The following is a 72,089-nucleotide window of genomic DNA, read 5'->3' on the forward strand; positions in this document are numbered from 1 at the left end:
ACTTCAGCGATGATAAAGACCCGTTCATTTCCACACCGTATGGAGCATCTAAATCCCCTCCCTGTCTAATTCAAGCGTCAGCTCACAAAATGTGTCCGACAAGTAAGATAATATACTCCTAATATATGTTTGTTTCCTCTTTTTATGATCTATTTAACCCTCATCCAGTCATAATTGCAACGTGTTCGTTAGTTGGACTGTCATGCTCGTGTTCTATCGAGTTGTTCATGAAAACGGTTTGTGTTTTGAGATTGCTATAACTAATCTGCTCATAATTGTGATATGTTAATTAGTGGTGCTTGTTCTAACGAGTTGTCCATGAGAACGGTTAATGTTTTTGTGAAGGATATTCACTTTTTCATTGAATATTTGACCTGGATAATGCTGGATTAGTTACAGATTCCACCTGAGTCGTTGCCTGGGTTACGTATGTGTGGGGCGGAGCTATCAAAATAGGGCCGAGACCCTTTTGGGGGTAGGGGCGGGTTTGTTTTGGTGATTTGAAATAACAACAACGGTTACCAGGAAACACTTACCCCGCCATTAATGTTGTGTTTTCATTGTTCCTATGTTTAAATATTCTGAGAGTGCACAGTTTAGTTCTAATGTTTAATGTTTTAACTACAATAAATGTATTAAAATGTTGGCAGCCATTTAGTTTTTTTTTTTTGTTTATACCAAAACAATGATGTTTACAACTTGTTATACAGCAGAAATTGATTCAGCGCCTAAAATTGTATAGAAACAACACTTGAAGTACTTTTCCTGAAAAATGCTTACTGCATCTTATCCAGGGCTATTTATCTATTTTGGGACTCGACTACAAGTCCTCATACCGCTTTTTCCAGCCTTCTTTTAAATTAACAACACAGCTGCACCGTGCTGTACTGCATGAACAAGCCACGCCAGTTACATCATCATAACTACAATAACCCTCATTTATTTATTTATTTAAAAAAAAAAATTAATTGTTTTATATTCATTGTAAAACTATGGTTATTTTTTGGATATATTCACTGTGTGTGTGTGTTCATAGCACTTAGCTGACATCTTTGAAGGACGCATTGGACAGGATGTGGAATAGTGTGTTTTATTTATAAAATAAAATAAAAATGGGATTTTGAGATTGGGATTGATAATCAAAATAATAGTTAGTTGCAGCTCTAGACGTGATGTTATACCATTAGCTTAAACAATTATGCAAAGCTGCAATAGGTAATTTACAGCATTTTCTTTTGTCCGTGTGTTTATTTTGTTAGATATTTCAGATAAACACATTTTTAACAAACTAAATTTCTCAGGTATAGTCCTTTTGTCTGTATAGTTGATTACAATACTTGTACAGTAAATAAGACAAGGGCTGCTGCTAGCTATTATTTCTTAAAGTATGAATGGGGCCAGACCTTTGAAAACTGACTAACTGGTTTCATACCATAGCCGAGATATGCAGCTGTACCAGTTTTCATCCTATTTGCCTACCGTCCGTTTATTAAGCCACTCCTTACCTCCACGTCAACATTGTTCATTTCCTACATAAAGAATTGCTGTGGCTTCAGTGTATCCTGTCATAGTTTAAAGCTGGTAAGTGTCTGTTGCTTCGGGTCCAGAAAAAAAATGGTCGAGGAGTCTTGGGTAGGACTGCTTTAACACTTTTTGGCCTTTTTGTTATTGATGTAATAATCTGTTTCAGGGTTTTAACAACATTTATGTTTGGAAAAATGATTTGAGTAAATATTCGCTCTTTAGAAACTTAAGAGGAGTCGTGCAGGAGAGATTGAAGTCGCCATCTGTAAATTTCTAACCTTCGCTCCTGTTTGTGTCAAAGAATAAAGTGGGTGATATGACCAAATTATTATTTCATATGAGAAATTATTTCATCTCATTTCTGTTATTAAAAATAAGAAGAAGCAAATTACAAACAATAGGAGAAATGCAATATAACAAGATTATGAATTAGACAAATTAAGTTTTTCAGGTACAATATTTTTATGTAATGTAGTAGAAATGGTACACATTTAAAAATCAATTGTAAAAATAAAATATTCCATGGTCTTTACTGTATTAATTAATTATAAATGTGTTCTTAAAGCTAAAAAAAGTGATTCAGTCAAGAGCAGTATAATATTCTCTGTAACACTTTACAATAAGGTTTATTAGTTAACATGAACTAATAATGAACTCCACTTATAAAGCATTTATTAATCTTTGTTAATGTTAATTTCAACATTTACTAAAACATTATTAAAATCGTATTAACATCACTATCATGAAGAGCTCCATTTTTATTAACTAACATTAACAAAGATTAACTAATGCTGAACAGAGGTGCTGTTCATAGTTAGTTCGTGTTAACTAATGCATTAACTAATGTTAACTAATACAACCTTATTGTAAAGTGTTACCGTATTTCCTCGTAGGTCTGATTCACATAAACGACACAGAGAGCAGCAGGTTTATTAGGCTGCTGTCACTTTAAGACCAAACACACGGATCCATTACACTGATACACATCTGGTTTACACACAACGGTTTACATTTACTTGAAACAACCAGCTCTGAACACTCCACATAATGGGTGTTTTGACATAATTGCATATTGAACGTTCAAGAGGTCACAGAAGACGCCCGATAAGTAAGGTTGTTACTTATCGCAGATTAAAGATTTTTATCGCAGAATAAACCTCAACCCGATCAGGATCCTGACACGAAGCATCCCACTGAAGGGGTTTATTCTGCAATAACAACAGGCGAAACTGACCGATCAGAATCAAGTATTCCACCGCGCTGTGTAATAATCTGCAATAACATCTGGCTCGATGTACGTAATCCCATTTATTACTTGGCAACTCACCACAGGAGTAAATAATTAGTTGGGTTTATACTAGGACCGGGCACTGGGGGGCGATTGACGCTTCAGTTTCTGAGAGGAGTGCTGCAGACTTGAATGGTACATGTATCTTGCCTAGGGCTGTAACGATACACCAAACCCACGATTCGGTTCGTATCACGATTTTTGACCCACGGGACGATACAAACCTCGATATGGGGGGGGACAAAACAGTTTTATTCTGTACAGTATTCTGTAGCCTATTTTTCCGTCAATACCATATATCTGTATGGTCAATAGGCTACTGCCGACGTTTTCTTTGCGGTACCAATAGGCAATATATATTTAACATGAAGTATAGGGCCTCATGTACATCAATACCAACAGAAGCGTCGCGTCAGACACGCTTCTGGTGTGCAAAGAAAGAGAAAACGCCACGCAGCCGCCCCGCGGATGACACGCAACAGAAATTCCACGCTCACACCACGTTGCCAGCCGGTTGGGGAAGCTTCTTGAAACACTAACGGCAAATTGTGTGGGTCTTGTCAACTACACGATTGCCATCCTTGTTCTCCACCGGGTAGCTGAAATGTTGCCATACTGCTGACTTAAAAGTTGGACCTGGACAGGAAGGATAATTCTGGGAGTTGGAAGGGGTGTGTCGTGATTCTGCCTTCTCACATCGCGATACAGGTTCGTGGACCTGCGTATTGCGATTTCGATTTCATATCGCATATCGTTACAGCCCTAATCTTGCCTGACCACTTGTAATCTGTTAACACAGAACGCAGCTAATGCCGAGTTCACACTGCCCAATTTTATCCCCGAATTGGACTCGCCGACAGGTTTTGCGAAATCGCAGACAATTGCCCAAAATCATAGGCAAATCGGGGCTCGTTCATGCGAGTAACAATCACGTGGTGTGAATGAACAAAGACACGATCAGTAGAATCGCCGACGCGTCGCCGACGCCTGTGAGATATTTGACATGCTAAATATCTGGACCTGTCGGAGATTCAAACTCCTGCTGTGTGAAATGTGCAAAACACCTGCCGTAAAAGCCAAATACGTTTTTAAAAACGCTGTTTTTTTTTGTTTTTTGGTTTGTTTTGTTTTTTGATTTGAAGCACCGCGTTAACTGGCTGACCAATGAGATCGGTGCTTTTGTTTATGTGCCTGGAGCTGCTGAAGTTACAGTAAAACACGACTTGGTGGCACTCGAGCACAAAAGAGTCTTGCTCCGGGTCTCTTTGTTGTCTGAACACAAAGAGCTTCATGATATGGAGAGGAACTGCAGATCAAATAGGATTCAATGGTGAGATTCCATTAAATCACATTTGATCTGCAATCAAATCAAAAGCGCCATCTACTGTCAGGAAGTGAATTTTTCATCTCCAGCGATAATCGCTTGGGTATGAACACAAAGAAGCAACTGAATGTCTCTAAAAATGCTGGTGATAAGCGCTCGATAATTGTCCCGATGTGCCCAAGGCTTATTACCCCCTTGGCCACCAATAATAAAAAACCTGCATATCCCAGTCTGAACTGTAGTACTGTAAGGCTTGAAGTGCAAATTAACACCTGAGCACTCTTGTGGGATTGCTACTGTTACAATTAAAAACCATAGGGAAGAAACATGACAATAGAAAATGTGAATAGATAGATGTGTGAATTATCAAGAAGACTCATGGTTGAGGTGGAATTTCAATAAAAGTATCATGTTGACCTAATCATCCTCTGTTCCCTGTGTAGGTGTGGCTGTCCCTCCCTAATGCCTGTTTCTCCAGGCTATGCACGTCTTCATAATGAGCCTATGAACTCTCTGCGCATCTCTGTTGGAGGGCTCCCGATGCTGACTTCCATGACCAACCCCACAGACCCCCGTTTCCGCATCAAATGGAAGGCCATTGTGGTGGTAGCGTCAGCGCTATTCCTCGTCCTCCTCATCTTCATGCAGCTTTTGCCCTTTCACCCCCAACCTAGTGCCAGATATGGCTTAAAGTTAAACCGCCATGAGGTGAGAGCGGAGGACCGCTACAATGACACGTATCCCCTCAGCCCACCAGAGCGCACGGCCCAGGGCACGCGCTACCGTATAGGGGTCATTGCTGACCTGGACACAAACTCTCTCAGTGATAAGAAGCTGACCTGGTTCAGCTACATGCTGAAGGGTCACCTCCTGGTGTCGGAGAGTGGAGATACAGTGACTGTCGAATGGGATCAGGAAAGGGTGGTCTTGGAAAGCCACCTGGCAGAGAAGGGTCGGGGCATGGAGCTCTCCGAATTAGTGGTGTTTAATGGCAAACTGTACAGCGTGGATGACCGTACAGGCGTAGTATATAACATAGAAGGACTTAAGGCAGTGCCCTGGGTTATACTACCAGACGGGGATGGATCGGTTTCAAAAGGTTAGTGTTTCTATAGTACTTACTTTCCAACAAAATGGTGCTGTTATTTTGTCTGGCTATCACCAGACCAAGTTCAGTTTAGGATTGAACATTGGTCTGGGGAGTCTGCTCTGTATTTTCTACTGCACAAGAGGTGTTATCAACTGGCATTATTCAAATGACTTTATACGCAATTGGATAGTCGTTCAACCAATCAGACCACAAGAGGCGTGATCAACGAGTAACAACCCATCGCTTCTCTGTCTGTAATCATGTTAAACCTGGCAAAAGCGCAAGGTGGATAAGCCAGTTTGTGATTGGTTCCGGCAAATGTGTAACAGAAGCAGTAGAAATGGTTTCCAGACTGAGTTGCAGGGCGAAATCAAATCGTTGGCAGATCAGGCTGGGTTTACCCAGTGTAGATGTTCTGGGAGCTCTTTCAGATCCGTCCATGAACCTTAGAGCCTATGTTTAGTTTGCCCCCAAACAAATATAGTGCATTGCTGTGGTCTAAAATAGGTTCACACACACACATTCAAGATAAAAAAACACATTTCTTATAATATGCATTGCAGCATCTCAGTGTCTAAACTGTCTGCCAAGGCTTTGATTGGTCAGACGGCCTAGTCTGTTGTGATTGGTCTACTCTGCTCTGATTTCTGCCAGCCATATCACCCTGTAGCCCAAGAGCTGTCTGGTCAGTACCTGGATAGGAGACAGACTTGGAAAACTAGGAGCTGCTGGTAGAGGTGTTAGTAAAGGCCAGCAGGAGGCGCTCACCCTGTGGTCTGTGTGTGTCCTAACACCCCAGTATAGTGATGGGGACACTATACTGTAACAAGCACATTCCTTCGGATAAGGCATAAAACCGAGGTTGTGACTCTCTGTGGTCATTAAAAATCACAGGATGTTCTTCGTAAAAAAAAAAGAAAAAAAAAAGAAATAGGCATGTAACCACAGCATCCTGGCCAAATTTGCCCATTGGCCCCTGTCCATCATGGCCTCCTAATCTTCCCCCTCTCCAGATTGGCTTCATCACTCTGTCTCCTCTCCACCAATCAGCTGGTGTATGTGGTGGCCATTCTGGCGCAATATGGCTGCCGTCGCATCATCCAGGTTATGCTGCACATTGGTGGTGGTTGAGAAAATTCACCCCTTCCATGTAAAGCGCTTTGAGTACTCAGAAAAGTGGTATCTAAATGTAACATTATTCATCTTATTATAATTGGTTAGATGACTCAGTCTGTTGTGATTGGTCTACCGCTTACAGCACATGTCAGCAACCAAATAGCTATTACCTACCCTGACATGGTCATACTCAATTCTAGCCAGAATATGAGTCTGAGACTTCTCAATTGGGCAGTGATTATGGGGCGTGTTTCAACCAAACCAGGAAAGACCTCAATTGGATAGACCTATAACCAATCAGAGCAACGGAGCGACGCATTGCGTTAGTTGTCAAATGTCAACAGAACTCAACTGCACTTTTGCCAAACGTATAAAGCCCGCCCTGACAATTTGATTGGTCCGAACAGTTTCTGTTCTGGCTTAATTACTCCTCTATGGATCAAGTCCAGAATGAACTGGTCAAACTCGAATGTTGTGGGCGGGGCTGAGTTCGGCTGGCATCCAGGCTAGCCATTACCATATCTGAATTGCAGCTCTTCCTCAGCAGTTGTACACACAGTGATATGATACAATGGTGTTGGTTTTACTATATCACTTCAAGCCTGAGTCCTTGAACTGATATAAAAGTGCACCAAAGTGAATTTCCTTTCGCAGTGCAGAAAAAAGCACCATGTCGACAACACAAATCAAATTTCTAGGGCCTCAGCTGCAACTACAGGGTCAAAAGAAGACGTTGTTTTGCGGCGGCATCCAGTGAAGAATATACTTACTGATGACTAATTTCAGGTTCTTTCTTTTGGGAGACAATAACTTCATTTATTGGGCACTTATATCTTTTAAGCTTTTTAGACCTTTGACATTCACAAACAGCTATATTACACACTGCATGAAAGGTAATATCCAAAACACAGCATAATAGAGGCATTTTAATTATCTGTCTTTAAGCCGTCATGAGCTGACGTTAATGCAATGGTCAGAAACTATTGAAATGTATGTAAAATAATTAATCAAATTCAAAACAATCCATTTGTATGATATCTGATTTCAGTTTGACCTTCTTTGGCTTTCTCTTGCATAGGGTTTAAGGCCGAATGGCTTGCAGTGAAGGACGAGCATCTATATGTGGGGGGTTTGGGGAAGGAGTGGACCACCACCAATGGGGAAGTGCTGAATGACAATCCTGAGTGGGTGAAAGTGGTGGGAATCCACGGAGATGTACAGCACCACAACTGGGTTCCCAAGTACAACCATCTCCGCAGCGCTGCAGGCATCAGTCCGCCAGGTACGTGGCAGCCATTCAATCACTTGTACTGAGAGTAAGCAGTGAATACTTACTGGCATTGTACCCAAAATGACAAAAATTGCAAAGATAATTCCTATTTTTAAATTGGGCGATAGAAATTATAGGCCCATATCAATTCTACCCACTTTTTCTAAAGTAATGGAGAAGAAAGTAGTATACAATAGACAATAGTGGCATCTTGATAAACTAGGTATTCTTGTTCCATCCCAATACGGTTTTCGAAAAAAGAGCACAACCCGTATAGCAATACTCAACCTCATAGAACAAAGTAATGACTGCATTGAAGAGGGAAAATGTGGTGTCAGTATTTTCTTGGACTTATCAAAAGCCTTTGATACCACTGACTTTGATACCTTATTGCACAAATTGCTTTACTATGGTATTAGAGGTTCAGAACTTGAATGGTTCAGAAGTTACTTATACCAGAGGGAACAGTATGTTTATGTCAATTATCATAATTCTACTAGTAAGCCTATAATCTTTGGGGTCCCCCAGGGTTCTATTTTAGGCCCAATGATTTTATAAATTCTTCTAAAATATTTTACAAAATAATTTTTGCTGATGAGACAAATTTGTTTGCATCACACCGGAATCCACTTATTCTACAAGATGTAGTAAATTCAGAGTTAATCAAAGTGGATTCCAGGTTTAAATGTAGCAAAATGTCATTAAATGTCAGCAAAACTCATTTTATTGTATTTAAATCGAGCAAAAAATGTAAAAACATTGATCAATGCCTGATTACAATTCAAATTAATGGGCAGAAGATAAAAAGAGTTTCAATTCCTGGGGATCCTCATTGACGACGCTGAACTTTAAATGTCATATTGACCATCTTGTAAACAAACTGAAACTGTAAACCTTTTCTTCCTCTATCTGCCCTTCTCCCATTGTATAAAACTCTTTTTGAACCACACCTTAATTTCTGTAATGTGATACGGTGCAACACCTTTAAAAGTCATCTTATATTATAAAACTTGAATCATTGCAAAAGAAAGTCATACAGGCTTTGTCTTGGTCAGAGATAAATTCACCCACTCGCCCTTTATTCCACCGTTTTGAGTTATTAAGACTAACTGAGTTAAATGAATATTATAATGTCTCCCTTATGTTTAAAGTTCTTAATAGGCTAAACGTTAGATTGTGTAGTCTTGAACAGTTCCCATCTCCGGCCCCCAGCATAACAAGATATAAGCCTCTAGTATCAGGAAAATGTCCCCAACATGTGCGCTCTACTATGAGTGTTGCCTGTTGGGAGCCGTAGATTTGAAACGGGATTGATGATGGCCTTAAGGTGTTGCCCTCTTTCTCCAACTTTAAAGACAACTAAAAAAAACAGTTCATATTTACCTATATTTAATATAAAATTGCTTTTCATGAGCTACTGGGATGAATGTGTACCATTGTATGTAATGTATGTTTTGGTGCGCTTTTTGTGTACCTTTACTCCATCTGGTTAAAAGTGTGTATATCTTAGTCTGCATCGCTACTTTTTATAAACTATAGGCCCCCTCCTATAAGCTTTTTTTCCTATAAGCTTTTTTATAAGCTTCTTTGGGGGACCCATTTACTCTACCCAATTGATTTTGTACCCCCAACTTGTTATTGTAATGCCTGAAGTGGTATGGAAAATGAACGCAGGAATGAATGAATGAATGAATGAATGAAGGAATGAATGAAAAATATTGTTATGCTTGGCATTTTAAAAGTGACATTGATCTCACAATAATTTTTGTTTTAAGAGCTCTCAGGGCCGGGAATACTTCATTTTCCACATTCCAGTTGAGCACGCAAGTCATATTTTTTCAACCAAGTACCCTAACTGCTTTCACTGCTCTATTGAAGTGATAATGAGCAACAGGCAGTCGCTTTATCCATTTTAATTTGATACAAGCGCAACACCATGTGTACATTAAAGGCTCCTAAGTGAAACTAGCCGAACCAGACCTCCATCTCCGACCATGTTAAAGGAAGTGTTGAGGTAATCTATAGGCTGCCTACATGACTGTTATCATGACCGTAGCAAGCTTTGATGTCACCATGGTCCAGACCTCTGTATTTTTCAAAGGTATATAAATGTTGTAAAATAATTTCATCAGACACGGCATAAGTTAATGAATGTGTTTTGTTGTACGATATAGCAAAACATTTGATTCTGCATTTTGACATTGTGCATGCAATATCTGAAAAGGGTGGCTCTCACATCACTGTGTATCAGACATCGCCACCTTGAGGAGTAAAGGGGAATTGCACTTATTCAGTCGTCCGAGATTTTAAAAAAATTCTTATACTTTTACACACCTTGGGTCGTTAGCTTAGTTAAAAATTACCAGGAAAACAGGCATTCTTTTATGTTTTTTTCTCTCGTCATATTGTTAATAATGAATTGACTGAGGAATACTAAGAAAGCTAATGTCTAACCGTAAAAAATAAAGGTGGAGGGTAGTGAATGGCGTCCCGGGTCACTAAAGACACAAGGTATGCATTAAAGGGTTAAATTTACTTTGAGTAAATGCTTAATTTCCAGTCTTGGCTCATTTCCTCTCTGTGGTCATCTCAGGGTACCTCATACACGAGTCTGCAGCTTGGAGCGACACATTGCAACGCTGGTTCTTCCTGCCACGACGTGCTAGCAGCGAGCGCTACGATGAGACGGCGGATGAGCGGCGGGGCACCAATCTAATGCTCAGCTGCTCCCCGGACTTCCAGGACATTAAAGTGAGAAATGTTGGGCCCCTGAACCCCACACATGGCTTTTCATCCTTCAAGTTTGTCCCCAACACGGATGACCAGATTATTGTTGCCCTGAAGTCTGAGGAGGATGCTGGGAAAATTGCCACTTACATTGTGGCATTCACACTAGACGGCCGAATCTTGCTTCCTGAAACTAAGATTGGGGATGTGAAGTATGAGGGGCTTGAATTCATTTAGTGTCAAATAGATTGTCTGGAGGTAAATACATGCCAAGGACTAGTAAATGCATTTGTCTAGATGATGTACATCTAGATTTGAAATAGTTGAATGACATTCAAATAATGCCAACTAGCCATTGGCAGACATTGCCTAAAATGTGGCTGTGGTTATAAAGACTGAATGAATTAGGACATGTTGACTCTTTAATTGTTTTTGAGAGACTTATCAGAGCCTTCATCGAGAGTGTTTTCTTTCTTTCTCTGTTTTTTCACTTACGACCTTTAGTGGTTTCACTCCAGTACTGTACTTACCGTGTCATGAATGTAACAGAATGAAGTGAAGTGATAGACTATAGTACATGCATAAAATAGTTTACTCCACGCACATTATTGCAGTTGCCATGTGGTCTTGTGAATGTCTTTTTTTAAAAATCATACTTTTTTTTTTTAAACTTTGTTGATTAGTATCTTAAGAAGATTTGCTACCTTTAAAAATAAATCTAAAAAACTGAATCATCATAAAAAAATGAACACTATTTTTTTTCGTTGATCCACCAGAGCTATTTATTTGTATCCCTGAAAAGAACAGGCTGAAGGTTTTTAAGAAATGTATTAGTGCACCTGCGTTTCTTTGATCTAATTGTATGAATCAGTCTCCTTATATGGTTTAACTGTAGGGATTTTGTAAATAAAAAAAGGAAAATAATCACATTCGATTTGATTGCACAAACACTGTGGTTGTAGACATGCAATCAATATTATTAGTCATTCATAATTGTTTTTAACAAAATTACATATTTGTGCTTTTTAAAGAGTCTTGGACTCCTGACTTTGAGCCATTAATCAAGCACCCAGAACTTTTTTTCCCATGTCATTCCCTGACTGAGGTACCCCTGTGGTTAGCTGATGTGATTCAGATACACACAACCTTGAATGATCTGCCTGGGAGACCAGAGAACAGTAGGACCAGAAGTTTCTGAGAGAGCATTGTTTGGTTTTCAAGATAGCAATGCGCTAGCTAGAATACTGTACAAACGAATATTAAACAACGCTAGCATTCCTCATGCGATACCAGGGCCCTGTACCATGAGGGTAGCTGAACAAACTCTGGGTTACAGGATTAGTTTTGGGTTGACAAACCAATCCAATCCGACTTTGTTGATACCATGATAGTGATCATCAGCTTTATCTGAAGAGTTTTTTCTCTAAATAATCATCATTAAAGATAATAATCAAACATTTTCTTATCATATAGTGACCTTTAATTTAGAGCAAGAGAGACTGGGGGAGTGACTTTATTGGATCAGGCATGTCACTTTGCTCACAGCTAATTTGTCCAATTTCAGTTTCAGATCTCTTATCCTGAACATAATCTCTCTCAATCTCCATCAGGTGGGGATGGGAGCGTCGGTTCTAGGCCACAGCCATTTTCAGATCTTTCCAGAGATGTTCAATCGGTTCAAGTCTGGGCTCTGGCTGGGCCACTCAAGGACATTCACAGAGATGTCCCGTCGCCACTCCTTTATTATTTTGGCTGTGTGCTTAGGGTCATAGTCCTGTTGGAAGATGAACCTTCGTCCCAGTCTGAGGTCCATGGTGTTCTAAAGCAAGTTTTCAACAAGGGTGTCTCTTTACATTGCTGCATTCATCTTTTCCTCGATCCTGAGTAGTCTAAAGGTCTGCTGCTGAAAAACATCCCCACAACATGATGCTGCCACCACCATGCTTCACAGTAGGGATGGTATTGGCCAGGTGATGAGAGGTGCCTGGCTTTCTCCAGACATCACTCTTCAATCAATCAATCAATCAATCAATCAATCAACTTTATTTATATAGCGCTTTTACAATCACGATTGTGTCAAAGCAGCTTCACAGTGTCAAACAGGACAATATTGCGACAAAATTAGATTTGGCTGTACAGTCGTACTGGAGAAAACAGTGATGTTATCAGCTTATTTTAATTTATCATATAGCGACAATGTTGGCAGATCAGTGTTATAGTTTATAGAATTAAATAAAACCTAATTAATACATTTTGTTTGTATAATTAGTTGAATAACTTTAATCATAATTTTAGTGTCCCCAACTGAGCAAGCCAAGCCAAAGGCGACAGTGGCAAGGAACCAAAACTCCATCAGGGCATGATGGAGAAAAATAAACCTTGGGAGAAACCAGACTCAGTCGGGGTGCCAGTTCTCCTCTGGCCTATTAACACACCGTGTAAGATTATTATTCTGGCAACCTTACAGGTCAGAAATCATATTAGATCGGAATATTCGAAATTTCAGGGTATCCCGGAAGAAACAGATTTATTTAGGATGGTGCGTCGATTACACAAGAGTATGAATACATGAAAGATCGTAATTATTGCGCCGAAGACGGGTTTTGAGCATGACGTGCCGGTGAGGCAAATTCAGAGGAGACACCATTTGACTCGGCTCAGCAGACACTCCAGGATGAGCTGGTCATGTCCAGGCAGGTCCACCATCCGATCCGGACAGGGCCCAGATCCGGGATAAACCTCGGGATAAACAGAGAGACTAACATTAGCGTAGATGCCACTCTTTTTATGATGTAACGAGTACATCAGGTGTTATGGGAAGTGTTCCCGGTTCCGGCTGACCTAGTTAATGCAGCCTTACAATCAGTCAATTGATTTGAATAATGAAAGTTAAAAATGTTCTATGTGTATACCATAGTAAAGAGATGTGTTTTTAGTCTAGATTTAAACTGACAGAGTGTGGCTGCTTCCCGAACAATGCTAGGAAGACTATTCCACAGTTTAGGAGCTAAATAGGAAAAGGATCGACCGCCTGCAGTTGATTTAGATATTCTAGGTATTATCAACTGGCCAGAGTTTTGAGACCGCAATAGACGTGATGGAGTATAATGTGTTAAAAGCTCGCTTAAGTACTGGGGAGCTAAACCATTTAGTGCTTTGTAAGTAATAAGCAAGATTTTAAAATGTATGCAATGTTTAATAGGGAGCCAGTGCAGTGTTGACAGAACTGGACTAATATGATCATACTTCATGGTTCTAGTAAGAACTCGAGCTGCTGCATTTTGGATAGGGCTGGGCGATATGGCCCAAAAAAAAATCCCCGATTTTTTCACCAAAAATTCTATTTACGATTTAAAACGAATTTTTTTCCCTCTCCTACTTAAAATCAATCTGCAGATGACAAAGAAATTGTTCAAAACAAGTTTTAACTTTATTTTGTTTAGGTAAAATTAAATATTTGCGGCTTGGTAGAGTGAATAACCCCCGACTATTCCACAGTATAACGGTAGATTCGAGATTGACCTGTAATTGACTAATTCTTTAGGATCAAGTTGCATTTTTTTAATAAGTGGTTTAATTATAGCCAACTTAAAAATTGTCGGTACATATCCTAATGTCAAGGATGAATTAATAATAATAAGCAGAGGATCTATGACCTCTGGAAGCATCTCTTTTAATAGCCTAGTTGGTATAGGGTCAAGCATACATGTTGTTGTTTTTGATGATTTAACAAGTTTAGCCAATTCTTCTCCTCCTATAGTAGTGAATGAGTGTAGTTTTTCCTCAGTGACACTACAGCACTCTGTCTGAAGTGATACTGTAGTAGACGGCTGCATGGTTATAATTTTATTCCTAATATTATCAATCTTACTAGTAAAGAAGTTCATAAAGTCATTACAGCTGTGTTGTTTACAAACATCAGAAGTTGAAGCTTTATTTTTTGATAATTTAGCCACTGTATCGAATAAATACTTTGGATTGTGTTTGTTTTCTTCTAAAAGAGTTGAGAAATAAGCAGATCTAGCAGTTTTTATGGCCTTTCTATATGCCATCATGCTCTCTTTCCACAAATTGCGAAAAACCTTTTTTGTTTTCTTCCAGCTGTGCTCCATTTTTCTGGCTGCTGTTTTAAGGGCCCGGGTGTGCTCGTTGTACCACGGCATTCGATTATTTGCTTTAATCTTCTTTAACTCTTGCCATTCATGCCAAATAATTTAATCTTTGTTTCATCAGACCAGAGTATTTTGTTTCTCATCTTTTGAAAAGTCCTTCAGGTGCCTTTTGGAAAACACTATGTGGTCTCTCATGTGTTTTACTGCAGAGTGGCTTCCATTTGGCCACTCTACCATACAGGCCTGATTGCTGGAGGGCTGCAGAGATGGTTGTTCTTCTGGAAGGTTCTCCTCTCTCCACAGAGAAACGCTGGAGCTCTGTCAGAGTGACCACTGGGTTTTTGGTCACCTCCCTGATTAAGGCTCTTCTCTCCCAATAGCTCAGTTTGGCCATGTGGCCAGGTCTAGAAAGAGTCCTTGTGTTTCAATGCTGCAGAAATGTTTCTGTACCCTTCCCCAGATCTGTGCCTCGATTGAGTCCTGTCTCAGAGGTCTACAGACAATTCCTTGGACTTCATGGCATAGTTTGTGCTCTGACAAGGTGTGTGCCTTTCCAAATCATGTCCAATCATCTAAATTTACCACAGGTGGACTCATCTTAAGGATCTTAAGGATGATCAATGGAAACAGGTGCACCTGAGCTCAATTTTGAGTGTCATTGCAAATGCTGTGAATACTTATGTATATGTAATTTTTTCCCCCGGTATATGTGGAAATATATTGAATATAGTATAGTTTCGTATATAGTTTTTTATTTTTCATAATTTTGCAAAGACTTCAAGCAAACTTCTTTTGTGTTGTCATTATGGGGTATTGTTTGTAGGATTTTGAGGAAAATATAGAATTCGATATACATTGTGAATAAGGCTTTAACATAAAATGTGAAAATTTTAGGCATTTTTGATATGTCCTATTCAAAACAACTAGTCAAGACAAGGGTTCCCAGTCCTGGTCCTGGAGGACCCCAACACTGCTCATTATCTGACGTACTCATTTGAGGTTTTGGGCTGTCCAAAATATATCCTTAAATATCCCCAATATTCTTAAAAACACTATTTGAAGGGACAGCCATTTTTAATGGTGTCCGAAAACCTAGTGGATATTAAGTGCACTTTTTCAATCCCATAACACACCATAATAAGAAATGGCTAGATAAGACCCATAATGCACTGAGAATCAAGGGCTAAATGAATTCCCATGTCTGCCCAGAAGATGGCGCCCACAGCTCAATCATCCATCCATCCATTTTGCAAACCGCTGGTCCAATGGGGGCTATACATCGTAATATCATACAGGTATAAAATCATTTTTAATTGATTATTAAATAGTGTAATTAAGGTTTATGCTAGTTTCCAGAGTAATCTTTTCATTGCTATTGGAGCTGCCGGTTTGCTAAGTTTTAAATGATTATTAAACAGCAAGCAGAAAAAGCAGCAGCCCGAATTCACTCACTCGTTTTTATTCACTCCTTCAAGTGAACTATGTTAGTGGACTAATCATAAATTCCTTGGCCTGAATTTGACATCTAATCTGAGCTGGACCACAAACCCACAGTGAAGAAAGCTCAAAAACACCTGTGTTTATCTAAAGAAGGCTGGGCTTGGGAACCGCCCTCTCACTCATGCCTACAAAGGACTCATAGAGAGTGTCTTGACATATGGCATCACTGTATGGCATCACTGTGTGGAACACAGGCAGAGAAGAAGTCTCTCCAAAAAGTTTTTAAAGACTGCAGAGAATCATTGGGACTAACCTTCCACCCATGATCACATTGTACACAGGGTGCAGTAAGAAGAAAGCTCAGTCCATACACTCAAAAAATTACTCTGAATGAACATAAAAAAAACATGGAAAGTATTTCCACATGATTAACTTGCTTTATTTCAGCATTATACAATTCTGTTATTCCAATTTAATGTACTTATGTTGGGTCAACTTAATTTATTAAGGTTGATTCAACTTATTTTCTATTGTTGGGCACAGCTTAATTTAATAGTGTCAGCTCAACTGCACAAATTTGTTGTAATCTTGTTGAATTAGCTTAAAATCATTTAGTCAAAACTACTAAAAAAAATCATGTCACTCCAACTAGATAAAGTAGATTAGAGAGGGATAGAACTGATGGCCATATTTATTCTATGGGAACTGAGCCACATTAATTAGTTTTCTTTATTTCTATAAAAACTTTTAATCAACAACACGTGATAACTTGCTAATTGAAACATGCAAGCAAAGATGAAGTAAAGCATTTCTCGTCACTGGCATTAGTACAGTGACAGGTCATTCAGAACAGCACAGCTTAACCACAAGCTCTACACTTCACTATAATGGTAACCTCAAAAAAATCAACACAACATAACACAACTTTTAAATTTCCAATATAACTGTCAAATATAACATCAAACATTAACAGGTCTTTCCCTACACTAAAAACACATTAAACAGCACTATTTCAACATTTACTCTCCTGAGGCATCCCAATGCAAAGCATGCTGGGAAATATAAACACACTGCCCAGTTCAGTCAGCGCAACATAAATGATTCATGTAGTCTCAACACAAATGGTTTAGGTTAACTTAACATTTAACAAATTTTATTTCATTTACCCTAATGAAATCAAGTAAAATGACCAAGAAGTCCTCGCTGCAGCCTGTAGCACGATGACGTTGCTGGATCAGATCCAACGCGTACTGGACGCGCATGCGCGGTGGTTTCATTCACAATTCGATGACGTCATATACGCATGCGCAGAAGAGTTTTGAGGACATTGAATGCACAGGAGAGTTTTGCTGGATAGATAAATACTCAAACCGCTCGCGCAAAAATAATGATTAATAACATGCTCACGCCATCAGGACACGCGTTTTGCATTTTTCCTTGAATGTGTAGGCTACTGGTATTTTAAAGTTCTTTACAGATCGTGTTGCATTGAGGATTAAAATTACAGAGACAATTACTTGACTAATTTTTCCTTCCACTCAACAGCAAGTATGATCAGAATATATAAAAAATTAACTGTTTTGCATGCATGCACAGCGAAACTAGGATAATTTAAGCATCACATTTATGAAAAGATGATTTATTAATCAATAATTACTTAATACTATTTATCAGTTCTACAACTACACAGTTTAGAACATCATCTATATACAATAATGATCATACATTATGACTAGTGCATACGCATTATAAATTAACTCAGAGATCTGTATGAATGACATTGTCATAACGATCCACCATCCAGTACGTATTGGATCTGATCCAGCAACGTCATCGTGCTACAGGCTGCAGCGAGGGGTGTCTCAAAATGACACTTAGGTAAAAAACTATAGATGTGTGTTGTTTCAGCTTATTTTATTTAAATAAACTGAGCAAACAGCTAGAATAATTTTTGAGTGTACAGGATTGTATTGGCTTGATGGTTTTTTTATATGCATGACACGCCCAAAGTAGCTGTTTTTTATTATTAAAACAACTTTAATTGTTATTAGCAGATCCTTACCCCAAGCACACGCTCTACACTTCACCACAATGGTAACGTCTAAAAACACTAACATAACACACACTTTTTAAATAACAACAAAACATTAAACATTAAAAAGTCTCTCCATTTTCTCATCTCATTAGAAATGCATACAATAGCACTTTATTTAAACATTTACTCTCCAAATTCAGCCCATTTGCCAAGCATGATGCGAAGTGAAAGTCCTGTTTGTTCGGCTTGATTAATTCATGTTCTAAAAATAAACCCATCAAGTCATGTCAAAGAGTGACGGTTTTAAGTCAGTTTAACATGAATCAATTACATTTGAACCAGAAACCTGATATAATAGTGTTAAATCAAAATGAATTGCTTAAATAAAGTGAACAGCATCATAAGTTCATTTTTTTGAGTGTACTTAGTGACACTCATCACCCAGCTCACCTACTACTGAGGCCCAAACACAAACCCTACATTGTAACACATAAAACACGCTTTTACAGTCTCTATCCAGCAACAGTGAAACTAATGGCTAACTTATAGAAATAGTGATTCACGGTATAAATGGACTCTAAGGGAAATGCAGTACAATTCCAATGTAGGTGTACAAATGGCAAATAAAACTTAGAAAAACTAATGTAGGGAATAGTGGATGAGGGTATAGGGGGTGATTTCGAACATAGCTTTGCAGGGCTGGGCAACACCAGGATTGGGAACCACTGACTTAAAGGGTTAGTTCGCCCAAAAATGAAATTGATGTCACTAATGACTCTCCCTAATGTCGTTCCACACCCGTAAGACCTCCGTTCATCTTCAGAACACAGTTTAAGATATTTTATATTTAGTCCGAGAGCATATGTAAGTGTATGCACACTCTACTGTCCATGTCCAGAAAGGGAATACAAACATTATCAAAGTAGTCCATATGAGACATCAGTTAGTTAGTTAGAATCTCTTGAAGCATCGGAAATACATTTTGGTCCAAAAATAAGAAAAAATACGACTTTATTCAGCATTGTCTTCTCTTTTGTGTTCCTCACATAAAGATTTGAACAATTATGAATCAGCGAATCGGTTCATGATTTGGATCGCCAATGTCACGCGATTTTCATAGACAGTAAAAGAAATGGACACAGTGACCTCATAGACTTCAGCGGCGAGAAATGAAGTCAATTAGAAGCACTCACTTCCTGATGGCTGAGCGAACTGCACAGGCTCAGACTAAGCTTGACGACGTAGATGTGACGTGAGCAATCTGTCGAACAGTTCTAAGTCTTCTAGTAGTTGTGGAAAGTGAAATCTGAATCACGTTGTTTAAATATTTTCTCCCGTTGCTTTTGGCTCACTATCGGCTTCTCCCCATTCTTCTCCCTTGACTTCATCAGACTTTATGTCTCCACGTCCCCCCAACTGTCTGATAGACTTTAAAAGATTGTCTGGGAGCGTCTCCTCCTGTCTATACGGCAATTTCTCAACTGTGCAACTGTGAGTCACGTTGGTAATGACGCAATCGTTAGCCTATTTTTACAAAAACAGCTTCTACGGGGCGAAAGTGTAAGATAAAAGGTAATGGAGCCTTTTATGCATTGTCGTGTTTGTTTAGAAATAAATAATGGACAAATGGAGTTATTCACTCTCAAAGTGACGCAAAAATGAATGGGAGTCAATGGGATGCTAACAGCAGGTGATGGCTTGGTTAGCAATGGCCGCCCCTATGGGTGGAACGCTTTCCGTGTGTTAGATTACCCCCTTGGTGATTTCAGCAGTTTGGCAGTTTGACACGCGATCCGAATCATGAATCAATCCGCTGATTCATGACCGTTTGAATCTTTATTTGAGGTTTGAAAACAAACGCGGAAGAGAAGACAATGCTGAAAAAAGTCGTAGTTTTTGTGATTTTTGGACCAAAATGTATTTTCGATGCTTCAAGAGATCCTACCGAAAACCAGGACACTTGGCCCGGAAATGAGATACACTAATGATACTCAGAGGTTACTCAAAGATTCCTTGTTAATGTCAATAAATTTATTATTAAAGGACAACTCCGAAGAGAAATCAACCTGGGAGTAATTAACAGATGGTTAGCGAGTAGATCGTTCTCTGGGATGCGTTTTCATGAAAATCGAATGTAAAGAGTTTTATCTCTTAAAACAGATTAGCTTATAGCGCTAGTCTATGGGGCACAGGGTAAGTGAAATTAAATCGCTAGTTAATCCCACTAACAAGGCTCAAAATAGCCTCACACTAACACAGTAGCATAATGAGGGTTCCTACATGCAAACCGAAGCATTGAGAACTTTGTAAGTGTACAAACAGTTTAATAAGAAGATACTTAATAAAGACAGTCCATTACGCATTCATGGACAGCAGCCATCTTGGAAAACAGTCTCGACTCATCGAGCGACGAGAGCTCTGCTAAGTGATGAACTGTGACTTGGAATCTCATATGGTCCGTTGTTTCCGGAAGAAAGCACTGAACGCAACAGAGAAAATAAATGTATAAAAAATAAAAAATGTCAATGTAATTCGATTTCACAAACTTAATTCCTATTGACCAGCTCACTTAGAACAGAGTGTCGAGACTGTTTTCCAAGATGGCACCTGTCCATGAACACGTAAGGCACTTTGTTTATAAAGTATCTTCTTATTAAACTGTTTGTCCACTTACAAAGTTCTCAATGCTGCGGTTTGCATGTAGGGACCCTCATTATGCTATAGTGTGAGGCTATTTTGAGCCTTGTTAGTGGTATTAACTAGCGATTTAATTTCACTTACGATGTGCCCCATAGACAAGCATTATAAGCTAATCTGTTTTTAGAGATAAAACTCTTTACATTCGATTTCCATGAAAACGCATCCCAGAGAATGATCTACTCGGTAACCATCTGTTAATTACACCTAGGTTCATTTCTCACCGGAGTTGTCCTTTAAGTATGTATAGAAAATTTTTATATTAGGGACTTGAAAACAGGACATGTCCTGGGAAAACAGGATGTTTGGTCAAGCTTAATATCATGTAGGCCCCACTTGTGTCACCAAAACATGTCTTATACAGAGGCTCTGACGGTTGGCAAACTGCCTTCTTAGCTGTGAAAGGGAGAACGGACGGCTAACAGGTGAACAAATTAATTAACTTAAGTCTCACTTTCTGTATTTTTGGTTGAATTTAGTTTGACTGGTCTCACTCACACTGCATGCCCAGAACATGCTGACAGGCAGTTTTCATGTTGCAGTAATGAAACTTGAAACTCGAATCTAGACTTTTCATGAAATGAAACTTATGGACCCCTTCACATATGATTACACAGCGTTTGATCCAGGTTTCACAATACTTGACCTCATTTGGTCCTTATATAAAGGAAAGGCAAGATGTTTTGTATCTCATTCAGTTGTGATTGTGTTCCTGTCTCTGCTGTTTGTAATATTTCCAGCGAGAGAACAATCATGTATCTGCTATGGCCTCTCCTGTTTCTTCATGTTTCAGCACAACGTCATACTCTGTTTGGTTAGTAAACAAACCTTTACTCTTTACATTTAAAATACATTGTTTGCAGTATTTGTATTTAGCAGATTTTCATGAGTTTTATGAAACTGTTACAAACTTTTTTTTTGGTGTAAAATCTCTTAACCTTTTGCTACTGGATGAAGGCTACAGACCAAAGCAGACAGCAAGGGAGGGCAGAGTGAGATTGGTCGGAGATCGTCCTTCATCCGGTCGTGTGGAGATCTATCATGATGGACAGTGGGGTACAATTTGTGATGACGGATGGGACCTGGCTGAAGCGCAAGTGGTGTGCCGTCAGTTGGGTTTTCCTGGAGCTATATCAGTTACGCCTGGAGGACAATATGGCGAAGGTATAAGATCCTCAGCACAATTCAATGGTCTCAGACTCTTTTACAAAAATTTTTAACCTATATTCAATTGATTGTTCAAGGCTCACATTGTGATAACAACAATAGTCTTATAATTGTTCTATTATACTTTTTAGGTTCTGGTCCAATCTGGCTGGATGACATGAACTGTAAAGGGTCTGAGAGCTCGTTGTCTGAATGCAGCTTCAAAGGCTGGGGTGTTACTGACTGCTCACATAAAGAAGATGCAGGAGTGATCTGCCAGACTGGTAAGAAGTTCAGCTACCTGATATATTTGTTCTTCAATTGATATATTTTTTTATATATTTATAAAAATTTCTTTGCAGGTACAAACATAACCAACAATCGTCAGTTCTCCGTGGACAACAGTCTGGGTTTGTCTGCTGATCTTGGTCTTCTGTTTGACAGTGGAGATGGTTGTGATTTCAGGATTAATGTGCAAGACCTCAGTGAAGAGGCAGAGTTGGGGTTTTGTGTGCACAGTATGATCCTGATGATTTATCCAGGATTACAAATAACAAATAAGTCCAGAAACCTCACTGTGGATGTCAGCCAGACTTGCCATCCTCATGTCCCTACTTTTCTCAGGTAATTTTCTGAAAAGCATTTAACTTCCTAGCTCAATCCAATTGTCTCAATTCATCAAGAATGTTGCTTTGAATAGTGCATATGATAAATAGACGCTTACTGTATCTTAACTGTTTTTTTAGGTATTTGTACACACGTCAGATTGATGTTTCCATCACATCGGCTCAATGTCTCCATCAGCTGGCGTTTATCTTTGGAGTGAAGAATCTTATGGAGGATGTTGGCAGGGTCTTCACTTCACTCATTCCTGAAGACAACACCTTCCGGACACAGGTATCAATGTACGAGTATGGCGTCCGCACAGGTGACCTTGTTCTGCAGGAGAATGTCCTTCAGTATCTTTCCTGGAACTGTGAGTTCCTCATAAGCTCTCCGCTGTGGAGCACCATCTCCTTTCACATGATGGACGCTCTGCTGCCGCGCTCAGACCTGATTGTGAAGGACGAAGCTTTACTTCTTGAAGCTCTGGAGAGATGGATCCAAGAGAAAGGTGATGACATTAGTTCAGAACAACAGGCCAGCCTCCTGAATCACATCCGCTTCCTCTTGATCCCGGTGGATAAACTGTACGAAATGCAGTTTTCCTCAAGTGTTCTCTATAAGAGTCATGAGAAACTGTACCTAACTGGTCTCCTCAGAGGTTTTCAGTTCAATGCTCTGCCTTTCTCTAAGATCAGGAGTAAAATGGACAACACGAGTTATGATTATCTACCCAGAATCTACACTGCTGATGAGTGGACTCTCAATGACATAGCTCGCGCTAAAACTAACTATATTCAGCAACATAACCGGTATGGCCAATATGTCGGAATCCAAGTTCCTACCTTCTCCACTCCTGCACACCCTAGTGCTCTTTACAAAACGCAGACGGTCCAGTGGCAAGCCCAGGTTTTTCGTAATGCTCAGGAATGCTCTAATAATGGTATTTCATGTAATTCTTTCCCTGTTGCAAGGTTACTCGCAAGTGGCAACCAGAACAGTTACGCTAGAACCATTCGCTACAGCAACAGGTTGATTCTCACCTGTAAGAACCAAAACAATGTCTTTCATGTCCAAGACTTCAAAAACAACATGGCAGAGATTCCAAAAAACAGCAGTATGGGCCTGCCTAACCCCTGTCCTGATGCCTACAGCTTTAGATTTGTAGTGCGTCCAGAGTATATCTGACTGCACAGAGATGCATGGTTTCTACAGGCATTTCAGTTCAATCAAATCTATTAAATCAAATCTAGTTTAACTGAATCTAATAAATTTGATCATCTCTTTTTAAAATGCGTTATTCATGTGTGATTTTTTTGTCGATTTTGTTGGTTTGTTGATTTTAAACGTTTAATTTTTTTTCAGCAATAAAGATTCTTGATTTTGAAAGTGCACTACAAAAATAAAAATATATAACTTACATTATCTTTGTCAGTTTGATTCCTCTTTAACTGAGCAGTCTCAGCAGGCACTGCATGTCAATGTAACGTCAAGACGTTGGACCTCAACGAAAATCAGGTTTCGAAAATCAGAGCATTTTATACTGAGTACCCTAAAATTCATAAAAGTCTTAAATTATTTCTATAAAATGTTTACCTATCTATCACTGGTTAATTAGTGAATGAGTATTTTTGTACAAGGGAGAAGAAGAAAAAAAAGCTTAAATTAAGCATCTCTGTTAATCACATTGACGGTGAGGCAATTCAATGGTCACCAGGGCTATGCTCTGGGGTGTAAAGTTTATTAGTCAATTAATAAAATAAATGGGGCACAATTTTCACCTATGGTCTAATTAAAAACCATAATGGAGCCATTTGTGGGTCCAGTGTGATCACCCTTTTGGGCCCCATAAGGTTTTTGTGTGTAGCCCACCTCGGCCCCATTATTGGCACCCATATGTGACCCAAAAGAGCCCATATAATGAACATCTAAATCTAAATGGGCCCCACTATGTGCCTACCTGTGGGCTAACATACACGGGGCTCATCTGGTGCCAATGGACACATTTCTATGGTTTTTTGGGTTGCCCATGCAGGGCCCAACTGACAGACCTGTCAAAAACCCACAAAGCCCAACTGATAAACAATACCCAACGTCTACTCAGCGTGATTACATGTTAACATCCATACATCATAAACATTTTACATCATTAAATCATTAAAAAAAGCAAGATCTGACAACTGAGTGAACTTGCTGATCAAGTTTTAAATCACAGTCAAGCAGTGCGCTACCACTTTTGTTAGAGCTATAGTGAACAGGCTTTCTAAAAGATTTAGCTTGGCAGCAAAAAGCTGGGGGTGTCCTTGTGCATGTTCAAAGGGGCTGATGGTTGAGGGATCTGCCTCCTTGGCTGTGACAGGCGGCTAACAGGTGAACAAATTACATAATTCAATTGCCATAACATTACAGAAGATTGGACCAATAAGAGTGAAAAATTGGAATTAAAAGCACTGGGCTCTTCCTACAAAGGCCTTTAATTGAGTATTTGTGGTGGGTTCTCCGGCAAGGCGACTCCCAACACACAGTTTACTGGCTCCTGGAGACAGAGCCAGCTACCATGTCAGTCCCAGAGTATAAGCATGCGGTTCAGTCCATCCCAGAGCCAGGAGCGGACAACTGCCGGATAGACCTGTGGGTTATGGATCCAGTTCCCTTCCGAGTCTCCACCTTCGAACCGACCCGCCGGTTCTATCTGACTGTCTGAATGCTCTGGTCCACTAACTCCATCGGCTCTTCGGCTCCTCCTCGGGCTTCCCCTCCACCAGCCCGGCCGGTCCCTGGCTCCAGGCCCCTGTCTCCACCTCAGCCTATCAGCCCGTCGGCTCCGCACCGGCTTTGCGTTCCCACGTCTCCACCGTGGCCTGTCTGCCCTGGGACTCCTCCTCCTTCACACACACGACACGCTCCTCCCAACTGGACTTTTCTGGTTAAGTTCCCACGGGACTTCAGCGCCAGACTACAGCTAGCTGTCTAAAACACTATTTAGGTGAATTTAAGCGTTCGATAAGTGGCTAAACGCATCTCGTTGTCATGTAAGGGCCCTTTTCATGTTGGACAGACATTTTAATTGCATTTTGTGTCTGTTAAGAGACACAAAGACACCCTTTACGTTTATGCCTCCATTACTTCAGTTTTAGCTGAGTGGGGGCTCTGGGCATTAACTGTAACAGCTCCGTGATGCAAGCACCAATCCGGTTCGTTTTTTGTTTTTTTTCTATAGTATGTACTCACAAAGTTATAACGATCAAGTTCTCTTTTATACAACAAGCCTAATATGATAGTTATAATAAGTGCACATGGCAACACTGCATGTGAAGCAGCCTTTCCTCGCATAAGCAAACCACGACTCCTCTGACGACTGTGCTTTATTTAAAATTGCTGAGCATAAGTCTTTTGTTGCTGTAATAGTTCTTTGGTCAGAATAGCTGAGACCAAACACTCGAGACATCAGAATGTTTCAATCATCGCAGTTCCGCATTTAAATCCTGTTTTGACTCCTGAAACTTTAGAGTGTGTACATGGCACTGAAACTCACTCCCCCGGTCACTGGATTAATAACATTTATTAAATGAATTTAAGTCACAACTCGAAACATTCGTTTTCCAAACATTGTTCTGTGTTTTGTTTTTGTACTATATTGTTGCTGCACGCTACCTTGTTTGTGTAATGTGCCTTGTTCTGTCTTTGTATTGTCTTTGCTTTAGTCTAGGGGTCCCCAGACTCGGTCCTGGAGGGCCACTGTCCTGCAGAATTTAGCTTCAACCGCAATCAAACACACCTGAAACTGCTAATCAATGTCTTACTAGGTCCTATAAAGGCATTGATTCGCTGTTTCAGGTGTGTTTGTTAGGGGTTGGAGCTAAACTCTGCAGGACAGCGGCCCTCCAGGACCGAGTTTGGGGACCCCTGCTCTAGTCTACTGTTTGAAATCTACTCCATTATCTGAACTATTGACTGTTATTATTGTCTATCCTATTGATTTTACATTTTCTTTATTGTATTTACATTGTGAAGCATCCTTGAGCTATGGAAAGGCACTATATAAATACAATATTATTGTTATATTATTAACAAGAAGAGTATATAAACTGTGTACTGGCCAATAAATTCTGAAGAAGAAGATGTGAGAGTATTCCACTTAACACCCTGCATGAAAAGGATCTGAAGCAGCACAAAAGGTTTGTGGGTAAAGAAATCATTTTTCGGTTACACTTTATTTTGATGGTCCCCTTTAAACATTCTGCTGTTCCAAGTCAACTAACTCTGAATAGATTGTTAGTAGCGTATAAGTAGAATGGTAGGGTTACAGCTAAGTTCACATGTACTTGCCAAGTTACTTATAAACGTACTTATAGTCATTATGATATCAGTTGTGGGAGCAACAAAATAAAGAGTTAGCAGATATTAAGCAGTCATTCTGTGCTCACTTCTTGTTTGAGTGCATATTTTGCAGTTATGAAACTTATCAAATTTAGCATTTTCATGAAATGAAACTGGAATCCCTCAAATGCGATTACACAGCGTTTTTTTCTTCTTCTTTAAGTTTCACAGTAGTTAACCTGATCTGGTTGTATTTTAAAGGACAGCGAATATGTTTCGTAACTCATTCAGTTATGAACTGTGTTCCTGTCTCTGCAATATTTCCAGCAATTGAAGATGTACAGCCGTGGTCAGAATATAGCTGTGAAAATAAATCTGCATTGTTTATCTTTATTTTTTTATTTTTTTAAATCACAAAATTGTAAGTAAACCCATTAAAAGTGGGTGAAAATCACATTATAAAATAAACGATTATCTTCAAAACATGTGGGTGATAATTATTGGCACTCTATTATAAGTAAAACATTTCTGAAGTATATTTCCCTTCATATTTTTTTCAGCACACCAGGGTGACTGGAAGCAAGAAATTAGGAAAATAGCTAAAGCACTGAAAATCCCCATTTCCACCATCCAATTAACTAAAGATGTTACGAATCTGCCTGAAGAGGATGTGTGTCTATATCGTCCGAATGCATGGTGAGGTTGAGTGGAAAAAGACTCTCCATGGATCCCAGATGAAGAATTGCAGAGATTAGTTGAGTCTTGGGGTCAGAAGCCGTAAAAAAATAATTTAAAACGTTCCTGGGACAAATTGTTCCAGGTAATTTTGGAGGAAACAGGGCTTAAGATTATTATAGATGCATTGAACAAGTTATTGGTGACAGGCTTCACTCTGAAGGGTTCAGCTTCTGAGCTGTCCACAAGCAAACCTTGCTGAGGTTTGAACATTTCAAGAGTTCACACTTACAAATAATCAGATAGCAAATAGTATGTTTAGTAGTATGCATATTTGGCATTCTGTCCAAGGAGAGGGCTCCAAGCTTGGTATTTGGCCCGAACCCAGAGTACTCCCCCCGTATCTATGGTTAGGAACGTAACCAGGTGAGTGTGAGGAAGATGGGGTGGTGGAGGGATGCTGAAAAACTGGCAGTGAACATTGGGGAGTTGACTGGGTGTTTACAGTATAGTCCTTCACTTGTGCTGATTGGGTGGACATGTTGATTTCTGACTGCTGACAGCTGGTTAGAATGACATAATGATGGGATAGATCAATTCCTGATTGCTGACAGCTGGTTTAGAAGGACATGATGATTTGGATAGATCATTTGAACACATTTCTCTCAAACTTTGTTAATAAAACACCATTGAGTGATAATTGTCAAGTGTCCTCCAGCATATTCAATCCGTGCAACGTTCTCGACATCTTCCGAAGGGACCACAACATTTCAGGTCTTCTTGGAACGTATGTCTGCAGGTCCTTGGTCTTCCCAGTCTCCTTTGAGCTATGGTGATGCCCACTTCATCGCTGTCTTTGGGGGAGAACCTCGGTCACAGTTTCTGATAGTCAGTTTGTGTAGGACACTCTGAGTTTCCTCCAGAGACATCATTGTTGGAGCATGTTGATTCACTAGGTCGCTGGCATTCGCAATTTAAATCGCGATTGGGGTGACGTGGTGTTGAACAGCCTTACCTTAGTTGCTGCATCGATGGCTGTAGTCCAAATGGGAACTGGAAAGCTATCTAACAATGTCTGACCTGATTTGGTAGATATTTAGATGACAGACAAGCGGATTTGCAAGCGTTTCTTTAAGAATTGTGTTGAGTTTCCAACAAGACAATCGTCATGCATATTGTATAGACTGTTTTTTCATGTGCAGCATTATCGACTTGACTGCACAGCAGTTCAGCTGTTTTGTTTGAAGCAGCTCGTGAGTCCTGACAGAACACCGACTGAATGACACTTTAAGCAAAACATCTCAAATGGAGATTGCTAAAATGCAGCCTACTTGTTTATGGATGTGTTCAGATCATCCGTGCATGAGAAAGAGCTTGCGTATCTACGTTTGTATTTTGACACATTATTTAGTTGTGTATGGTACTTGGTGTTTACTATTGTTACTGTACTAGCATCTTGCGTTATCTAGACAATGCAGTCTCTTTAAGAAACTTTCAATTTAATCAGAAATTGTTTAAACAGCCAGTCAATAAGTGGAAAAATCCCTAATGACTATAATAAATCTGACAGTGTGCACGGTGCACCTGGGTTTAGTTTTGTTGCGGCCACGACATGGTAACTTTTGGGAACGCGAGTGTGTTGTGGCCATGAGATATTTTGAGGGGAACGACATCTTTTTGTTCGCGTCTTTGAGCTTAAAGCGATGGTTAACCCAAAAATTAATATTCTGTTATTTACTCGCCCTCATGTTGTTCCTAAGGATTTATTGAATGTGTGTATATTTGATGGATGGATGGATGGATGGATGGATGGATGGATGGATGGATGGATGGATGGATGGATGGATGGATGGATGGATAGATAGATAGATAGATAGATAGATAGATAGATAGATAGATAGATAGATAGATAGATAGATAGATAGATAGATAGATAGATAGATAGATAGTTTTATTATTTGGTGCAAAAAAATCAATTAATAAATCAATTAATTCAAATCTTAACCTGGCTAATAATAAATTATATTGATTAAAAAAAGTGACAATAAATGATGACCGAATTATATTTTTGGTTGTAAGGTTATAGATATCTTTAGTTTAAGATTTATTTTAATCATAATTATGCAGACCTAGCTTCCAGGTTGTATTGCTGTTAACATTATTTAAATTTAATTTTTATTGCAGGTGCAGTGGGTTGAAACAATGCCAGTTCCAGCAACACACTTCCAACACTGATTAGTGTCACAATTCACCAGTGTGAGTGCCCGTGCTCACCACCAGAGGACACTCCAGTCCGGAATGTCATTCTATCATAAACTACATTTGCCTGCTTTTGACTATGATTGTGGATTATGCTCTCAATAAATACTGCATTTGGATCTCCTGCCTTCTGTCTCAGAGTGGTTCTTTACAATTAGAGACTTTATTTATCTTGAGAAGTTGTTGTTTGTCTTGTTTACTTGCAGTCCCGATGATTCGGCTCCGTCAGTTCCACCTGACAATGAACATGTTTGGACAGATGCAAATGTTCGGGGCGTGCATATAAATGATCCCCAACACTTGCGTCACGGTTGGCCTTGTGTTGTGAATCACTTATTTCACTATGGCAAGGTTAATTCAATTGTTAAATAATGTTTTAATTTTTTTATATCATAAAGATATCGGTATAATTGCCGTTTTACCATTTTATAGATTAATGTACGATCCCTTAAAACTACCCCTAAACCTAAACAGAAATGAGTTGGAAAATGACCAGTTTAGCAATCCAAGATATTTTAAATAGCTACTTCTAAACCTACCCATAACCATTTATTAAAACTACATAGTGTTATAAATAAAAGAATCATGAAAAAAAAAACATTATGATTTCATAGTGTAATCATAATGATTTATTTATTGTGATAATGTCAAAAGTGGTATCAAATCTGGTTCAAATTAAGATGTATTTCCGTTGCAGTCCTCTCTGGTGGTAGTTTTGTATGGGGTACAGAGCAGAATTTAACTTATTAATCGATTAAAATATGAATCTGTTTCTCTCCGTGAAGACGCACATTTCACCATTTCAAATGTACATTAACTGAAACACTGCATGTCACAATCTCTGATGAAGAAGACGAGAGAGCGTTCGATATCACTGCTGTATATCATGTCGACTCATAACTCTTCTGAGGGCGTGGTTTTTCATTCAAATTCATGATAACGAGCGCCAGCTGGATTTGACATTTACGTTTGAGAGGTGAGAATGGATCGCCTGAGAGGTGAGAATGGATCGCCGGATTAAGGGCTGAATTTGGATCTGTTCCTCACAAACATATGGAATATAAAAAATTATATTAGCGCATACAAGAATTATTGCAATCTGATTTTGTTAATTTGAAGGGATTGTAACAACAATGACTATGAGTTTAATATCTCGGGGAATAATTAACTCAAAAGGGATTTAATATTCAATATTCATGAATTTATGAAAATAATTTGCCAGTTGTTCATTACGTATTAAGATTTTCCGATAGGGAAAAATGTTTAATTAAATACAAGTAACCATTTTCGGACTTGCTTGAAATTATCCTACTAAGTTTGTCCTGCAAATTAGTTATAGACTTTTCAAATCAATTCTCAATAAGGGATTACTGCTTTACGAGCGCATAAGAAACATTAACTTTACTGATCAGGACAAGTTCAATATTTCAAATGGTCATATAGTTTACTTTACTAACATAGTAGCATAAGCAGTTAGGTAACGTTAGATCGCAAGTTTCATTGACTTTGTGTATGTGGCAGAATAACAGATTCAACTCATTAAATGTCTTTTGGAGGTTTAATAAACACAGACTAAAAATAACACTACGATTCACATAGAAATACACACTAAATATGCATCAAGAGAGTAGACATATAGATATTAACGAAAGAATACATAAAAGAGAATAATGAATAGACTGACATTAGAGAGAGATAAAAGAGAGAGAGAGAGAGAGAAAGAGAGAGAGAGAGAGAGAGAGAGAGAGAGAGAGAGAGAGAGAGAGAGAGAGAGAGAGAGAGAGAGAGAGAGAGAGAGAGAGAGAGAGAGATGGTACAAAGAATTAGGGGTAAGAAGCAGCTTTCCTTCAGTTCATCAAATACAACCTTCACGGAGTTAACTTGTCCCAACGGGAAAATAACACACCCTCTTTACAGCAGTTTGAATTTGGAAGAATAAGAATACTTGCTTTCTTTTTGGTTTCGTTTTGGCTTCTCGCGTGTGTGCGTATGTTCCTGCGTATCCGGTGGTTCTTTCCGAGGTCGGGAGGGGAGCAGCTTTTCTCTAGCGGCGCTTCGTGTTCCCCTCCTGAAGAAGGCCTGTGGGGCTAGTAAGTTGATGAAACGAGGAGCCAAGGATTGTTGAAGACCGGATTGTAGAAGAGAAGATTTCGGAAGAGAGGAGATTTTCAGAGGAAGAGGATTTTCAGAAGAGGAGTTTTTCAGAAGAGCTGAGGCCTGCTGGCACCATAGTGTGGTGGGCCTCGGTTTCTGGTCCCACACAGCACATGGCTCTGTGTCTGGAGCCCCTCCCTGCTTGGAGGGACTTGTTGGTTCAGCCAGGGAGAGAAGAAGAGAGGGAAGTAAGAGAGGGAGGGCATCCGAGCGCCTCCTTTTATGGTCTGGGCGTAGTCCCACCCTCCAGGGTTAGACTTAACCAATGAGATTGTTGGGATTTCCAGGCGGGAAATTCCTCAGCAGATTTTATGGCCCTTTGTTCCAAGGCTCGAATCAGTGGGTCTCTGACCATTCAAATTCTAATTAATGCAACAAACACACACTGCATTTTCTGAATAAGTGATATACATGGAAGTGTAAGTCGTGAAGTGAGCATTAATTTGATAGGAGACATGACATATATGAGGTTATCTGAACTAGTACTTGGTTAAGACAAAGACAAAAAGATGCAAAATACCATACAGAATAAACATTTTACAAGACAGTTATGTGTTTACATATAATGTCCTGGGGTGCATGTTCATTTATAGATGGTTTGTCTATAATTTGAGGTAATAGCGGGTTTGTTACAAGCTTCGTGTCGTAAACTCTTTGTGAATAAGACACTCTTCCTGCACTTTTCTGTGGTCAAATTCTTTTGGGCCATAAAACATCTTATCAGATGGTTTCCAGGGTAACGAAGAATCTTTCTCTGTTGTGTTGGGGGAAGGTCTGCCACCAAGCACAAAGCATTCAAAACATATTTGTTAAATGTAACTGGCGATTGTGTGTTTGATTCGCCTGAGTCGCTACAGGATTTCTGTACAATGACTAGCCTGGTTAAAACCAGACCATTCTCAGTACTAACTGAGTTATGGTTTGGCAATAGCCTAGAAATCTACGCACCCTAGCGGCAGAAAATTTAATCTGTCGCAAGTGTCGTCTAGCAACTCTCAATACACTTCTGAGCTGTAAAAACCAAACTCTGGTCGGGCCAATCACATCGTGTATAGAGTGGTGGGCGGGGCTTAACATAATAACGGCCGAGTTGCGCTTGCGTGCTTCTAGTAAACACAGAAACTGGCGAACGGCACTGAATTCATTCTTAAGAAGGGAAGATGTGTTTTGAGTTTTGCCGACCGGATACGGTGAAAGTTTAATCTGTCAACGAGCTTTGCTTCACCTTCGTTGCTCTGGTTGGTTTTAGCACTTTCTAATTGCGTGCACGTCGTGTAGAGGGAGTTTAAAAGACAACCGTTTATCCGCCCCTCGGATTGAGCCCTGTGTCAATGGTGAGTTTCCAGACCAAACATCTTGATGTGGGTGGCTTCATAGATAAATCATTTCCAAAGGGGCGTCACCAACGGACAATGACGTATACAGAGCGATGGAGAAATGTCTGAGACAGCAATTCTCTGTTTGTGATTTCGAGGAAGATGTTGCCACCGCCCCTCCATCAACATTTTTGCAAAATTTGAAAACGCTAATAGAATCTCAGAGCAACTGAAACATCTCGGATTGACGGTCGAACTGAAAACATCAATCTCTGATCTCATTTACCCCTGTATAAGGCATTTGTATTGCGATTAGAACGTGATTTGCAATATTTTGAAAATAAAATAAGATTGATGAGTCTTTGGAAAATTGTCTCACAAACTTTATTCAAATTCAGTAATTCCAGATGTGTTAGAACGTTACGCTAGTTATTTATTTACATGACTACCAGATCAAGTCTGAGGAAATAAGCACAGAAAGGCCAGATAAAGAGCTGTGTGTGGTATTAGCACATGATCACACTCCCCATCCTCCTCATCAAAGTAGCCAGTGTAATCCACATCTGATAGCCATGTGTTGCTCTTTGCTCAGGTTTTAACGAAAAGGAAATGTTTAAATCGCTTAAAAAAGACGTGATAGCTGATTCAAACGAGTGATGTTCCATGGCGGCATCCTTCTTTGTAATGTCCAAATCTGCTTCACCGTCGCTGCGCTGTCGTCATCGTGTAAAGCCCGCCCCAATGTTTCTGATTGGTGCCGCGATTTTGACGGATTAGAAATGGGCTTGAATAGGCTCTTTTCCAGACTACTTGCAGAGCAAATCTAACTTTGCCAGAAGTTGTCTGGGCTATACCATGACAACAATTTAATTTTTATTTTCTACACCCAATGTGTGTAGGGTGAACATTTACACTTGGGTGTTTTAAACTCAGGCGGAAATCCAAAATACATTGGGGCAAAAAAGTATTTAGTCAGACACCAATTGTACAAGTTCTCCCACTTAAAAAGATGAGAGAGGCCTGTAATTTTCATCATAGGTACACTTGAGACAGAATGAGAAAAAAATCCAGAAAAACACATTCTGATTTTTTAAAGAATTTATTTGCAAATTATGGTGGAAAATAAGTATGTGGTCGATAACAAAAGTTAATCTCAGTTCTTTGTTATATACCCTTTGTTGGCAATGACAGAGGTCAAAGGTTTTCTGTAAGTCTCCACAAGGTTTTTACACACTGTTGCTGCAGTTTGACCTTACTCAGTTTACGGAGTTGAGTGAACTTAAGAACGCTGTGTAGCAAGTTGCCGTACAATTTTAAGTTATGTCAACTTTTCTTCTTTTTTTACAGTGTAGTTATTCTGACTTTTACATTAACACTACACAACTCTCCATTTTTACCTTCTCCTGTCCATGTAACCGTCTTTATGCAGTCCCTCATTACCGCATCGGGATGTTTTTCTATTAATTGCAGCTTAAAGAATTCATCAAATTTCAAAATATGCTGAACGTAATGGTTTTTTACCTCATCTATTTTGTCAAAACCACAATCTGTATCAACTTTATCCAATTTGGGCATGACATAGCATTCCGGCTCTTCTACTGTCCCATCCTCTTTCTCCACAATTATCACCTTAAAGAAGTGAGTTGGCACTGCTTTCTCTCCCTGACGCTGCAGTGTTTTGGGGTCAAGACACTCACACATATCCTCCAACTCGTCACCCATCCCCAGTTTTCTGTTCTCTTCTTTCAGGTACAGTGGTCCAGTGTACACATGGACATTACAGACTTCATCCTCCATAGCTTTGTTTCGACAGTAATTCTCAAACGTTTTCCAAACGCCTTTGTTTAAGCTCTTCTTCTGTGGTACCATGTTGCTGAGCAAAAAAGTGTCATGATAGGCCTCCTGACACCACCTGTGATTGGCAGCCGCAGCGAGATGTCCTTGTTCATAGACTTTGTCCTCCATTTCATTACTTCCGAAGCTCATTTGCTTCTTGACATTTTCCTTCAGAGTGTCCTTGTTCAGTATCTCATACACCCAATCAGCGTTCTTGGATTCTTGGTTGTATGACATAACATAAGATTTTCTTATCCTTATTTCAGAACTTCTAGGAAATCCGTCGACTAATTTATAGGATGACTTGACAAATGACGTGTCTTTAACTGGTTTACTGTCGGATATATTGCTAGACATTTTCAAGAACGGGATCCGTATGCAGCTCAAATCCATCTCTGCGGAGCTCTGTGTTAAAGATACTCGCTTCTTCATTCTAAAATATTATAAAAAAACAAACAAAACAAAACAATCAAGGTGTCAAAACTCTCCTCAATTCAGGACTTATTCTAACTTATGAAACTGAAACTGAAAGATTTACTTACATCAATGGGGTTTTTTGGACAAGATAAACAGTATCTTCTGTGGCTTTGATTGGACCTCAATTCTGTTTCACAACAACACACACACACACACACACACACACACACACACACACACACACACACACACACACACACACACACACACACACACGCAAAAACAAAACATATTTCACAATGTACACTTCAAACACAACCATTTCAAGACTTTTAGTAAGAGCAATAAGACCATTTATTATTTGACACTGCGTGTTCAAAGCATATATGAATTATATAATTGATTTAATACATAAAATGTGGATTAGGAAAATAAAAGTAGTAGTAGAAATCTTGCACTTTCACTTTCAAGATTAAAAGGGCAGGGCATATTTCTATCAGTCACGACCCACAGCTTTCATTTCCTGCCATGTTTTTTTTTTAAGGGGCTTGGAATCGCTGGTGTAGGCTATATCTAAACAGTTGACAAAGAAAAAGCTACGTCGCAGTCAACATTTTTTTCTTAGTGCATTAAAACGAGCTAAGTGCTTTCACTTTGAGCATTTTAAAACATCCCTAATTTACCCATAACCTGTGGGAGACATAAAACATACATTCTGACTGAGCTCTGTTCTGGCTAGGATCCAACATTTCCAGAATATCCCATGAATCAGAAATAATGAGTTAGGTTTGAATAAAAGTCAAAAAGCAAATACATGCAAATGTAAAAAGTCAAACCTGAGGAAATCTGTGTTCCAAACAGCAAACCAAGTTTTCTGCCGGATGTTACAGAAGAGATGTGTCTTGTGTCCTTGTGCCACTGCAATGCACTGAAACAGTAGCTTAATGACACTACAAAGGATGCATGTCAGCCAATTAGAAAATATATGTTACATAAAGTCATCCTCTCTCTCTCTCTCTCTCTCTCTCTCTCTCTCTCTCTCTCTCTCTCTCTCTCTCTCTCTCTCTCTCTCTCTCTCTCTCTCTCTCTCTCTCTCTCTCGTAAATCACATGACTTATAAGAAGACAACAGTGAAGGAGTAGGGGGACAAATGACTTGCAACTAATAATCTGTGTGAGATCAAGACTGCATGCACAGCTCTTTGTTCCTCGTTCCTATAGTGGTTCTATAAACTCCAGCACTGCTTCTGTTATTTTAACCCTCTAGTATTGTTCTTTTCTGAGTCACACTTGTGTTGTTTATTTTCAGTAAAATCAATTAAATATATTTTTGTTCACTAATATTTTCAATTTTTTTATTTTTATTTTGAGAGAATGTCATGCTACTAATGAATATTTGTGCAATACTTATGATACATTTTCGACACTGAAAATGAAAAAAAAATTATATTTATAATAGTTTTATATTACAAATTTTAAGTATTTCATGTTAAAGGTGCAGTGTGTGATATTTATGGGGAACTATTTACAGAAATGTAATATAATATACATACCTAAGTTTTCAGTGGTGTATAAAGACCTTACATAGATATCCATAATAAAGGCTAGATGTCTTACGGCGGAGTCACCATCGGCATCACCGGCGGCCATCTTGTCACTGGCAAGCTTTCTGTCGGGCTCTGTGGAACCTGATGTAAGATGAGTGATCTGTATGAACATAAATACTCTTATCTCGCTGATATCTTGACGAATTTACAAATGGTTTGGTTTCTTACAAACGTTATTAACATGGCTACAAATCTGGATGCTTTAACACGTTGAAATTGCAGCTTTTCGTTTCGATAAACGATTTAATCGTGCAGTTTGTGTTAAAAAAACAATATTCTAGCCGCTATAATTCTGTGCCAGTTCACACAATTATTCTGCTCATTTTCTAAGAAACTACAGGTCTCAGCTTTCTAAAGAGGGAAGGCATTTGATGGTAGGCAACATTAGGTGGGAAAAGTGATCTCTGAAGTGGACACTGTGCAATGTAGGGGGGGAAATCCTAGTAAATTGTGTTAAAATAAGTTAAAATAAACTTGCAGTTTGCATGTTTTGTTTTTTGTTTTGTTTTTTAATACAAATTATTTTATTAGGTATAATAGTGATATTCTTATTATAAAGTGTGTGTGTATATATATATATAATATTTTTGCCCAGTTTTAGTAGCCTATATATTGATTTTACATAAATACCTTGTGTGTGTGTATATTCATTGCACCTATCTGTTCTGTTCAATGTTACTTTCATATTGAAGTCCATGGTTATAATTATTCATAAATATGTAGTGTCATAACTACATCTCTGACGTTTATAGCAAACAAAACATTTTGAAAATTGGTTGAAATTTGAGCAAGTTATGGTAATTTAAAAGTACATGCAAAAGTAAAACACACTGTTACGAGTTAGCGAGCTGCCTGTGACAAGATGGCCGATAGTTGCGGACGGCGACCACCATTGGCCAACAGCGCGCACGAGACATCTAGCCTTTATTATGGATATCTATGGTGAAGTCGCCATTTTGCGCGGCAATGTTTCTACGGTAGCCCTAAAGGGACAAACTTTTCTACAGAGCGCTATCTACTCTCTGCTGCCTACAGTGAGTGCATATACAGGGCTCTTCCTGTGTTTTGCAGTGGCCATCTCCGTGGGTGCTTCAGCATACTTAAAGGACAACTCCGATGACAAATGAACCTAGGTGTAATTAACAGATGGTTACCGAGTAGATCGTTCTCTGGGATGTGTTTTCATGAAAATAGAATGTAAAGAGTTTTATCTCTAAAAATCTCTTTTATCTCTAAAAATAGATTAGCTTAAACCGCTTGTCAATGGGGCACAGGGTAAGTGAAATTAAATCGCTAGTTAATCCCACTAACAAGGCTCAAAATAGCCTCACACTAACACGGTAGCATAATGAGGGTCCCTACATGCAAACCGAAGCATTGAGAACTTTGTAAGTGTACAAACAGTTTAATAAGAAGATACTTTATAAAGATAGTCCATTACGCGTTCACGAACAGCAGCCATCTTGGAAAACAGTCTCGACTAGTCGAGCGACTAACGCTGCGCTAAGAGATTGACTGTGACTTGGAATCTCATATGGTGCGTTGTTTCCGGAAGAAAGCACTGAACGCAACAGAGAAAATAAATAAATAAAAATAAAAAATGTCCATGTAATTCGATTTCACAACCTTAATTCCTATCGACCCGCTCACTTAGCAGAGCGCTCGTGGCTCGACTAGTCGAGACTGCTTTCTAAGATGCCGCCTGACCGTAAACGCGTAATCTTCTTATTAAACTGTCTGTACACTTACAATGTTCTCAGTGATTCGGTTTGCATGTAGAGACCCTCATTATGCTACAGTGTTAGTGTGAGGCTATTTTGAGCCTTGTTAGTGATATTAACTGGCGATTTAATTTCACTACTCTGTGCCCCATAGACAAGCGTTATAAGCTAAGTGAAGTTAATAAACGTAATTTCGGGAGGAAGTACGCCCATCTAATCTTTCAATTAATACCAAGGTATAAAACCAGCAGCTTACCTCTTCCCCTTTCTAGTTCCTGCAGCATTTGGGCTCACCCAAACCCGCACGATGACTGACTTCCAGGAAATCGAATTGTTTCCCTCCGACGACGAACTTTCTAACGTGCCAGAGACACCTGCACGTTTTTCTCCAAACACCTTGGATCCTCCTTCACGGCACATTTCACCTGTTGATCGTCCAGGTCGCCGATCTCTCCGCTCCACAAGTCAGCACCAAAAACCTCGCTCAAGGAGACATCTTTCTCCCCCTCCATCTAGATCATCACGGGGCTCGGCTGATCCTCGTCATGATTCACCTCGTCCTCCAGCATCTTCATCGTCATCATCATCATCTCTACCATCATCTTCCGCAGCAAGCCCTTCAGTCCCTCCGGTTAAGAAATGGACCGTCAACGCGCTCAGGCAAGCGTTATCCAACGCGGGTATCCATTTCTCCCGGAAGAGTTCAAAAGCGCAACTTCACGATCTGCTCATGCGCTCCCACCAGAACACCCAGCGTCCTGCCAGCTCCATGCAAACCTCAACGCAAGCAACCGTACGATCCATACGGTTCGCCTCCAACCCTCGACAGATTCAGCCAGCAGCCGCAGCTGCTACAGCTTCCTTGTCCGCCGCTGAAAGTGGCCGGGTGTCTGTCGCGGCTGCGAACATTAGTTCCGCGGTCTCTAGCGATAGTTCCACGGCAGCTCCAACAGTGAACGTTACCTTCCCTCCTGCTACAGGTGAGTTGCACAGAGCTTCAGCTGTCCATGCCTCCAATACTTCTGCTCCTCCTGTATTCCATCCTCAGTTAAATCCATCTAGCCATGGAATAAATACAAATTTGAGGCTACCTGTACCAACTCCACAACTTCCCCCCTACCCCCCCCTCTTCCATTCCACTCCCCTCCTCTATCAGCGCAGGCCCTAGCGTGAGGCTGCCTCCGCAAACGGTCATGCCCCCCCCTTCCTTCCCCCCTCTCTCTAATTTCTCCTCTGTAGTAACCACAGACCCTAGCGTGAGGCTGCCTCCGCGAACGGTCATGCCCCCCCTCCCTTCCCCCCCTCTCTCATTTCTCCTCTGCAATCAGCGCAGACCCTAGCGTGAGGCTGCCTCCGCAAACGGTCATGCCCCCCCCCCTTCCTTATTCTGCCGTCTTTGGAGCTGATCAAAGCATGGGGTCGCACCCCCAAGCGATGTATAATCCAACTTTATTTCTTCCAGCTACTGCTTCCTCAACAGTTCCTCGACCCCCAACATATACTCTCTCAACTGCATCCACTCTTCCAGTTCCTTCCAATGCCCTTGCTATGAATCCACCCCCCGTCTCCACCCATCTACGGTCCCAGATTTTAGCAGGTGCAGACTTTGACCTCTCTTCTCTCCTTCCCTCTGTCTCTATAAGTGAACCCAATCGCACCCTCGAATTTGGTCCTTTGACTATCAATCTGAAAACCCCAAATTCCAAACCAAATCGCATCCTTACCATGGCTGAGTTTTGCATCGCGTTTGGTAGATATACAGAAATAATTTGTTCTGTCTTCCCCGCCAGACGTAAGGAGTTGAATGATTTTTTAGCAATCATCGCAGAATTGTCACACACTTTTGGCGGTACCCATTTCTTTACATACTACAGGCTTTTTTCAGCCAAATGTTCAGCTCGAGTCACCCAGTGGAATCAGTGTCCTTACTGGGGAGCTCTCGACTTGGAGCTGTACAATAAAGTTTTTCTGGGCTGCCGTAATGTGTCCTGCGTCCTGTGTAGCTCCGCCACACATGAGCCTTCCTCGTGCCCCCTCTTTAATCCCACCCCTCCAAGCAATACGGGCACTAATCCCGGCACCTCTCAAATCGGTAATTCCACGTTTTACGTACCACAGTCCAGGGGCGATTCGAAGAGCCGCAATTTTAGGTTCACTTCAGGCAGACAAGTATGTAATAATTTCAATCAGTTTGGTTGTACCAGACAACGCCTAAAGTATTTACATGTGTGTAATTTCTGTGGTGGAGCTCATGCTCGTTCTGTATGCCCTGTCTATCGCTCCTCAGCAAATTCTAATAAAGAATTTCGAAAGTATCTGTCTTCTCCCATCATTGTCTCCTCTCTAGCTCATGAACTAGCTAACCATCCAGACAAAAACTTCACTCAATATCTACTCAAATGTTTAGACGAAGGCTTTAATCCGGGTCTGGAAAGCCTCCCTACCAGTAGTCTCATTTGCAAAAACCTTCAATCGGCAAACGCTGAACCTGAAGCAGTTGACACCTTAATAGTCAAAGAGCTAGAGTCAGGGTTCATGATCGGCCCCTTTGATTCCCCTCCTTTCAAACTTTTTCGGATAAGTCCCATCGGTGTAGCTACAAGGAAGTTCTCAGGGAAAAAACGCATGATCATAGATCTCTCGGCCCCCCACAACAATACTCAGCCAAGCATAAACAGCCTCATCCCACTAGAAGAATTTTCCTTGTGCTACCACAACATAGACCAAGCCATTCACCTAATCAAAAATGCTGGTTACGGAGCCTGGTTAGCCAAAGTTGATATCACATCCGCATTTAAAGTCATGCCCATTCATCCAGACTTTTGGCATCTTTTTGGCATTCGTTGGAGAGGAAAATTCTTTTTCGCTGTACGCTTAACTTTTGGCTGCAAGAGTAGTCCCAGAATTTTTGACATGCTGTCAGAAGCGCTTTGCTGGATCCTGCAAAACAACCACGCGGTCCCTTACCTAGTGCAATTCCTGGATGACTTTCTCACTGTCTCCCCCAGTTTTTTCCCTCCAGCAGCTCACCTTTCTACCATTCAGAATGTTTTTTCTACATTGGGAGTTCCACTCTCTCCAGAGAAGACACAGGGCCCTACCAAATCTCTAGAGTTCCTCGGCATTAACCTTGACTCCGTCAAATTCCAAGCTTCCCTTCCAAAAGATAAAATCGACAGGATAATCGCTATCTCTTCCAACCTGCTCGAGGCACCTCAGTGCAGCAAACGAGATCTGCTATCCCTGCTAGGTCACCTAAACTATGCCATGCGTATAGTGCCTCAAGGCCGCCCTTTCATCTCCCATCTGCTGTCTCTTGCATCGTCCATTCAGGAATTAGACAACACCATTTCCCTAACCCCATCTTGCCTTACCGACCTGAAGCTATGGATAATGTTTCTTAAACAATGGATCGGTCTGACCTTCTTTTACGATGACTTTCTATCTCAACCATGCGATCTTCCGCTGTTTACAGATGCCGCTCCCTCAGTAGGCTTCGGAGGTTTTTACAAGACCCACTGGTTCGCATCAACCTGGCCCCCCGAGCTCTCCATGTCAAATCAACAAACTGCATCCTCAGCTCTTTTTGAGCTTTATCCCATCATCGTAGCAGCACATTTGTGGGGTCACGAGTGGTCTTCGAAAAACATAGTAATGCACTGCGATAACCTAGCCACCGTACATTGCATCAACAAAGGTCTTTCAAAGTCCCCCAAAATCATGCCCCTCTTGAGACGCCTTACCTGGTTATCTGCCTGTAACCAATTCACTTTCAAAGCTGTTCACATTCCAGGACACCAAAACCAAATAGCTGACGCACTCTCTCGCCTTCTTTTTCAGAAATTCAGAGCATTAGCCCCGGAGGCGGACCCAAACCCAACCCCAATTCCTCCTTATTCAGACTTGACATTCCAGTAACTCACCCACTCAGAGACCTCCACACCTCTTCTCTGGATTTAATATTTCATGCCATCTCACCCAGAACACTGCAATCTTACTGGACTGCGTGGAAAGCTTTCAAACAATTCCATTCCTTCTACAACCAGTTTTTCCCCAATTTTTCCCTCCTATCAATTTCTTCTTTTATCTCATATCTCCACAAGATCAAGTCCATTCAACCCAGTACAATCAAAGTCTACCTTAGTGGCATTCAGTTTTTCTTCAAGCTAATCTACGGCCATCCATGCCATCCATGTTTGTGTCCTGCCATCACAAACCCCCAGATCTCACTTCTAATCAAAGGAATTCAAAAAACGAATCCCACTCATCCGGATTCCAGACAACCTCTAACCAGTGATCTTTTAGCCAAATGCCTCACCTTCCTCCGTTCTGGTCACATGCCTCCTGATACAGCTAGAACGCTGGATGCCATGTTTACCCTGGCCTTTTTTGGATTCCTTAGAGTTTCTGAGTTCACAACCAATTCAAAATTCAACCCAACCATCCATCCAACCTTCTCCGACCTCCAAGTTTTAGACAAGGACACCATCCGTTTCCTGATCAAACGCAGCAAAACTGATCAATTTAAAAACGGCCATTTTATCCATATCTTCAATCTCCCGACACCCATCCAGCCATATCAATCCCTCTCCTTCTTTCTTGCGCACAGGGAGGCCCAGATCTCCTCTCACCTCGACCCACTTTTCATTGACGAGAATAACTTGCCGATCACCAGGCATTGGTTCCACAAAAAACTCAAATACATCCTCACCAACTCTGGTATCCAAGCTCATTTGTATTCATCGCACTCCTTTCGTATTGGAGCAGCTACTACCGCAGCTCAAAAAGGTCTGCCAGATCATCAAATCAAACTACTGGGCCGATGGTCCTCAGATGCTTTTCAGTCTTACATTCGATCTAACCTCTGCCTCATCAAACAAGCCCATCTAAAGCTTGCTTCCCTGTAAAATAGCTGCCTTTGAAACTCAATCCAACTCGCGCCCGCAAACCTTGTTTAGTAAATACTGCTATAGTCGACAAGGCTACCGCAGGACTCTGATACTACCTCTACAGCGCCCTGCCAAATTGAAACCATCCCTGCAGTACCCGGCATATTCAAGACTGCTGCTGCAGTACCCTGCCAATTTTGAGACTGCTGCTGCTGGTCCCCGCCAATTTGAGACCGCTGCTGCAGTACTTTGCTCGATACTGCTGCTGCAGTACCCTGTCATTTCAAAACTGCCGCTGCAGTACCACCACAAAACTTGAGACCGCTGCTGCAAGGCCTCACCAATTTAAGACTACCTTTGCAGTGCCCTGCCAATGCATGACCACTCCTGCAGTAGTGCCCTGCTTTTTTTTTGAGACTGCCGCTGCAGTGCCCCGCCATTTTCGAGACTGCCGCTGCAGTGCCCCACCATTTTGAGACTGCCGCTGCAGTGCCCCGCCATTTCGAGACTGCCGCTGCAGTGCCCCGCCAGTTTGAGACTACTGTTACAGTGTTTGCTCGATGCTTCTGCAGTACCCCGCCATTTTGAGACTGCCGCTGCAGTACCCCGCCATTTTGAGACTGCCGCTGCAGTGCCCCGCCATTTTCAGACTGCCGCTGCAGTGCCTCGCCATTTTGAGACTGCCGCTGCACTGCCCCGCCATTTTCGAGACTGCCGCTGCAGTGCCCCGCCATTTTCGAGACTGCCGCTGCAGTGCCCCGCCAATTTGAGATTGCTGTTGCATTGTTTGCTCGATGCTATTGCAGTGCCCCGCCAGTTTGAGAATACTGCGGCAGTGCCCGCTCAATGCCAGACTGCTGCTACAACACCTCACCTGTTTCATAAACTGCCACGGCAGTTACCTACCTCAATGATGTCGCAGTGCCATCTCCAATTCAGTCCATTTAACAATCTTGGGGGGTTTTGGAATAATTATGCAGACTCCTCCCGTAATCATGAGCGGTTCAAATTGCCATGATTCTCGCTTGCTGTCTATTTCTGCATTATGTTTTTGGAGGGCAATCGGAGCTCGGGTAGAACATCCTCTCCGAGCCCCTCTATAGCAGACAGCAAGCCAAATCTGTTTTACCATGTTCACCAAGATTATATGGGCTCACAAACTCGTGAAGTGAAGTTAATAAACGTAATTTCGGGAGGAAGTACGCCCATCTAATCTTTCAATTAATACCAAGGTATAAAACCAGCAGCTTACCTCTTCCCCTTTCTAGTTCCTGCAGCATCCCTCCTCCTCCCCTGCTCCTCCTTTTATAACTGCGTACACCACACTGGTGGTGGTTGAGGAGAGATCCCTGATACAAGTGAAAAGGGCTTGGGGTGTACAGTAGTACATATGAAAGTGCTATATAAATGACTCATTTTTATTTTATCCATTCAATTTGCCTGTTATAGGGGGGCAATCGGAGCTCGGGTAGAACATCCTCTCCGAGCCCCTCTATAGCAGACAGCAAGCCAAATCTGTTTTACCACGTTCACCAAGATTATATGGGCACACAAACTCGTGAATCTGTTTTTAGAGATAAAACTCTTTACATTCGATTTTCATGAAAACGCATCCCAGAGAACGATCTACTCTGTAACTATCTGTTAATTACCCCTAGGGTCATTTCTCACCGGAGTTGTCCTTTAAAAGAGCTTTTTTCCTCTAAAAGAGTACATGGTGTGACACTACATCTTTTTCAAGATGTCATTCCACCCGTGCGTTTCTGGATGCAGTCGTTCCCTTTCACCAGCTGATGGTCACAATCACTGTCTTCGTGTCTAAGCAAGGCAGGATAACAGGATGGCAGGATAACAGAATGTCGAACGCTGCATCAAAAGGAGAGCTTCAGTCATCTGGGGATGAATAGTGGACCTCCTGGAAGGTAACATTGTCCGAAATGGACCCAGAGTTGACGGCTATGCTTTCCCGAGCCAACGAAAAGTCCAGGTTCGCGTGAAACCCTCCACCATGTCCCGAGCCTTCTGGGTTGGATGACTGGTATTTGGGAACGGCTCACACCATCTTCCCGGAAGTGCATGAAGAGCTCACTAGGTTGTGGACGGCACCTTTTTCTGTCAGAAACCAGCCCAGTGGCTCTTCATTCTTCACTACAATCGATGGGCCAGCCAAAGGGCAGCTAATAATCTGGATATCCTGCCAGTGGAACGGGCCATCGCAACACACCATCCCTGTGTCTGGTGTCTGTTTCCTCTTGGCAAGGTAATCCACATCTCCCATCCAAGGCTCCTCCAGGAGCTCCACTGCTAGTGCCATTGGTCAGGCTAACCTGGCTGATATGACAGAGTCTGCTAAATATCGATTCCCAGGTTGGACTATTCAGCTATGTGTGTTACATATGTAATGGGGATATAACAAAGCTTAAAAATGATCTAGTTGCAAACAATCAGAGTTATATAAAAAATGATTTCTAGTCAAAACTTTTGTTGATTAGCTAGCCTGGATGCCAGCCAAACTTAGCCCCGCCCACAAATGTTTTAGGTCTGGCAGTTCGGTCTGGCCTCGATCCATAGAAGAGTAATTATCCCCGAATAGAAACTGTTCGGACCAATGAAATCATCAGGGCGGGCTTTAGACGATGACGGACAGATGATCAACAGTAACGTAATCATCACGTCATCAAAGGGGCTTGGATTATATTTGTTCAAATCCTAAACGGAGAGCTTGTTTGTATATGCATTCACCTTCACAATTTCTCTCAGAAATGACGATCATGTTGGGTAAGTACTCTGTGTATCATTAAATTATTTTATTGTTTTACAACACCGGCAAAGATCGTTTATTTCAGCGTGCATTCAGACAGGGTTGCCAAGTTTTTACAACAAAACCCGCCAACTACTAGCCCTAAACAATAGCTTCTCAGGGGGTTCTCCGGGAAAAAAATTAGTTTGGGGGGTAAAATGTGTGTTATTTTGGCAAGGTTGCCAGCTAAAATTTGCACTCATGGGTCTATATATAACATAAAAGTCGCTTCAACCCGCGGACATAGAAAACAACCCGCAGAAAAAATGCGGACTTGGCAACACGAAGTTGAGTTCTGTTGACATTTGACAATGCGTTGCTCCGTTGCTCTGATTGGTTGTAGCTCTATCCAATTGAGGTCTTTCCTGGTTCGGTTGAAACACGCCCCATAATCACAGCCCAATGGAGCAGTTTCAGACTCATATTCTGACTAGAATTGAGTATGACCACGTCAGGCTACTGATTAGCAATATATGTGTGTTAATTGTTAATTCTGTTTCATAAATATTGAGTTTATACAATGAACATTTTTTGAGATTCGACAACCTTTATTAAAATACTATTAAAAGATTTTGTAAGCATATTGGGTAATTATGTGTGTGTTATTTCTGATGACGCAGTGAAACATGCCAAATTGTGCTATTTTCATTATTTATCAATTTTTTTATGTGGTTCAGATACAAAAATATTTTGAGTTTCTATTTATTGAACAAATTTCCTTCATTGTATCAACTCAAATTTTTAACTTCAATAAACTCAAAATTTTAAGGCAACCAGGTTACTTACTTTTTTAAGTTAAACCAACAAAAACCAACAAAAAAAATTTACAGTGTAGATAAAAAAAAAAATTCTTCTTTTTTTCAAGGTTTGAGTACAAGAGAGGCATGCATACAGAAGTGCACCACAAAGTATACAATCAACAGTTTGCACTGCTCTGCATTACATTCCTGACTCAAGTCGCCAAAGGGCTATCATCAAGCAATCATCAATATCTTGATAATTGGTTGTACCTTGCCGCTATCTATAATTGAGAACTAACACTTCCTACACTTTCTTCACAATCTAGGTATGAAGAAGTATATTTCTAGATTTATTTGTGAAACCATGAACAGCTCCATCTCAGTAATCGTTGATATATGGTCAGACCGAACTTTGCACTCATTCTTTGGAATTACTGCACATGTTTGCAAAACTAGTGAGGATGTTTACAAGCTGGTCTCATTTCTTTTAGATAGTAAGCATTTTCCAAGTAGACACACAAGTGAAAACATTTCAATGGCCTTTGATGACATAACAGAGGAGTATGTGATTACAAGCTAGATTGATTGCATCATAACAGATAACGCGGTTTACATAAAATGTGGCTTTAAAGTGAACTTAACTCTGCAATCTGTTGACCCTGCAGATGAGGAAGAAATGGACAACTTGTACGATGAGGATCTGTGGGAGGATTTAGACAACAACCAAAAAACCTCATTAGACATGGCCAGGCCAGGTCAGCGATTAAATGAATGAATGAATGAATGAATGAATGAATGAATGAATGAATGAATGAATGAATGAATGAATGAATGAATGAATGAATGATGCATTTATATAGCGCTTTCATATGTGCTATACACCCAAAGCGCTTCACAATCATGTCATGGGTCTCAGGGGCAATTGTCATGCTTTGCTCACTCTCTTCAGCTGGGGATTGATGATCGGCTGAAGGAAGTTAAATTAATATAACTGGCAATAGCTAAAGCATCTAAGCTTACTTCTCTACTGCATAGCAGTGCTTCTTTTTTCGAGAACTGCTTTGAAGCTCCTTTTGGCAGTGGGAAGTCAATACCAGTGGTGAATGTTACACGCGGGAATTCAAAGTTCAAGCAGGTGCAGGCCATCACAAGTCTGTGGTAAAGAATTTGAAAATGTTTACACTCCGCGAAAGGAAACAACCTCAAGAGCTGAGTGCAATTCTTGGACCATTTTCAGAAGCAACTGACTTCTGAACAAGGCGAAAAGTCTGTGACCATAAGCATGGTGGTTCCTACTAGCCTAGAAATCTAGACGCACCCTAGCGGCAGCAAATCGAATTTGCCGCGAGTGTCGTCTAGCAACTCTCAATTCACTTCTGAGCTGTAAACGCCAAACTCTGGTCGGGCCAATCACATTGGCCCTCATTTATCAATCTTGCATAGAAACGGGCGTATATGTTGGCGTAAGATTATGCTTACACTCCTCTCACCGCCTGATTTATGAAACTGTGCGTACCTCTGCAATTCAGGTGTACACAATACTTGCCCTTGATAAATGCCGTGGCTGAAAACGATCGTCATTAGAATAACACGCCCCTATATATTCAAGTCTCCGCCTCCCCCACGCCCTCATTTTACGCTATGGACACACGGAAGACGGCAAAGAAGCAAAACTTATCCGACGTGGAGATCGGGTGCGCTCAATCATCTTACTAGTCCACTAGTCAGGGCACTGATTAGGACAGAAGTCAATGGGCTGACTCCCTGATCAGTGCCTTGACTACTGAACTAGTGAGATGATTGAGACGCGCCCATCGAGATCATCCCCAGGGAAGTGAAAAAAAGCTAAATTGTTTTATTTGGGAGTTTAAAGAGTGGGAATAAAGGCACCCAAAAAACAAACGAATATGGACCCAAATTACGAGTACTGTTAATAGTGTGGAGGTTGAGAAGCGCATTTCAGCAGTTTAAAGCTGTTTAGATGATAAATTAGGCCTACCTCACAGTGCATTATTTTACAGCACATGTTTTGAAACAATTAGCATTTAATTTCATATCACGGCACATGTATTGGGGTGTACGATATGATGATGTGATGTGGAGTACCATTCATTCGCATTAATAATTGCATGACAATTTGTAAGATTCTTTTTATTATATTTTTTATGATTTTTATTATTAATGACACTTATTGTTATTTAGAAGAAGAATGTCGTTATTATTTATTTTATTAATATTTAAAAGAAGAAGAATGTAATTTTTATTATGTTGTCAGTCTGAATTATTCAGTCCCAGTCCGTGCGCAGCTGCCGCACAGACTCGCAGCTGGAGGAATACATGCCTCAAATGCTTTGGTAGCCTATCGTCACACAAATTAAACATTGAATACGTTGCACAAAAATAAACACCGAAGTTTATAATTACTATGTTGTTGTTGTTTTTTTTACAGTGGGTCATAATATAGCAGATCTTTGTTCAGTGCGTTTTGTGGTGTTAGAAATTCGTTTTTCTCAAACGTGAGAGCTGGCGTAGGATTTGAGCGTGCCGTACGCCAACGTCCATATTGATAAATCTCAAAGTCACCGTGGGTTTGGGTGTACGCAAGGTGTACGCTGGAAATTTGGTGTACGCACTTTTGATAAATGAGGGCCATTGTGTATAGAGTTGGTGGCGGGCTTAATATAATGACAGCCGAATTGCGTGTGTGCGTGCTTCTAGTAAACACAGAAACTGGCAAATGGCGGTCTTTCGAATCAGCTTTGACCGCGACTCTGGAAGACTTGGAGTTAAGCTTTTCTCTGAGAAAAGAACAAAGAACGGCACTGAAGTCAATCTTAAGAAGGGAAGATGTGTTCTAAATTTTGCCAACCGGATACGGCGAATGTTTAATCTATCAATGAGCTCTGCTTCACCTTCATTGCTCTGGTTGGTGTAGCGCTATCCTATCGCGTGCAGAGGGAGTTTGAAAGACAACCGTTTATCCGCCCCTCGGATTGAGCTGTCAATGGTAAGTTTCCAGACCAAACATCTTCATGTGGGTCTGGCTTGTCAGGCTAGGTTCCTACTGTTTTAGACCTAAACACACATCTGAAAATTCAGAATTTTGAGACAATATGCCATTCACACTTCTCTACAAAGATGATTTTCAGGAATATGTGTAGGATTAAATGACCAGAGACAGAGAGAGTGAATCACCAATGTCTTTATACCAAGATATGCTTGATTCGCAATTTGGTCTGCATTGACTTGGTTTTTCCCAGGAGTTATTTTCCTCACAGACCTGTTGCTGTTTAATACTGACTGAATAAGGCCACGTCAAAGTTTAAGTTGTGATGCTCTTAAACTCATAATTAGATTATCAGACTTTAGTCTGGATTTCATAGACAGGGTCACAAATATATAGTGATATCTTTCAAATGCCATTAATTTCAATATGATTTAAAAAAAAAAAAATTCTTAATGATGACCTCAGTGAAACTCATCCTAATGTTAATGCAATATTGTATTAGGCTGTCTTTAGATACCAGTACACTGTAAAAAATGATCGTGATTTTAACGGTCAAAGGTTGTAAAAATGCTACAGTTAAAAATTGTTATTTGGTTAACACAAAGTTTCCTTACTATATACGGTGAATAACTGCAATAGATCTAACCTTATGCCCGTGAAATTTACAGAAAAACAATGTAAAATCCCAACAGAAAAGTATAGAAAACCCAAAAGCATATATTTTTTTGTTTGAATCACAGTGAACTTTTGTAAACTATTAAACAGAATATTTTGTTATATTTACAACGTGTGATTAATAAAATGTATTTGATAAAACTACAAATATTGGTATTAAAAACCTGTAAGTTTTTTGAGAAAATACTGTAAAAACTATTTTGTTAATTTGACATGCAAATATTGTGACAATTAAATTTTTTGTCAGTTGTTCTTAAAAATGTAAGTCACTTTACACGTTTATGCACCTAAAAATGTCTAAACATGTATTTGAATTGCATATAAATGTTCCATGCATTTGGATTATGTAAGTTTAACAAACAAATTAATCAACTTACTAAGAATCCCTATCTAAGAATCAGTAATAAAAATCTTATTTGTAAATCATTTATAAATGAAACAGGTAAGATTTATTTAATTATATTAATAAACTAAAAGTGACGGATAAATCCCAGTTACACGTAAATTAAACAGTTAAGATTTATGTAATAGTACACAGAAAAATCGCAGACGTTAAATGAACACTTCCTAGTGTTCATGTGTGTGCTCACTAATGAGTTAAAGTACCATTGAAGCAGTGTTGAAGTTAATGAGATAATTAAGAGATGATTGAGCATTAATGATGAACACCTGATGATAATGAGCAGAATCAGTGAAGGAAAGAGAAACACGAGAACTACAACTGACTTCAGCCACAGCTTTAGATGAAATCAACTGAAGATAAAAGAAGACATTAAATCTCTGAAGATCTCAGCAGAGGATTAAACAACTCCACAAACAGCATTACCAGCTTCACACATTACTAACCAGACTGACTTTATTTCTGTGGATGTTGATGTTTTATTGAATATAATAGTTTTTTTTTTGAAGTCACCATGATGGTGAGCAGTGTTTGCTTTAGTTGGGCTCTTGACCCTTGACTCTCCATCATTAGTTTTCTGGCTGCTTTAACTGTGTTTATAAAGCACTTTTGTTACAGCATGGAAAGCCAAGCAGAAACATGTTCAGATGATTTGTCTCTTAGTTCATGATTATATAATCATCATGTAGTGATCACTGGTCTTGTTCAGAGTCTAAGACTCTGTTTATGTGTTATTAATTTTGTTTTATCATAATAGTGGCCAGTTGGTTCTATAGCATGAGCGCTGTTGTGACAATCTAATATGCATTGCAGAATGTAAAAATAAAATAAAAAATAGTGCACAAAAGGTTTAATCTATGGCAATTATTAGACACAAACAGATATCAAGAATCAGTGTATGAATCTCAACAATGGTGACAATCAATGAAAAGCTTCATGCTGCAGTGAATGCTGGGTACCACCAATCAAAACTCTCCAATCGGTCCCAGCATGCATTGCAGCATGAATAAATTATGCATCATTTTTTTCTTTTTTTTCACCATTGTAGAGATGCACACACTGATTCTTGATGTCTGTGTTTGTCTAAATAATGCCGTAGATTAAACCTTTTTTTTTGGTCCTGCAAATTGTTTGATTGTCACAATGGTGCATGAGTTTACAAAATAAACCACATGGCTTTTTTACACATACTACACAATTAACACATTACCTCTATATCCAGAGCATTGGAATCTGAATGAGTTTAGTGATTCAGCCACTACATGATGATTATATAATCATCATTAAAGAGCCAAATCACCTGACCATGGTTTTTGGCTTTCCATGCCATAACCAAAGTGCTTTATAAACACAGGTTAAGCAGCCAGAAAACTAATGTTGGAGAGTCAAGGGTCAAGAGCCCAACTAAAGCAAACATAGCTCACCATCATGGTGACTTCATAAAAAAACTATTATTTTAATTAAAACAGAAATTACAACAATAAAGTCAGTTTGGTTAGTAATGTGTGAAGCTGGTAATGCTGTTTGTGGAGTTGTTTAATCCTCTGCTGAGATCTTCAGAGATTTAATGTCTACTTTTATCTTCAGTTGATTTCATCTACAGCTGTGGCTCAAGTCAGTTGTAGTTCTCGTGTTTCTCTTTCCTTCACTGATTCTGCTCATTATCACCAGGTGTTCATCATTAATGCTCAATCATCTCTTAATTATCTCATTAACTTCAACACTGCTTCAATGGTACTTTAACTCAGTAGTGAGCACACACATCAACACTAGGAAGTGTTCATTTAACATTGCCGTTTTTCTGTGTACTTTTACATAATTCCTAACTGTTTCATTTACGTATAACTGGCATATATCAATCACCTTCAGTTTATTAATTTGTCTATGTAAAAATAATCCAAATGCATTGGAAATGCATATGCAGTTTACATACAAAAAATCTTATGCTTTACATTTTAATGTAATACTTACTGGTTTTCTATTTATTTTTAATAAAAAATAAATAAAAAAAACTGTGCCTCCTCTAACCACAGACTTGTACTTGTCCGCCTAATTTTGAATTTCATTGTGCGCATAGTTTCATAATTCTCTGGTAACCACAGCTGCCAGCATTTTCCTGTAAAAATAACATTTTTTTGTAGTTTTTTTTACAGTGTACACTTTTTACAGATCCCCATAAAATTTACGGTAAAAAACCGGCAGCTGTGGTTGCCAGAACTTTACCGTAAAAAATACGGTAGTAACGTTTAAGGTTTTACAGGACAGCAGCATATAATTTAAAGTTTTATAATGTAATAATTACGGTTAAAAAACATTTATTTTACAGTTCAAAACTATATAATTTAAAGATTTATACATTTTATTTTATTTTACAGTAAAATACCGTTAAATTTACAGTTTTACGAAGTGAAATAGAATAGGGCATTGTGTAATTTACAGTGAAAAAACGTAAATTGACATTCCCAGAATTCCCCACATGGCACTTCACATTTGATGCATTTTCATTGAATTAACTATGTTTCTTCTTAGTTTTTTCTAATCACTTATGTACATTAAGGTTTTATGTTACATCTAATGTTGTTAAATTAATGTTTATTGCATTTTTAAAACATCATGTGTGTTACCATGATGGTGTTTGGTGTTTAGTGTTTGTGTGTGCACCTTCTATATGTTAATATTGTCCCTCCAAAAGCTGCTTGTGATGAGCTTTGATTCGTCATGTGATTCTCATCATCACTATAATTGGTGATTGTCAAATTATATAAAAGGAAAATAACAGATATTAGCATTTCAATAAGTCGGTAATTTAATATTTCAGTTCAATACATTTTTTTTACCATTATTATTTTATAGTGTACTATGTACACATAATTATTTCAGTATAAACTTTCAAATTATAGGGTTTTTAACTGTAAAATAAACAATTTTTAACCGTAATTACCACATTATAAACCTTTAAATTATATGCTGTTGTCCCGTAAAACCTAAAATGTTACTGCCGTATTTTTTACGGTGAAGTTCTGGCAACCAGAGCTGCCGGTTTTTTACCGTAAATTTGATGGGTATTTTTTTACAGTGTAGAGAGTGTGGCAAATGGTGATGAAGTTACTCAGCAGAAAAATGCAGATGATTCTTGATCAAATAATTCCCCAACACCAACCAAATTGTCACCGCTAGTACCCCTCTACAAAGCCCACAAAAACCAGCATAACCTTAAAGTGGATGCCAGTATCTCTGATCAGATAAGTAAATTCTTCAGTGACATTCAGGATCCGTGTAGTGACACAACATTTCTCTTGTCTTCAGAAATCAAGGACAGATGTCCACAACTGCATGTGCTAGCAGTGAAACTTTAGTCAGTCCTCACTTCCTCTGCATCAGTAGAGATAATTTTTAGTGGAGGTGCATTAATCATGAGACCACATTGTGCTCAGTGGGGTAGCAGGATGATCTCCTTACTTATATTTTTGAAAAGTTATTATGCCCTTCTGTAATCTTCACAACTTCTTAAAGACATCATATAAGTCAAGTCAAGTCAACTTTATTTATTTAGCGCTTTTTACAATGCAGATTGTTTCCAAGCAGCTTCACAGTGTTAAACAGGAAAATAATGCAACATAATTTGATTTGGCTGTATAGTTCTGGAAAAAACAGTGATGTCATATAGCTCATTTCAATTATCATATAGCGACAATGTGGGCAGATCAGTAATTTAATTGTTTTAATTAATTTAGTTTAGTTATTCAATTTAATTGAACATTTTGTCTCTAACTGAGCAAGCCAAGCCAATGGCGGCAGGGGCAAGGAACCAAAACTCCAGCAGGTGGCATAATGGAGAAAAACAAACCTTTGGAGAAATCAGGCTCAGTAAGGATATTAACAGTCATTAGTTAAGCTTAAAGGTTAAAAGTTATGTTACAAATGAACATATATAGTACAGGTATAGTGGTAATGTTACTTGTACTAGAAATGTTATGTGGACTTACAGTATAGAGTGGTACAGTAATGCTATAGAAATATTATGTAGATGTATATAGTGGTACAACAATGCTTTGGGGACAATGTTTACCTTTACACCACATACTATATGCACAACCCGATCACTGCATCAGCAACTAATTAAGATTCTACATGATTCATAGATTAAGTAATCATTAAATTGATATTAGTTAAATGTGTCATAATGTATTAATTCCTTTAACTAATAATGTAAATTAACGTGTTAATTACCACAAGGGCCATCGAAGCCATGCATTTCAACTTCCTGTTGTCTGCTTTAATTAATCATTGGGTTTTGGGTTATGGGTTTTGAATAAGTTTATAGTCATGTGGCCCAATAAGTACAACCAATCACATACTAGGAAACAAAGGTGACGAAATGTCCAGTTGATGTCACTAGCTATTTACTCAACATTAACCTTTGCCAGGTATGGCATTTCTCAACTGGAAACAGCTGCTCCGGATCGATTGATTCGATTGATTCGAAGTGTGTGGTTTGTCTCGTCAGATTAAATTTTTTTACGGTCTATGCGTCAGATTTGCTGCCGTCTCTGGAGGAGCTCCTCAAATTGTCCCACTGACTTACAGGAAAGTAAGTGCAGAACTGGCAGGAAAACGTTTTAGCTCCTGTACAAGATTAGCGTACTCCCCTTCAGAATCTCTGATCTTTTAAGACTGGGTGCACCCAAAACCTTCTTTTCGGGTCTTTTGAATAAAATGAAAAGCTCGTCTTCATTGAATGAGGAAGTGTCTGTGTTTTCTCAGCTGTCGCTCGAATGTTTTGGAATGTTGGAAACGTTGCAAATTTGCGTCGCGGCTGATGTGAATGGTGTTGAGACCTGGTGGTGAGACCATTTGCTCTTGTGGGGAGACCTTATATTCAATCCTGGTGGAAACCGGAAGCCAGTGAAGTGAATGGAGAATGGGTGTGATGTGATCGTATTTCCGCTATTCTGAACATACTGCAGTCTCTGCAAGCTTTTATTAGGGATCCCGATGAGAAGTGCGTTACAGTAATCCAGTCTGGAGGAGATAGAGGCGTAGACCAGTTTTTTAGCATCTGCTAAGGTTAGTGTTGGACAGAGTTTTGCAATATTTCTGAGGTGGTAAAAAGATGTCTTGCAGAGGTTTTTGATATGGGCTTCGAAGCTGAGGTGTGGGTCAAATCTTACAGCAGGATTGGTGATGGTTGTGGAGAGGGGAATGTCATAACCAGAGTTATGGAGGAAGACTGTGTTGGATGTGGTGTGCCAACAAGAATTGCCTCAGTTTTAGAGCTTTTTAACTGGAGGAAGTTGTGATTCATCCACACCCTTATCTCCTCCAGACAGGCAGTGAGTATTGAAGACATAGATGATGTTGGTGAAATTGCAGAGGTGTGCATTTCTGATTTCATTTACAGTTGTGTGTCATCGGCAGTGAAATGAGACTCCATAGCGGCTAATGACATGGACTAGGGGGATGATGTAAATGAGGAAGAGAATGGGGCCAAGGACTGACCCCTGAGGGGCCCCGCAGGTAACTGTGTGTTGCCGGGACCTTGCACTTCCAAGTGAAATGTACGATTTAAACCAGTTAAGAGCAGTGACAGTGAGTTCAGTGGTTTGATGCAGCCGGTTAAGGAGTATGCCATGACCCACTGTATCGAAAAGTAGCTGACAGATCGAGGAGTATGAGGAGGGATGGTGAGCCTGCATCAGCTGTCATCCATAGGTAATTTGTGACTCTAACCAGGGCTGTTTCTGTACTATGTACAGAACAGAAACCAGACTGAAATTTTTCAAAAAGATTGTTGTATTTGAGATGATCCTGGAGGTGAGAAGCTACAACTTCTTCCAGTACTTTGGAGATTAATGGGAGATTGGAAATTTGCCTGTGATTTCCAAGCATATCTAGGTCAAGCGTGGGTTTTCTGAGAAGTGTTCTGATTATGGCAGTTTTTAGGGCAGATGGAACATTGCCAGACTGTAGGGAGTGGTTTATTATATTGTTAATCAGAGGACTTAGAACAGAGGTATTTACTTTCACTGTAGCTGTAGGAAAAGGGTTTAGCGCACAGGTGGTGAGTTTCATCCTTTGGCTGATCGTGTGAAAGTGACTGTTCTGGTTTTGACCGGGGCATGAAGATCCAGAATGCTTCTGAGGGTGTTATTAAAATAGTCCACCAAGTCCATGGGTGGTAGACAGTTTACAAAAAGGAGATCGGATGCCATAGTTTCTAGGTTAATGTTTTTCAGATTTCTGAAGGAGATTTGGCGTTTGGGCTTGTTGAGGCTGGACAGTAAAGACATCTTCATGGAGACGGCCTTAAACTGTCAAAAAAAAAAAAAGAGTACAAAATTGTACCTTTTAAGGTACAAGTGGCCGTCACTGGGGTGGTACCCTTAAGGGTAAATTTTTGTACCTCTAAGTAAGGGGTAGGCAAGTTCAGTCCTAGAGATTTGATGTCCTCCAGAGTTTATCTCCAACCCTTGTAAGCCACCACAGTATAAAACTTGTGGCTCCCAGCATGCATTGCAGCATTAATGTGTCACCATTGTTGAGATTCATATGCTGATTCTTGATATCTATGTGCATCTATACGTTTCCCCCTTTCAAATGTTTTTAAAAATCAATATTTAAAACATCTGATCTGTGACAAGCAACTATTGTTGGTGAATATTATTTATTATTATTTATTGATGAGTTTAGTCAAACATTATTCATCCTGATACAGTTTGTTTTGCTTCTTTTGTTTTGAGCAATTATGTGTTTTGTTTACACTTTAACAAAAGCCACAAACTTACTTAAAAATCCAAGTCAAACTGCGAGTAGTATGAAGCTGCAGACTCGGAGCCTGCATCCACAGTCCCGCACTCAGAGTCCCGCATTCTCAGACCCCTCGTTTTTAAGAAACAGCGCCTCCTGCTGTTCTGAAGACCGTACAACTCCCTTATCCAAATAAGATTATTACGGTGTCGTTTCATTTAAAGTTTTCCAAATAAATCTAAACAAATTAACGATTTTGCAAACATCTTTGCATTCCCTAAAAATGTTAGTTTTCTCTGACTAACAAAGTACCCAGTAGTTTTTTGTTTTTGTTTTTTGTTTATTTAAATAAAAGAAAATTACTGATGGAAGATATACAATTACAGATTGAACTATCCTTTGAAAAATGTTATGTGATATTATATTGCTACAATGTTTTTTTAATTCCAATTCAAATGTTTCTTTTAGCTCAACCTATGCTAATGGTCTGATTAACATATTATACATTGCTAGCATTAAAAACCTGTTGATATCTGGAATCCAAAGCAAAACTCAAACAAGAATAGACAAAATACACCAATAATAAACAAATCTGTACAATTCAAAAATTGTATTACAGTAGTATTTACAGTATTTCTAATTTTTCCTTATGCAATTGAAGATACAAAGTACAGTCACTGACACAATTCTTTCTTCCTTTTTTCTTTGCTTTGTCCTGTTTACCGCAATATGATGTTTAGGTGATAGTTAAAGTAGCCTACAGACTCGTTTATTATTGGTGTTTTGTCTATTCTTGTGTGAGTTTTGCTTTTCATTCCAGATAAAAAAAATATGGTTTTGTAATGTTAGCATTGCGTATGATATGTTAATTAGACCATTAGCATGTGAACCTGAAAGAAACATTGAACAAAAAAAAAAAGAATTGTAGCGATATATCACATAATATTTTTCAGAGGATAGTTCAATCTGTAATTTTATTTTGTCCATCAGTAATTTTCTTTCAATTGCCCACACTCTTTATTAAATAAATAAATAAATCTACTGCGTAGCCTACTTAGTCAGTGAAAACAATGACATTTTTTGGGAATGCAAAGATGTTTGCAAAAGCGTTGTTTTGTGTAAATGTATTTTTAAATGAAAACTTTAAATGAAACGACACCGTAATAATATATCTTATTTGGATAAGTGTGATGTACAGTCTTCAGAACAGCAGGAGGCACTGTTTCTTAAAAACGAGGGGTCTGAGAATGCGGGACTCTGAGTGCGGGACTGTGGATGCAGGCTCCGAGTCTGCAGCTTCATAATGTTGCAAACTGCCCAACTAAAGGAAACACTGATCACCATAATGGTGACCAAACTTTTTCAATAAAACATCAAAATCTAAACCTGTTAATTCTCAATAAGAGCTTCTATAGACGTCTTTCAGGGTTGGAACCAAGCTCTGCAGGACAGCGGCTCACTAGGACCGAACTGAGGAAAACAATGGTATAGTTGTACCCTAAGGACCAATTGTGTACCTTTAAAGGTACAGTTATATGTTTTGTTCCCCAAGGAACAAAATTGTACCTCCACTGTACCTTTTTTACTGAGAGTGTACGATCAGAAACTCTCAAATCAGACACCAGAAGATTACAGAGATAAACAGTGTTTATAATGACTAGATCGAGAGTATGGCCCCTGGTATGAGTGGGGGCATAAACAAGTTCTGTCAGATTAAAACAGTCGAGTAATTGGAGGAATTCTGCTGTGAAACGTCAGGTTGAAGAGTTGACATGTATATTCATATCTCCAATGATATTACAGACATTGTACAGACATTGTACAGAAAGTTGAAAGAAGATTGAACATCTCTGGGATGAATGATGATTTTGGTTTGGGTGGCCGGTAAATAAGAAGTATCGTAGTGGAAAGAGGGTACTTACATTTAAACGCTTGCCATTCAAACGAAGACAGCTCAGGTAGGGTTATATTATGGGGAAGCACAGGCGAAGCACTGCTACTTAGGCGCAGAGATATCACACAACACATTGCGATTGTGAAAGCCATAGAGTGTCTGTGCTTTTTGTTGCGAGTACTGCAGGATGGATCAACGCCATGAAATCCTCGGTAGCTGTGACACAACTGCCGGCACGCTCATCTTGATCTGACGTGTTGAGCCTGGTCATCAATGGCAGAAACTTTTCCCACTCGGCACAGCACAGACACTCTACACAGCAAAAACTCCAGTGTTAAATGAACTCTCCTCAGAGTTTATTTGGCTCCACACTCAAGAGTGTTAAAAGTAACTCTGAAGAAGTGTTAAAGGTAATGAGATAATTAAGAGATTAATTAAGTGATGATTGACCATTAGTGAAGACACCTGATGATAACAAGCAGAATCACTGAAGGAAAGAGTAAACATTTTTAAAGTCACCATTATGGAGATCAGTGTTTGCTTTAGTTGGGCTCTTGACTTTCTAACATTAGTTATTTTTTCTTGCTGCTTTAACTGTGTGTTTAGAACGAACATTTCAGCAAAGAAAGCACAGAGAAAACATGTTAAGAAGTTACTGATGTTATGATTAACACAATCATCATCATTTAGTGACTGAATAAACAAATATCATTCTGAGACAAATTTTTAGCTTTATTGGGCATGTGTTGATTTTACTTTATTGATTTCAACAGCTATGTGAAGATAATAGGGTGAGATTCTGCACAAAAAAAAGACTTCAAACTACTTTGTTGTGTTACACACTCACAGTGCACCCAGAATGCACTGCAAAAGCCTTTTGATGGCCACCATTGCTGAGATTCATACACTCATTATTGATGTCTGTGTGGCTGAATGACAGAGAGATTCAAACCTTTTTTTTTTTAAAACTTCAAATAATAACTCTGATTATATTGTAAACACCAGATCTTATGCCATTGAATCACAGAGCTGTTGTAATTAATAAAGTAAACCTAACTCAAAGATTCAGCTCATGAGGATTATGTCAAAACATAACCATCAACACTTGGTCACATTAGGCAAAGACTAATGTTATAAAGTCAAGAGCCCAACTAAAGCAAACACTGATCTCCATAATGGTGACTTAAAAATGGTGACTCTGTCCTTCAGTGATTCTGCTTGTATCACTTTGGATTCTTTGGATCACTTTTACTCGGGACATGCTAGCTGGCAACATAGGATTCTATTCATTATGCTAAGCTAAGCTAGCGGCTACCCTGCCACACTAAAACCATGCATGCACTGTCCTCGGTATCCTCTGTATATTGGGGATTCAATGCACTCGCTCTCTCAAGTCAATGCACTCGCTCTCCCAAGTCATGCTTTAAAGGGGGGGTGAAATGCTGTTTCATGCATACTGATCTTTTTACACTGTTAAAGACATGGAATCCCATACTAAACATGGACAAAGTTTCAAAAGTTAAGGTGGACGTTTGATGGGAGTATTTCTTTGTCAAAAATACTACTTCCGGTTAGTCATAAGTTTCGGCAAGTTTTTTGCGATCATGCGTCCCCTTTGACGTTAATGGGGGCGGAATTTCCTTGTATGGGCCTTACGGACAATTCTACCGGAAGCGTGTGAGAGAGAGAGAGAGAGAGAGAGAGGGAGAGAGCGAAAGCAACAGGCTATGCCCATCAAAGCGCTCGTAGGCTGCGCTGCACAGGTAATGTGCACAATTAACAATGACATCAAAAAGTGCGTTTTTGGTTGCCAGACCAAGACAGTCCTGCACAGATTCCCCCAAAACCCCCCGGTAAGGCAACAGTGGATGTAATTTGCTTTTCCGGATCAGCAACTGAGTTGCACGAATGTTTATATCTGTTCGCTGCATTTCGGTGCCGACTGTTTCATAAACAAGGCCCAGCTTGACGCCGGATTTTCCCGATCGCCTAATGCTGAAGGATGGAGCAGTCCCAACGTTAGAACCGCGGGCGGTGAGTTAGACTGCTTCAAATGTCTGTGTCTATGCTCATCAAGTAGCCCAAACATGATCACGTATAGTTACTATATATATTACTATATATAGAAATTGATCAATGGAGCATGCGATGTGTAGTGCGTGTACATTTGTTTAGCTGGCCACTATATGTGTAACTTTATGTTTGTGTATTGTAAAAGCACTCAACAATACACAAAGAGGGGGGAAATATGTTGAACTAAATAAGCACGCTTCTTCATTCAAATGCGCTACTATTCCGTGTTGTCTATGTAAACACTAACTTAACCTGTCTACACAAACCATGCGTAAACACACAAACACACGTGCACAACTGCACTTCCCACATGTACACCTTCAAAGACAAAAATACGACGATACAATTCAAGTATAAATATGTAAATAACACAAGCCCGCTAAGCATATTATATAGTTAGTGTATAACTTGTACCACATAGAGACGTCCTGCTCTAGTCGTTTTTGCTGCTGCTCCTGTTCAACTGCAGCCTCTGGGTCTGATTCCGGATCATAGATGTATGGCTGTATCTGATTAAAAGCCATATTTTTATTTTGAATAAAGTTTTTTTCCCGCTGTTAGGGATGACAGCTTTACGACGCACTCGACTCAACTCAACACAATAGCAGCAGCGAGCACACGTCATTATTTAGCTCCGCTCACACGACACGCCCCCACCCGCTCGGCTTTTTTCGGAAAGACTCGGAACAGCGCATCTTTCTTATATAATTATAAAAAAAATAAAGACTTTTCGGAGATATGCAGGATGCAATGCTACTCTGTAGGTACTCAAGATTGACATGACACTGACTGAAACTGAGTGTTTCACCCCCCCTTTAAGTGTATTGTTTTCCTTGCTAGAGCACCAACTGTATTCATTCTCCCTTATGTTTTTTCTCTAACTGTTGACACATTTGGCCATGAACATCGACATCAGCATATATGGTAATCGGAAGTAGGAGGCTTTATGATAATGTTCACTAGTTTATCCAATCAATTGTAAGAATCTGTGTTCTATATCAAATGAATATGCATAACAAGAAGAGTATATAAACACTGTATCTGGCCAATGCATTTTGAAGAAGAATCAGATGTGAAGCATACCACTTTGAATTTGTATCATTCTCCCCATGTTGGACTACATGAAAAGGATCCTATACAGCACAGACGGAACAACAGAGCAAAGTTGGTGTAAACAATCTTTTTTTTTTTTTTTGCTCTAGATATTGTTGACGACAATTATTGTTTAATTGCATATGTTGTAGCAATAAAACTTCTCGAATTTAGTATTTGAAATAAAAATGTTGGTAGCTGTTAAATGTTATTACACAGCTTTTGACACACAGAGTTTCACAATTTTGGACCTTGGTCATCTTAAAGGAAAGGCAAGATGTTTTATATCTCATTAAGTTGTAAATGGTGTCTTTGTCTCTGCTGTTTGTAATAGTTCCAGCAAGAGAATAATCATGTATCTGCTATGGCCTCTCCTGTTTCTTCATGTTTCAGCACAACATTGGTCACTGTTTGGTTAGTAAACAAACCTTTTTCTTTCATTTTATATATATATATATATATATACACTGTAAAAAAATACCCATCAAATTTACGGTAAAAAACCGGCAGCTCTGGTTGCCAGAACTTCACCGTAAAAAATACGGCAGTAACGTTTTAGGTTTTACGGGACAACAGCATATAATTTAAAGGTTTATAATGTGGTAATTACGGTTAAAAATTGTTTATTTTACAGTTAAAAACCCTATAATTTGAAAGTTTATACTGAAATAATTATGTGTACATAGTACACTATAAAATAATAATGGTAAAAAAAAATGTATTGAACTGAAATATTAAATTACCGACTTATTGAAATGCTAATATCTGTTATTTTCCTTTTATATAATTTGACAATCACCAATGACAGTGGTGATGAGAATCACATGATGAATCAAAGTTCATCACACGCAGCTTTTGGAGGGACAATATTAACATATAGAAGGTGCACACACAAACACTAAACACCAAACACCATCATGGTAGCACACATGATGTTTTAAAAATGCAATAAACATTAATTTAACAACATTAGATGTAACATAAAACCTTAATGTACATAAGTGATTAGAAAAAACTAAGAAGAAACAGTTAATTCAATGAAAATGCATCAAATGCGAAGTGCCATGTGGGGAATTCTGGGAATGTCAATTTACGTTTTTTCACTGTAAATTACACAATGCCCTATTCTTTTTCACTTCGTAAAACTGTAAATTTAACGGTATTTTACTGTAAAATAAAATAAAATGTATAAATCTTTAAATTATATAGTTTTGAACTGTAAAATAAAAGGTTTTTAACCGTAATTATTACTTTATAAAACTTTAAATTATATGCTGCTGTCCCGTAAAACCTTAAACGTTACTGCCGTATTTTTTACGGTAAAGTTCTGGCAACCACAGCTGCCGGTTTTTTACCGTAAATTTTATGGGGATCTGTAAAAAGTGTACACTGTAAAAAAACTACAAAAAAAATATTTTTACAGGAAAATAAGTACAAGTCTGTGGTTAGAGGAGGCACAGTTTTTTTTATTTTTTTTTATTAAAAATAAATAGAAAACCAGTAAGTATTACATTAAAATGTAAAGCATAAGATTTTTTGTATGTAAACTGCATATGCATTTCCAATGCATTTGGATTATTTTTACATAGACAAATTAATAAACTGAAGGTGATTGATATATGCCAGTTATACGTAAATGAAACAGTTAGGAATTATGTAAAAGTACACAGAAAAACGGCAATGTTAAATGAACACTTCCTAGTGTTGATGTGTGTGCTCACTACTGAGTTAAAGTACCATTGAAGCAGTGTTGAAGTTAATGAGATAATTAAGAGATGATTGAGCATTAATGATGAACACCTGATGATAATGAGCACAATCACTGAAGGAAAGAGAAACACGAGAACTACAGCTGACTTCAGCCACAGCTTTAGATGAAATCAACTGAAGATAAAAGTAGACATTAAATCTCTGAAGATCTCAGCAGAGGATTGAACAACTCCACAAACAGCATTACCAGCTTCATGTATTACTAACCAAACTGACTTTATTGTTGTAATTTCTGTTTTAATTAAAATAATAGTTTTTTTATGAAGTCACCATGATGGTGAGCAGTGTTTGCTTTAGTTGGGCTCTTGACCCTTGACTCTCCAACATTAGTTTTCTGGCTGCTTAACCTGTGTTTATAAAGCACTTTGGTTATGACATGGAAAGCCAAAAACCATGGTCAGGTGATTTGGCTCTTTAATGATGATTATATAATCATCATGTAGTGGCTGAATCACTAAACTCATTCAGATTCTAATGCTCTGGTTATAGAGGTAATGTGTTAATTTTGTAGTATGTGTAAAAAAGCCATGTGGTTTATTTTGTTAACTCATGCATCGTTGTGGCAATCAAACAATTTGCAGGACCAAAGAAAGGTTTAATCTACGGCATTATTTAGACAAACACAGACATCAAGAATCAGTGTGTGCATCTCTACAATGGTGACAAAAAATTAAAAAAAATCACAATTCAGATGCATAATTTATTCATGCTGCAATGCATGCTGGGACCCATTGGAGAGTTTTGATTGGTGGTACCCAGCATTCACTGCAGCATGAAGCTTTTCATTGATTGTCACCATTGTTGAGATTCATACACTGATTCTTGATATCTGTTTGTGTCTAATGATTGCCATAGATTAAAATCTTTTGTGCACTATTTTTTTTTTTACATTCTGCATATTAGATTGTCACAACATCGCTCATGCTATAGAACCAACTTGCCACTATTATGATAAAACAAAATTAATAACACATAAACAGAGTCTTAGACTCTGAACAAGACCAGGGATCACTACATGATGATTATATAATCATGAACTAAGAGACAAATCATCTGACCATGTTTCTGCTTGGCTTTCCATGCTGTAACAAAAGTGCTTTATAAACACAGTTAAAGCAGCCAGAAAACTAATGTTGGAGAGTCAAGGGTCAAGAGCCCAACTAAAGCACACACTGCTCACCATCATGGTGACTTAAAAAAAAAACTATTATATTCAATAAAACATCAACATCCACAGAAATAAAGTCAGTCTGGTTAGTAATGTGTGAAGCTGGTAATGCTGTTTGTGGAGTTGTTTAATCCTCCTCTGATGAGATCTTCAGAGATTTAATGTCTTCTTTTATCTTCAGTTGATTTCATCTAAAGCTGTGGCTGAAGTCAGTCGTAGTTCTTGTGTTTCTCTTTCCTTCACTGATTCTGCTCATTATCATCAGGTGTTCATCATTAATGCTCAATCATCTCTTAATTATCTCATTAACTTCAACACTGCTTCAATGGTACTTTAACCCATTAGTGAGCACACACATGAACACTAGGAAGTGTTCATTTAACGTCTGCAATTTTTCTGTGTACTATTACATAAATCTTAACTGTTTAATTTACGTGTAACTGGGATTTATCCGTCACATTTAGTTTATTAATATAATTAAATAAATCTTACCTGTTTCATTTATAAATGATTTACAAATAAGATTTCTCTTACTGATTCTTAGATAGTGATTCTTAGTAAGTTGATTAATTTGTTTGTTAAACTTACATAATCCAAATGCATGGAACATTTATATGCAATTGAAATACATGTTTAGACATTTTTTAAGTGTATAAACGTGTAAAGTGACTTACATTTTTAAGAACAACTGACAAAAAATTTAATTGTCACAATATTTGCATGTCAAATTAACCACATGTTGTAAATATAACAAAATATTCTGTTTAATAGTTTACAAAAGTTCACTGTGATTCAAACAAAAAAATATATGCTTTTGGGTTTTCTATACTTTTCTGTTGGAATTTTACATAGTTTTTCTGTAAATTTCACGGGCATAAGGTTAGATCTATTGCAGTTATTCACCGTATATAGTAAGGAAACTTTGTGTTATAGGCTTGTCATGACTTTAATAAAAATTAAAAAAAAGGTAACACTTTATTTTAAGGTTCAGTTATAACGAGTTGCTTATTAGCATGCATAGTACTAGGATATTGCCTGTTTATTAGAACTTATAAAGCACATATTAATACCTTATTCTTCATGACCTTATTCTGCATCCCTTAATCCTACCCAATACCTAAACTTAAATGCTACAAAAACTACCTAACTAACTATTAATAAGCAGTAAATTAGAAGTTTATTGAGGCAAAAGTCATAGTTAACAGTAAATGTGAATACGTTCCCCATACTGTCATGACCCTGGGCTGATCTGTTCGTTCTCTTCCTGTCTCTGTCATGTGTTTGTGTTTTGGAGCACTTGGGCTTGCTTTGATAAGTCACCTTGTGCTTTGCTGTCACTGTGTTGTCTGGTCCCACCCCCTTGTTATTCCACTCATTACCTCATTATTGTTTCACTCTTTCCACCTGTGCTGTACCTATTTAGATCATCTGAGCGCCGCCAGCCCTGCCTACTCAGTGCCTCGTGCTGCGCTTCTCCGCCTGGTTCAGGCTTGATAGTCCTAGTATTCATCGGCATAAGGCTCTGCTATTGACGCTTGTGTTGCCTTTTTGGGACTTTTCCCTGGTCCTTTCCAGATTATTGATAAGACTTTTATGACTCCTTGTTCTTCTGTTTCTATCTGGACTATTGTTAGCCCGTTTGGGTTGCTCCTTTTGATTTCAGTAAACTGTATTTTAGTGCCTGCAGACTGAGTCCGTGTCCCGATCTGACACATACTAAAGTGTTACCAAACAAATATACAATGTCCTAGTAACATCTCTAAATATCACAACATAAAAAAATATGTTAAATGTAATCTACAAATTCTTGCATATTCAGTGGTCTATTGGACTTTTACAACCAATCATATAATTTGCAACAACAAATACACAGTTAGCTGAAGTTAAGCAACACATTTTGTTGACGGATTTTAATTTTTTGTGAGCAGTTTTTCAGAAAAATATATCAATTTCAAAATATATCAATCTTTAAATCTTCTGTCGCTGGATGAAGATGACAGACCAAAGCCAACACAGGAGGGCAGAGTGAGATTGGTCGGTGATCATCCTTCATCCGGTCGTGTGGAGATCTATCATGATGGACAGTGGGGTACAGTTTGTGATGACGGATGGGACCTGGCAGAAGGGCAAGTGGTGTGTCGTCAGATGGGTTTTCTTGGAGCTATATCAGTTACGGCTGGAGGACAAAATGGTGAAGGTACAAGATCCTCAGACCAATTTATTGTTACACACTATGATTACATTAATTGTCTAATTTTTTTTTACCAAAATCTTCACAGCAAAATCCCCAGTGTTAAATTAACACTGCTCAGTGTACATATGTGTCCGCACTACAGGGTTTTAAAAGTAACACTGAAGCAGTGTTAAAGTTAATGAGATAATTAAGAGATTAATTAAGTAATGATTGACCATTAGTGATGAACACCTGATGATAATGAGCAGAATCACTGAAGGACAGAGAAGCACAAGAACCAGAGGTGGAAAGTCCAGGGGTCAGAAAGTAAAAGTCCTGCCATATTTTGATTCCATTCATGAACTCAGTCAGCTGATTGCAATAATTAATTCTACCTCTTTTGCTACTTTGCAAATCCAGGTGTTTGGAACAAAATACAGAGCTGGACTTTTTACCTTCTGAACCTGGACTTTCCACCTCCGTTCACATTTCAAAGTCTCTGCTGCCCTGCAGTGGACAACTGGAGACTCTGACAATCACAAGATCTCATCAGAGGATTAAACAACTCCACAAACAGCATTACCAGCTTCACACATTAAAAACCAGACTGACTTTATTTCTGTCAGATGTCTACAGAAGCTCTTATTGAGAATCAACAGAGGTTTAGATGTTGATGATTTATTGAAAGTAATGAAGTCACCATTATGGTGATCAGTGTTTGCTTTAGTTGGGCTCTTGACTATAAACTTTTTAAAAATAACCATTTTGTCTGGCTGTTTATTATGGTGTGACCAGCAAGATAATGTGTGATCAGCTGATGTTGGCTCATTGGTGACATGAATATAATCATCAACTTGTGGCTTAGTTCACTGATCTTATGTCTGACTTTTATGGGTGACATTTGTCATTGATTTCTCTTTGATTATTGTTGTGATTCTACAGCAAGAGTCTCAGAAATGATCAGAATGAATTGTACACTAAATGTTTTAAACTCCTGCAAGATCAACGCACACTCAGACATCAATAATCAGCCTATGAAACTCAACAATGGTAACAGGTTTAATGCTGCAATGCATTCTGGGAGCCATGGATGAGTTTTGTATGATGCACCCAGAATGCATTGTGTCATGAAGTATGTCACCGTTGATGAGATTCATACTCTGATTCTTTATGGATGTGTTTCTAAAATGTAAACAGAGGTTTGAACGTGTTTCTAAACTGGAGTGCAAATTATTATTATTATTTTTATCATTCAGTTTACCTCATTAAAGCATTGCTGGACATCGTGCTGAAGTGACTACTATAACCAATGCCTCTCATGAATTAAGCAAACACAGAGAATAGCATTACATGATAATTACATCTGTATTTTCAACAAGAAGCCAAAATCATCTGATCATGTTTTCTCTTGCTGTTCTCCCCATAACAAACACAGCTACAGTAACCAGAAAACCAATGGTGTTCAAAAGTCAAGGCTTAAGAGCCCAACTAAAGCAAATACTGATCTCCATAATGGTGACTTTACCAAGTCCAGGTTCAGAAAATAAAAAAGTCCAGCTCTGTATTTTGTTCCAAATATCTGGGTTTGCAAATAGCAAAGTTTTTCAGATATGTGGTAGAATTAATTAGTGAAATCAGCTGACTGAGTTCATGAGTGGTATAAAAATATGGCAGGACTTTTACTTTCTGACCCCTGGACTTTCCACCTCTGACAAGAACTACAACTGACTTCAGCCACAGCTTTAGATGAAATCAACTGAAGATAAAAGAAGACATTACATTTCTGAAGATCTTATCAGAGGATTAAACAACTCCACAAACAGCATTACCAGCTTCACACAGTACTAACCAGACTGACTTTATTATTTGTAGTTAGAGCTTCTGTCACCATCATGGTGATCAGTGTAATCTTTAGTTGGATAACTTTTAAATGTTAGTGTTTCTCTGGCTGTTGAGACTGAGTTTGCTATGACCAGAAAAGCAAAGAAAGCACAATCAGATGCTGTCAGCTGCTTGATGATCAGAATATCATTGTATAGTGGTGTAACTCACAGGTCTTATGACTGATTTTAATATGAGCAATATATCATTATCTTTGTTTTATTGTGATTCTAGAAACGATCCAGCACCATTTTAATCAGAAAACCTGAGTTTGTTTTAAAACAAATTGTATACTAAGCAGTTTGGAATCCTGCAAAAGTTACTCAAACACAGATATCAAGAATCAGCGTATAATTCTCAACAATGGTTTCATGCTGCAATGCATTCTGGGAGCCATGGATGAGTTTAGCATGATGCACTCAGAATGCATTGTAGCATGAAGCATGTCACCACTTTTGAGATTCATACGCTAATTCCTGATGTCTGTGTGTGAGAAAAACTTGCAGGTTTTAGAAGTGCTTATTGTTATTAAGCTTGGAAATTAAAAGTTATGTACATGTTTTAAAATTTGTTCAGTTTATCTGATTAAAACATTGCTGGATCTCCTACTGTAGAGTCACAAGGCTACTGTAATCTTAGGAGACTTAGGAGTTCAGCAAATAAGGCCACAATATGTTCATAACTATTGTTAACAACAAGTCAACATTATCTGTCAACAATTGTCATTAATTTTGTTTTGCTCTCCATAACAAACAGTTACAAGTAAGAAAAATTAATGTTAAAAAGTAAAGGGTTAAGAGCCCAACTAAAGTAAACACTGACATTAGACATTAGTCTCCATAATGGTGACTTCAAACTAAACTATTATTTAAAAAGAAAAAATCAACATCTAAACCTCTGTTAATTCTCAATAAGAGCTTCTGTAGTCGTCTGACAGAAATAAAGGCAGTCTGGTTAGTAATGTGTGAAGCTGGTAATGCTGTTTGTGGAGTTGTTTAATCCTCTGCTGAGATCTTCAGAGATTTAATGTCTTCTTTTATCTTCAGTTGATTTCATCTAAAGTTGTGGCTGAAGTCAGTTGTAGTTCTTGGGTGCATCTCAGGTCCCTAGTTCAGTGGTCAGGGCACTGATCAGAGAGCCAGCCCATTGACTTATGTCCTAATCAGTGCCCTGACAACTGAACTAGGGAACTGATTGAGACACACGCCTTGTGTTTCGCTTTCCTTCAGTGATTCTGCTCATTACCATCAGGTGTTCACTAATGGTCAATCGGTAGTTAATTAATCTCTTAATTATCTCATTAATTTTAACACTACTTCAGTGTTACTTTTAACACCCTTGTAGTCTGGACACATATTGAGCAGTGTTAATTTAACACTAGAGATTTAGCTGTGTATTTTTTTTTTCAAAGGTTCTGGTCCAATCTGGCTGGATGACATGAACTGTAAAGGCTCTGAGAGCTCGTTGTCTGAATGCAGCTTCAATGGCTGGGGTGTTACTGACTGCTCACATAAAGAAGATGCAGGAGTGATCTGCCAGACTGGTAAGAAGTTCAGCTACCTGATATATTTGCAGTTGTGGACTTGTATTTTTATTATTTATCAAATTTTGATAAATATTACATTTTCCTCACAGGTACAAACATAACCAGCAATCGTCAGTTCTCTGTGGACAACAGTCTGGGTTTGTCTGCTGATCTTGGTCTTCTGTTTGACAGTGGAGATGGTTGTGATTTCAGGATTAATGTGCGAGACCTCAGTGAAGAGGCAGAGTTGGGGTTTTGTGTGCACCGTTTGATCCTCATGATTTATCCAGAACTAAACATAACAGATGAGTCCAGAAACCTCACTGTGGATGTCAGCCAGATGTGCCATCCTCATGTCCCTACTTTTCTCAGGTAACTTTCTGAATAGCATTTCACTTCACTACATACAGAATCTTCACAATCCAACAGAGAATGTTGCTTTGAACTGTGCAAATCCGAATTCTACTGATGCTTAGTATCAGACACTTACAGTATCTGAACTGTTTTTTTTCAGGTATTTGTACACACGTCAGATTGATGTTTCCATCACATCGGCTCAATGTCTCCATCAGCTGGCGT

The 72,089-nt window shown here is 39.1% G+C and overlaps 5 protein-coding genes across 6 annotated transcripts in view; 4 read left to right on the plus strand and 1 right to left on the minus strand.

The window, feature by feature from the left end:
* Positions 1-11,266, plus strand: part of cant1a (calcium activated nucleotidase 1a) — a 14,065-nt gene extending 2,799 nt beyond the window's left edge. Inside the window, exons 1-4 of one of the 2 annotated variants that reach the window (XM_067424245.1) lie at positions 1,543-1,632; positions 4,580-5,235; positions 7,421-7,624; positions 10,206-11,266. In XM_067424245.1, the coding sequence (XP_067280346.1) occupies positions 4,599-5,235; positions 7,421-7,624; positions 10,206-10,576 (1,212 nt within the window). In that variant the 5' untranslated portion in view covers positions 1,543-1,632; positions 4,580-4,598 and the 3' untranslated portion in view covers positions 10,577-11,266. Of the gene's footprint in view, positions 1-1,542; positions 1,633-4,579; positions 5,236-7,420; positions 7,625-10,205 lie in introns of those variants that run through there. The other variant, XM_067424235.1, reaches the window with a different exon arrangement.
* Positions 11,267-21,286: 10,020 nt separating this feature from the next.
* Positions 21,287-23,792, plus strand: LOC137046742 (galectin-3-binding protein B-like). Its single transcript, XM_067424123.1, has 5 exons — positions 21,287-21,437; positions 21,581-21,787; positions 21,922-22,053; positions 22,132-22,393; positions 22,516-23,792. The coding sequence occupies exons 1-5, from the start codon at positions 21,302-21,304 to the stop codon at positions 23,558-23,560; spliced, it is 1,782 nt and encodes a 593-aa protein (XP_067280224.1). The 5' UTR covers positions 21,287-21,301; the 3' UTR covers positions 23,561-23,792.
* Positions 23,793-34,182: 10,390 nt separating this feature from the next.
* Positions 34,183-36,315, minus strand: LOC137046864 (endonuclease G, mitochondrial-like). Its single transcript, XM_067424304.1, has 3 exons — positions 36,186-36,315; positions 35,475-35,536; positions 34,183-35,365 (listed from the first exon to the last, which is right to left on the minus strand). Exon 3 carries the CDS (start codon positions 35,362-35,364, stop codon positions 34,438-34,440), a length of 927 nt encoding a protein of 308 aa, XP_067280405.1. The 5' UTR covers position 35,365; positions 35,475-35,536; positions 36,186-36,315; the 3' UTR covers positions 34,183-34,437.
* Positions 36,316-38,983: 2,668 nt separating this feature from the next.
* LOC137049121 (uncharacterized) lies at positions 38,984-42,594 on the plus strand. Its single transcript, XM_067427507.1, has 3 exons — positions 38,984-39,656; positions 40,574-40,768; positions 41,024-42,594. The coding sequence occupies exons 1-3, from the start codon at positions 38,984-38,986 to the stop codon at positions 42,592-42,594; spliced, it is 2,439 nt and encodes an 812-aa protein (XP_067283608.1).
* A 20,316-nt stretch (positions 42,595-62,910) lies between these two features.
* LOC137046734 (galectin-3-binding protein A-like) overlaps positions 62,911-72,089 on the plus strand; it is a 10,370-nt gene continuing 1,191 nt past the window's right edge. Inside the window, exons 1-6 of the mRNA XM_067424112.1 lie at positions 62,911-63,065; positions 63,328-63,407; positions 67,925-68,128; positions 71,397-71,528; positions 71,621-71,882; positions 72,025-72,089. The exon at positions 72,025-72,089 is cut by the window's right edge and continues 1,191 nt beyond it. Coding sequence (XP_067280213.1) covers positions 62,950-63,065; positions 63,328-63,407; positions 67,925-68,128; positions 71,397-71,528; positions 71,621-71,882; positions 72,025-72,089 — 859 coding nt within the window. The 5' untranslated portion in view covers positions 62,911-62,949. The remainder of the gene's footprint in view (positions 63,066-63,327; positions 63,408-67,924; positions 68,129-71,396; positions 71,529-71,620; positions 71,883-72,024) is intronic.

The sequence above is a fragment of the Pseudorasbora parva genome, chromosome 2 (assembly GCF_024679245.1).
Source record: "Pseudorasbora parva isolate DD20220531a chromosome 2, ASM2467924v1, whole genome shotgun sequence".
NCBI lineage: Eukaryota > Metazoa > Chordata > Actinopteri > Cypriniformes > Gobionidae > Pseudorasbora > Pseudorasbora parva.

What these genes read in the sequence shown, in the direction of transcription:
- LOC137046742 (XM_067424123.1), top strand. Translation starts at nt 21,302, where the DNA reads ATGTTTTGTATCTCATTCAGTTGTGATTGTGTTCCTGTCTCTGCTGTT. An exon ending in ACAACGTCATACTCTGTTTG is followed by an intron (nt 21,438 to 21,580) that starts GTTAGTAAACAA and finishes TACTGGATGAAG; the next exon opens with GCTACAGACCAAAGCAGACA. An exon ending in TGGAGGACAATATGGCGAAG is followed by an intron (nt 21,788 to 21,921) that starts GTATAAGATCCT and finishes TATACTTTTTAG; the next exon opens with GTTCTGGTCCAATCTGGCTG.
- LOC137046864 (XM_067424304.1), bottom strand. Translation starts at nt 35,364, where the DNA reads ATGAAGAAGCGAGTATCTTTAACACAGAGCTCCGCAGAGATGGATTTG.
- LOC137049121 (XM_067427507.1), top strand. Translation starts at nt 38,984, where the DNA reads ATGACTGACTTCCAGGAAATCGAATTGTTTCCCTCCGACGACGAACTT. An exon ending in TACCTTCCCTCCTGCTACAG is followed by an intron (nt 39,657 to 40,573) that starts GTGAGTTGCACA and finishes CCAAATGTTCAG; the next exon opens with CTCGAGTCACCCAGTGGAAT. An exon ending in TCCCGGCACCTCTCAAATCG is followed by an intron (nt 40,769 to 41,023) that starts GTAATTCCACGT and finishes TCTCCTCTCTAG; the next exon opens with CTCATGAACTAGCTAACCAT.